Consider the following 68,419-nt stretch of genomic DNA (forward strand, 5'->3'; position numbering starts at 1 on the left):
AAAATTAGTGCAATAAAATGGGCACCAACTATTAAACAAAGTTTTTGAAGCCTTTGACGTGTGATGGGTACAACACAGTAGTGTGACTGTTTATTTTCATTTTCCATTTTTTATAATTAAACTTAAAAACAAGACAAGAAAAAACAAAAAAACCCTTTAAGTACTAAAACTAAAATAATACAAAATAAGAGGAAAAAAGCATTGTCTTGTGCACAGCAGTATGTGAGAGAGGATTGAAAATATACATCAATAAATTTCCATTTAAAGAAAGCATATATACTAAATACTACTCATTGTGTTTAGATCTGTCCATCTTTGCTTCCTTATACATTTTCTACACTGTTGTGCACTTTTTACATTGTTCTTTTTTCCCCCTTCCTCACCTTCCCTCACCGCAGAAGGCTACAATTAAGCAGGGATATGCATTATATATATACATATGTATATACATAGAGAGAGAGAGAGGGAAGGGGAAATTGAGAGCTATCAGTATGATGTAAGTATGTATGTATGTGAGTGTGTATGTATACATATATACACATATGGAAACACATATGGAAATGCATATATACGTATACATATATAAATACGTGCATATTTATATTATATATTCTTATACATGTGCACATACGTGTGTACATACATATATTTGTATGTATATATATTATACACATACTATAAGAGTTATAAAACATGAAGCTACTTGGAGATCAGACCACCCAGCTCTGATATTGATGCCAATATCTCTCTTACCTTTTTCCAAAGTAGTTTTACAAATGATATAGTGACTTGTAAGTAGATAAATATATATATGATTTACTATTCTTTATCTAGAAAACTAAGAACATCAAAGTTTTTAGTAAATCACTTCAAAAGAAAAATGAAAGTCTAAGACCAATCCACAGAAAGATCCTGTCTTATTAAATGGCTGCACTGCTATGCCAGTAGAAGGTTGACATTTCCACCAGATGATGGTGGAGTGATGACCTCACTGCTATACCAGTAGAATATTGACATTTTAAAAAAATGATTGCTGATAATGATATCATGAGGTTCAATGGCCAGGAAATTTGCAGTGGTTTCAAGTCAATTATTTATTAATTGCAGAGTATGTTGCAAGGGATACTCAATTGACTTACACACTAAGGATCTTGATTACTATGTGTCAAAAGGAGGGGATGAGGGGAAAGTCTTATCCATATTGGTTATGTCAATTCAGAGCAGCCCTCCATGAGGTATGAGGACATGCAGTAGGGTTAGTCTATTCTAAATTGAGGGGTGGGTGTCAAAGAGCACAGTCCACAGTAGCTCTAAGGGTAAGTGGGGTAGATACCCCAAACTCTCCTCTCTTAGGAAGATGGCCAAGGTTGCCTCTGATATAGGGATATAGGGGGTCAATGGAGGCCACAAGTGAGGTACTGTACACTGGGGTCCTAAAAATAAATAAACCCTATCCACTCTGGTAGACACCAGTGCAGAATGCACAGTGCTACATCGGAACCCAGAAAGACATCCTGTCAAGTGGGTAGCCATAGAAAGATATGGGAGAAATTCAGTCAGGGCAAAACAAACTAAATTAAGACTGAAAATAGAGGACTTGCCACCCAGAGAATATGTGCTTGACATCAGTACAGAGGAAGAACAGCATGGGTAGGACAGGCAGGGGTCTCTGGATCAGCACTTCTCTGGGGTCCTTGTTGCTTCCCCTTATTTTGTAAATTTGCCAGGTCCCTGGAAACCATCTGTGTGGGCAAGGTCAGCAGTCCTGGGAAAAGAGCTTGTTTGCTCAGAATTTGCAAGTTTATGTATCATGTAGAAATGAGTTCTAACAATTGACCCTCACACCAGGAAAATTTTAAATTTGAGAAGGAAAGAAAAACCAATGAAAGATGTTAAGCCAAATCTCTTGTGTATGTGAGGCCTGGTAAATTTGTATTGCTTATTGCAACTCCATGAGAGTAAAAAATAATTGTATCTCCCTAAGCCGTGATTAGGGGAACTTACCATTTCAGGTAAAAGCTCTCAGAACAGCAAGAGATTTCATTTTTAGGTTTCAGCTTTGAATTTATGTATAGATGTCTGATGAATCATTGAGTCAGAAATCCACCATTTGAAAGTAATGCCCTAAGGTTTGGGTTTCTCTGTCCTTCTCACAATGAACCATGGCATCAGGGAGATGATGTCATGACTTGCAATTGAATTGGATTTCAGAGAGGGAGAGCTGTGCAAAGTCACCAGCCTCATTTTCTCCTCCAGAGCCACCTAGGTCCAGTGGCCATATATAAATCAGGAGGACTGAAGGTTGCCCAGGATGCAGGGGGAGACCTTGGCCTTTCCAAGTTAAGGTCTTTCTGAGTTCTCACTTTGAGTTAGGCAACACCCATTCAGTGAATAGGCCTATTTAAGAAGTGAATCAAGAGACAGCCCCTTTAATAAAAAAAAAAAATCAAACTGAAAGGGGAAAACTTTCAGAATTGCTGGCCAAAAGAGAAACACCTATTATTGACATTCATTCTGAGCCAGGAGGGCCCAAAATATAACCATGAAGTGGTGCTGGGGCTGGGCCCTATTGTTGTCCAATCAATGAGATCCAGAGTGAATTGGGTTTAAGGCATGGTCTCTGAAAATGAAATCTATCCAATTAAACCTAAGTTAACAAGTTAGGTTTCAGTCATCAAAATTTACCTTCCTTTGGGCAGAACATTCTCATGTTTGGGCTTGATACCCCATGAGAACAGAGGAGAAGGAAGAGATGGGAGGGGAGGAAAGGAGAGGAAAGGAGCAGGGAGTGGTGGAGAGAAGAGAGGAAGATAAGAGAGGAGAGGAGAAAAAAAGGAGAGGAGAAGAAAGGAGAAGCCTGGGGAAGGGAGAAACTGATTTGCCCAACTGAAATTGGCCAGCTGGGTCCCCATTCAGGCAGCTCAGACTACTTACACGTTGTGGTTTGCCGCAAGCCACCCAGAGGGACTGTGATCCTGGACTGTTACAGATGGAGGAAAAAGGGAAAGCCAAGAGGAAACCTTGGCCTCAGCATAAGTTGGGATCTTCCTGCTTAGTTTCCCCATTGTGTTCCTTTGAGAAGGAGTATTTCCCTCCTGGCCATTCCTGAGTCTGGCTATGACCTGGAATTGGAACTGCGTGGTTCTTTGCAAACTGTGAGTCTTTCCGGAAATCAAACATATATCAGGATGCTTGATCATGTCATATATGTGCCTCAGCCTGAAGGACAGTTTGAATCTGGTATAATCATGCCCTGCTGTTGTCGTGTTGTTTTCCTTTTATACCAAATTTCTAAAATCAGAGCAAGTGGTCAGTAGAAGATATGAGCACAATGCAATTATGTGAGATCTTGCTGTTTTCCATCTGAATGTGTAGCATTTCCATGTCCCAAACAAGTAAGTAAATTAGCACCCCAGGATTGCCATCAATCAGCTAATGCCTACAGAGATTATGACAAATTAAGTCCCTGAAATAGCTCATCCTTTCAGAAGAATATCGGAATAATTAGGCAAAGATAAAACAAAGTCCTTAAATATTTCCAAATGATACCAGAATAATTGGGTATTGGTACGACTGACTGAAGCGCCTGGCTGTTATTCTATGAATGACTGAAACTAAATCAGAAACATCTTCAGTTTTCTTTTGAGAAGAGAATTTCAGTGCAATGAGTTTTCTTAGGGGGAAGTAACTTAGGAAATAATTTGTGTTGCATTAATCAAAAAGGCAATTTCATTTCAGTTTATTACTACTGTGGAAAAAACACCTGTTTGTCCTATGTGTCCTGTCGTACAAACATATATCATTACTAACGACTTATTGATATGCACTATTGTGGAATTGATTACTTGTGAATCCTCCCAAATCTTTTCTTATAATTGGAGTAAAGTAAGCCTATTATAAGTAAATTAATTAATGTAACTATTGAACTGAAGGGTGGAAAGCTTCTACCTGCAAGAGTGTTCTTACTTATATTTTCACGTATAGGACTGAATCCTCAATAGCATCTGATCCTCCTAAAGGAATTGGAATCAGAGTGGAAACTTGAGAAAGTGACAAGGTCAGACAATCTTGTATATCATATGTAAATCATTCTAACATGCCATGTAAAAACCTGAATTTTCTGAAGCTTCAAGCAAACTCTGGGTTCCTACACTGATGTGACTCTATGGTTAAGATCAGAACTCGAAGGTTTGAGCTGGTTTTCACAACATGATCTAGCTACAAACATGTGTCAGGCGGTATTAAACTTGTACTGAGATCTGTTCTGTGAAACATTTTAGCAGGAACATCTAAGGAGTGTCTACAAGAAACTTGGAACCAGACAAAGAATTTTACTTAAGATCAGGTGATGCTCATCATTGTGCAAGTTTCCCCTTGACAGAAAGGGGGAAAACAGAAGATCCAGTTGTTCTGATGTTCCTTCTGTAATTGATTCTATCCTGTGTCATGCCCCAATTTGTTGTAAACCTGCCCATGCCATGTTGTTCAGAAACTCTACCCACCTGTATTCAGTTCAGTTCAGATAGTCAGCTCAACCATTGATCTCCAAATGCCACTGGTTCTTCCTTCACCTCCCCAGGGGTGGGAGGGAAGAAAACTTTAATAATTGTGATCATTTTCTTATTGGTCATGGTGTTTTCCTATCTGTGCTTGTATTGCTTATGTGGTTTATGCTTACAAATGAGATCATTCTGACTGTACTAAAAAGGCCCTAAAGCACCCTAGTATACAGCTGCCCCAAAGACATTGTGAAAAATATTCAGAAAGAATGTATGGGTGCCTTTTCAGGGGTGGATTATAGGGTTCCTTTTGGGAAATAGCAATAAGCAAAAAGCCATAAAAACTTAAATCCTGTGAAAGGTAGAATCCCAAACTGGTGATCTCTTTACCAATTGTAACTTAAGATAAAAAATTATATTTTAGACACCGAGTCAAAACTTAAGACACTATGACATATGAAAGTCATGACAAGAATATCATGACCCATATATGATCGAGAAATACATTTATTTCAGGGCATAACATTGGCTTAACTCCCAAGCTTATTACTAAGGAAAACACTGAAAATATATGCCAGCCAGTGAGACACTCTCAGTTCCTCCTCTCTTCATCTGTTTTCTCTAATTACCACAGAGATTTTTGGGTCTGTTAGTGGGAATCAACTGATCTGCGGGGCTGCAACCCCAGACTGAAGATTGCCCTTGTTTGTAAGTGTTCATAATGATGCTTAAACTATTACCAACAATCAATCTGGAGATGCTTGACCTCTTCATTTGGCATAAAAAAACCAATCCATGATTATGGGGTGCTACAGGGTTCCCCAGCAAAAGGAATTCCAGACCTTACAATTGGAGACAAAGTCACAGGTAATACTAATACTACTGTGGGTTGTTGTGGCTTATACAAAGAAATGACAAACTTCAGTTAGAGGTTAATAAAAATAAAGATATAATTTTTCCTCTTTCAAGTTCAGAGGTCCATTGAAATCAATCCTTGGGGACAAGGGACCCAAGATTAAGATCCTTGGTTTAAAGGAAGGGAAAAAAGTAAAGATATACCAAAACAAGGTTTTCCTGTCAGGAAGGTTTGAATTGCAGTTCTGCCTCGGACACAAGTTGTGGGACCCTGGGCAAGTTCCTTAGAATCTCTGTGATTCAGTTTCCACAGCTGTAAAATGGGGTTAATAATAGCACCTACCTCAAAGGGTGTTGTGAGGACCGAATAACTTAACATACATATATGTGTGTGTGTGTATACACACACACACATATGTATATATATACATATATGTATATAAAAAAGGGCTTTCCGAGTCTTGAAGTACTATATGAAGTAGTTATTATTATTTCAGCTTAACTGTCCTATTTCTGAGACCATCTAGGGACTGTTACATGCACCACCTTCAGGAGGTCTGAACACAGCAGTCTGAATCATGCTTTCTCATTTATCTTTCCTACACTGCTTCTCTCTTCAAAAGTCCCCATTAGATATAGCTTAAATGGGATACTGATTTCAAGCTCTCATTTACAGAGCATAGGAAATAGCTAACAATGCAATCTGTCTCAATTACTCACCCCCCCCATTCCTGCTTATTCTCTATCAATTACCCAATGCACCTACCAGTAAAAGGAGTCATTTTTAATGAGGTTTTATTCACTATTCCCCTGAATTTATATCAACTTACAACTGGGTTTGGAATCTAGCAGAGGAAAAGAACATTAGTTTAGCTGATATTTTTAAAATAACAATAAAGAGATACTTTGACTGTGTTCGGTCGTTTCTAATTCTTCAGGACCCCATTTGGGGATTTCTTGGCAAAGGCACTAGAGCGGTTTGTCATTTCCTTCTGCAACTCATTTTACAGATGAAGAAACTGAGGCAAACAGCAGGAGTAAGTGATTTGCCCAGGGTGACACAGCTAGTACCTGAAGCTGATCTTTCTGATCATATCTTCCTGATTCAAGGCCCAGCACTCTGTCCTTCTGCCACCTAGCTGCCCATAGCCCAGGGGAAAAGCAAATCTTAGTCAATGAAGATCAGTTATAGAATTCTTTCAGTGACCGTGAGGGACTAAATGATGCTTAAGAAAATCCCTTCACTTGCCATTGTGGGGTAAAGGAGAGAGACTAGAAGAAGTATAAGAAACTGGAGCTGCCATTCAGATTTGGGATTTTTTGTTTCTTGGGAACCTGTTCTTTGAGTGGCAGACAATAAAGCAACCTTGCAGGGCAATGCCCACACACACACTGACAACAGCCCTTCCCTGCCTGTACAGTTTCTGCTGGCCTATTCCACACTGTTGCCACAGCCTGAGAAAGAGCCAAGATGACTGTGAGGTGATCAGGGTTTTATCCCATGTACCACCATTTTATGGCCATTACATTTGGAGGCAGCTGGTGGCCCAGGGGATAGAGCACTGGGCCTGAAGTCAGGAAGACCTCAGTTCAAATCTAGGTCAGACACTTACCGAGGGATTCTGGGTAAGTCACTGTAACCTATGTTTGCCTGAGTTTCCTCAACTGCAAAATGTAAAAACCAGATTAGATAATATTTGGAAACAGTGCTTAGTACAATGCTTAGCACATGGTAGGTGCTTAATAAATGCTTATTCCTACCTCTCTCCTATTAAGCCCTTCCAATCCTTCAGAAGCATGGAAACACCTGAGTGTAGCACTCAATTAGCCAGCATAATTAATTAACTGTTCATCTTTTTTTGTTTTTAGGCAATTGGGATTAAGTGACTTGCCCAGGGTCACACAGCTAGTAAGTGTCAAGTGTTTGGTCAGAGGCTGGATTTGAACTCAGGTCCTAACTATTCATCTTTCACCAAATGCAGGCGCCCTTCCCCCTGAGCTTTTCCTTGTTCACTCCTTAATCTCATGGCAACCTCTCCAGTAATATCTCAGGGTGCTTTTGCAATACTTCTCTCACAGCAAAAACTCATCATTACAGCTCTTGTCACAACCGGTGGCAGCTTTCCTAAATGTAAAGTATTTGAAGACCATTTGGGAAATAAAATTGCCTTCAGACTAATTCCCAGAATTGGCCTAATTGAAAAGCAGACCGATTCTGCTTTCCAGAAACAGTAAGGGAATGCAAGACAATTATTAAAAGTCTGCCTTTGAATATTTCCATTGGGTTCTTCTGCTTGCAACTTTCATCTACACAACTCATGACTCATTCTGCTTTGGAATGATATTCAAGATTAAAATATTGTCCTGGAGCCAATGATAAGTATGGCTGCTTATTTTGCATGAAGAGTTAACCTATTATAAAATGATGATATTTAATACGTTCTGGCACTCAGAGGTTCACAAAGCATTTAAGATCCATTGACTCGTTTGAGCCTCACTACGATCCCAGTGGTTAGGTCTTACCATCCTCACTGTATAGATGACTAACCAAACCCTAAGAGTTGAAGCTGTTTATTCAAGGTCACCCAAAAACCAGTGGATGGAGCTAGGTACCAGATGTAGATCTCCTCCTGAGTGCTGCCTGTCATGAACGACATGAACAACAACATGTAAAGTAGGTGATCTGTACCTTTTTTTATTTTGTTGAAAGTGGCTCCATGTTAGTTATGTGCATGCTGTGTTCCCAGTTGGATTCTGAGCTCATGGAGAACAGTACCAGTGTAATGTGACTGGCCAATGGGAGCCCAGTCCTTAGGGACCATGTGCAGTGTGCTTGGCCTCTCATAACAAGAGTAATAAAGTATTAGAGAGTAATAGGGATTATAGTAATAATTTAATGATAATAGTCATCGAGAGTAAAATAGTAATAGTGGCCATTACTTTCCTCTTCAGAGCATGCCCAGAAACTGGCTCACCAAACATCCATGAAGGAAAACACATCAGCCAGAGTGTATTGTGCATGCTCCTAGTGATGGGCTCTCATTGGCCAAGCCATCACTTCACCAGTAATGCTCTCAGCTTAAAAATACTTCAACCATCTAGTTGTTATTACATCTGGATTCTCCCCATTGGATAATCATTCTTAGATTGCACATTGGTTAAAATTGAGCCATTGATATAATTTTAAAATCTTAATTTTTCTTTGCCATATACTTAATTGGAGCCTTGCTTTCTACTTGTCTAAATCCCATCTCCCTTGAAAGAAGTCATCAATGGTAATTTTCCCTTCTGAAAGCTTCGTGGACTTCTTCTGCTCCAGAAGATTTTCTTCAGTTGGGATGAGTCACACACAGCCTCTTGATAAAGCTGATGCAGCTGCTCCACCTGATGAGTTAGCAACTGGATCTCTTACTGAAGGACATCAGTTCTCGCAAGGAAACTATAAAAGTGAGATTTGTCCCTATATCCCATGTTTGCTCTTTCCTTTCCAAGCAAACATGTGAATCCAAGTATTATAGTCAAAATATGGATTTCATTATGCTGGGAACTTTTCCCCCAGGAAATCTGCAGTGTATATCATCAGCTGAAATGGAGAGGAGAGAAGGGAGGCTCATATATGAAAATAAAACACTTCCGCTTAAACTTAATAATGTAACAGTCTACTAAATTTTCAGGACACTAGAGAAACTTGCCCAACGAGAAAAAGCTAGACTACTAGGCAAAAACAAGACTTCTATGGAAGGCCTCTGCAAAACATATTCAATCCAAGATAAACATCAATATTTGTGTGAACTGGAGGTCGACAAAGAGATGAAGAGACAGTTTTCACTACACTGATTTCAGGATTATGAATTTTTATATATGAGGCTGTTGGTTAAACTGTTCTGCAGAAATTGAACAAGTGATTGCGCTTTTTAAATGAGCCTTATTTACCTTTTTGGTTTTATATCAGTTCTAGGGGGGGGAAAGAGTTTGACAACCATCACATATTCACTAGATATACTTCCAAGTGAGTTTGGGAGATCTCCTTCTGAAGTGATATAAGCAGCATTATTGGATTTTAACAACTGGAAATATTTTGCTATGAGAAATGGAACAATTAACTTCATAGATTTTTACACCTTCTCTTGCCTTACTGTTGCAAAATCTCAACAATGGAAACGGATTTTTAATTTGAAATGAGGCACAAGCATTTTCTGTATTAGGAACGTAAACCATATGAGCAGAAAATTCTTAAGTGACAACTTTTCTGCCAACATACTCACATCTATCCAAATCATTAGTACTGATTTCTTGTATCCTTTCCATCACAGCTTCCTCTGTATTTGGTACGGTGTTAAGGGTGTTGCTCAGAAACTAGTAAGTTGATTGATGAAACTCTAGTACTGGGGCTGGGAACTTTTTAGTTTGCAAGTTCCGGGTGAATGGGGATTGGTCTCTTGTAGTCGTTTGCTCTTCCTTGTGAAGCAAATCAGGTGGACATTCTTCCCAGCTCTTCTGCCCATCTTTCTGTTGCTCTAAGAGAAAAATGTCTTCATTTTCCAAGTTCTTAATAGCTTCATAAGTGTCCTAAACATGCCAATAAATACTTGAAATCCCTGAATTTCAAAGCGAGTGATTTCACAGTCATTCTACTGCTATTTTTAAGGTTAAAGAAGAAGGCTATCTTTTCTTCTCTATATAAATATGGTCATAGTCTCTTCTTTGAGGCTACAAGACCATGGTCTTTCCATAAAGCATTGGTAGAGTCTTCATTTTTAGAGCTGGAAAAGATCTTAGAGAACATCTAATCTAATCCTCTAATTTTAGGGATGAAGACTCAGAGACCCAGAGCAAAGTAAGTAGCAAAATTCACTGGGCTGGGAGCCAGGAGTCTTGAGTCCAGGATCTGTCTTTTCTGCCTTAAACAAATTACTTAGTTCTTTGTATCACACTTTTCCTAATCTGTAAAAAGGGAATAAGAATACTCGAACTACCTTCTTCACAGCATTGCTCTAATGGTCTAATAACATAATAAATGCAAAACCACTTTGAAAAGTGCAATGCTTTCAAAATACTCTATGAAAGGAAACAGTTTTTACTGTTGTCATCACTACTTATCATCAGTGAGGAGATCTAGGGAACCAACATAATAGAGCAAAATATCTCCCGGACTAGTTCTGTTTGCTGTTTTTGAAAGAGTTACCAGAAAGAAAGAAGAAAATAAGCATTTATCCAGAGCCTTCTATGTGCCAGACACTGTGCCAAGAACCTCACAATATTATTTCATTTGATCTTCTTCCTGAGTATGACTTATTAAGATTGAACTATTTACATTCCTGCATGGAAAGATGATATTTATAACTCATGAGACCTTTGTCAGTATCAGGGTAGTTGGAGGAAAAAATTATTTGTATGTGTATGTAGATAGATAGATAGAGGGCACAGGGTGAGCTGAAGATTAAGGGGTCATATCTGGAGAATAAAATTAAGGGATGAGAGAGGATTATACTCAGAGAATAAGAAAGGGAGAGGTAGAGTGGGGTAAATTATCTCACAACCCCCCCCAAAAAACAGAAAAGTCTTTTACAATGAAAGGGGAAGCAGGGGAAGGTGAGAGGGAAGGAGTGAATCTTATTCTCATAGGATTTGGCTTAAGGAGGGAATACAAGAGAGCAGGGGGATGCTAGAGAGGAGGGCAGATTGGGAAAGGGGTTAATCAGAAGTAAATACTTCTGAGGAGAGACAGGGTCAAAAGAAAGAATAGAATAAATGGGAGGGCAGGATAGGATTAAGGGAAATAGAGTTAGTTTTTCACAACATGTCTACTATGGACGTCTTTTGCATAAATGCACATGTATAACTTATATTGAGTTGCTTGCCTTTTCAATGAGGGTGGGTGGGGAGGGAGAAAGAGAGAACATTTGAAACCTAAAGTTTTAAAAATATATCTATTAAAAAATGTTTTCCCATGCTACTGGTAAATAAATAAGAAATGGGGTTAAAAAAAAAGAATTTTCCAGGGATGTTAAAGGGTCAAAAGGCAGTACTGCACCCTAGAAGCAGAAATAAACCTATGCAGGAAGTGAATTTGAGTTTGAGTGAAATCAATGAGTTACACACAGAAAATGAACAAAAAAGTATCAAAAATTTGCAGGGGAAGACCATTGTGACTGAAGATGGACTGGCTTTTAGAAAGAGAAGCAAGTTAAATTTGAAAAAGAAGATATGCATAGAGAGTAAGGAAAAGACACCACCTAAGAGTTTCACAGTTCATGAAAGATGGCATCTTTAACATCTAGCAACATAATTAAGTCTGCTAAGGAATCACAAGAGCCCAATCTAGGTTTACCAACTGAACTATGTAAGACAGAGAATGAGGAGAAGAAACTTAAAGATGCAAGTCCCAATATAGGGATAATGACTTCGAAAACTAGAGGCAAAAATAGAGTAGACACATTGTCCAAGGAAACAAAGAAACTGCACAAGAGCTTCCCGGAGAAGTTTATGTCATCAAGATCACATAAAAAGGAAACAGAAACTCAAGAGAGTGTATATATATGTAGTATCTAGGGAAGAGTCTCCTGGAGAAGAAAGGCAGTGAGAGTCCATGTCACGGGTCGTCACCATCTAGAAGTAGGGGCATTAGATTACTCCATGCTGCCAGGGTGGCACCCGAAACAAAGCTGGAAGAGCCAAAGCCTGCAAAAGTCCATAAGTCTGGATTAAAATCTAGTGGTAAAATTAAAAAGGATACATGACTGAAAGGATCTTATCCTGTATTAACATGCACGAACATAGAAAACAATGACAAATGCATGGGTATTTGCCCGGATATTTTTAAAAGTTTATTGCTACCTGCAGGAATTTCATGTTTAACTAGAAACAGAAACAAACAACCTCAAGACATTCATCGGATACCTAGTCTAAAAAAGATCATTGAAAAGCAGCTTCCAAGCGTGGAAAATAAAGCCGAGGATAGAGTGGAAGAATCCTTTAGAATTGGAAGCCGAAATCGGTGGGGGGCTGGGGTCGTCAAGAGCTGGCGGTGCATCTGAGAAGGAATGGGCCCTGACACCCTTGGGCCAGCCTCTGCATTGCTCAATGCAGGAGGGAATTAAAAAGCCACCTTCAAGAAAGTTTGTCTTAGGCTCAGGGTCACTGGGCCTTGGCACCAAGGAAGGAAACCACAGAAGCCCACCTTCTGCCTTGCCTTCCCAGTCCTCCTCCATCTTGGGGCCTTCCCTGTCTCACTCATCTCCAATTCACTGTCTCTCTTCTTTGCACACAGGTGTCTGAATGTTCTCTCCCCATGAGGCTATATGCCAGAGGCTTTGGGAGTGGCCATAGCACACACAAAGTGCTGGGCCTGGGGTCAGAAAGACATGAGTTCAAATCCAGCCTCAGACACCCCCTAGCTCTGTGACCCAGGGCAAGTCAGCTAACCTCTGTCTGCCTCAGTTTCCTCAATCCTAAAATGGGCTTCATAATAAATAGCACTTATTGTGCAGGATTGTGGTAAGGATCAGCTGAGATAACATTTGTAAAAGCTTAGCCTAGCCCAGAGTAAGAGCTTAATCAATGTTCTTTTGTTTCCTTCCTTCAGGGCAGGGACTGTTTATTTTTTGACTTTCTTTGTATCCTCTGGGTTTAACCCATAGTAGGTGCTTAATCATAAATGCTACCTGACTGACTGATGTCTCCCCTAAAAGAAGCCAGGCAGAGGTCAGCGGCTCAGCATGAAACAGAGCCCTGGGGCTGATGTCAGAAGACCTGGCTTTGGAATCTGGCTCTTCTACTCCCTGGGTGACTGCAGGCCAGCCCCCTTTCCTTTCTGGGCCTCAGTTTCCTTCCCTATAAAATGAGGGCCTTAAGCTCCTCACACCCAGGTTCCTTCTGGCCCAAAGTCATGGGATGCTGGGACCCCTCACCTGCCTCTTTCCCCCTGTACAGCATCTCCTGACCACACCCCCTCCTTTCCTCTGACACTGTCCCCCTCTTTGTGAGGGTCATTTCTGTGGAGTCTCTGAGCCCAAGACCTGGGCTGCAGGTGAAGACTTTCTTTTCAAGTGTATGGGAGCCCTCTCTCTGCCCTTTATCAGCACGCCTCTTGAGTCTGGTTGCAAAAGAGCTTCGTCCTTCTCACTCTTGCCACCAGGGCCCTTTCCCCGCCTCCGTCACCAAGCCCACCTCTTGCCCATATTCTTCAGAGTTAGCACTTTGCATGGCTCCCACTTACTGGGTGACTCCAGTTGGAAAAAACCACTCAAGTCAGATGAGACATTGCAAGAGGGGTCCACAGAATAAGACAGAAAATAAACGATCTGCCTTAGTCATCACAGGTTTGACTTTGAGATGAGAATGCTGCAAGCCCCTGAACCCCTGGGCCGCTGCGGTGGGGAGGAGGAAGGTAGGAAAAGGAAGTGGTTACAGTAGGCATCCCAAGGCCGCAGGGGTGGCCCTTCATAAGACGTCCCCCTTACCTTTTTTCTTTCTTTCAAGTTGGTCAGCATGACAATGGTCTCTGACTTCTGCTCCCAGACCATCCTCCAGAAGTCCCTGGCCATCTCCTGTTTGGGGCCTGCAGATGAGAGAGAGGGCCACAGTCGAAAGGCAGTCTGCAGGACCTGGCCCCCAGGCAGCCTGAGGCCGTCCACCAGATGGGTGCTCACCACCAGCTCTGAGGAGCACAGGGAGAGAGCTCTCTTCTGCCAAGCTGGACAACACGGACCCAACGTGTCGGGTCAGGCGGGGCTTACTAGCATTTATTAAGCCATGACTATATGGTGGGCACTGTGTTCATGGATTTCAGTCCATTCATTGACTGAAGCCCTCTGCTGGTTAGTTAAACAAATGGACCCTGGGAGAGGACCGAGTCTTGGCTGTGACAGAGCCTTGGTTATCTGGGAGTGAGGTCAGGGAGAAAGGGTTCTAGCATGAGGAAGGGGTGCTGGCTACACATGCTGAACCCACCTGTGCAGAGGGTGGCCCAGGCTGCCGTGGAGGATAGGTTAACACAAACCTCAGCCCTGCTGCTGCCTCCAATCATCTCCCACACAAATGAGAAGGAAGCAAAGGGGCAGAAATGAGCTGGGTAAAACACTTTACCTTGAGCAGCCATGAATTTATTCTTCTCTTTGTAACCCTGCAGAAGGAAGATGGTATTTGTGATTCTCTGCAGTGGTTTCAGTGACAGTCAGGAAGGGCTCGAGATTGACCCCGCCTCATGACTTCCTGAGTCTACAGAGCTCCCTGGTGAAAACAACCCCCTCTCCCAGAGCAGGCCCCAATCTTCCCTGCTGTTTATTGTTATCCCAGAGACCTGCTTGGGGCCACTGAGAGACTAAAGCACTTGACCCGGGAGGAACCATGTGAACCCAGGTGTCTTCCTGACTCTGAAGCTAAGTCTCTACCCACTAAGGCACACTGCCAGTCATGGTTTACCTAAAAGCAGGTATTTGAGTAGCATTGGTTGAGGAGAAAACCCTTGGCTTACGTCTGTGTACGAAGCATTGATGTAGTCTGAGCATGGAATTCCATCCACTTGGCTGAGAATCACCCTGGAGTGGTCATCTGGAAGGAAAGAAAGGGGGTGTCAGCAGAAGGGTGCCCCCAAAGCCACATCGAGCTGGCGTCTGCCCTGCTGCCTCCAGGAGCAGCCTGCAGCCGCATTGGAAGACCCATTCAAGTGGGCTGGGCCCCACCCAGCCATCTCCCTAAAGCCGCTTCTCCATTTCTAGGTGCTGGGCCAGGGTGGCCTGAATCAGGGATGGCTCTGTACTCATCAAGTCCAGAAAATGATGCATTCCCTGGGAGCCACAGGATACTGGAAGATTCAGGAGATCTAAGATAGATGGTTTTTCCTCCAAATTAACCCTGAGCCAGTGAAAACCTCTCGCCCCCAACTCTACAAGGTGTGGTTTCTGGGTGGACAAAATTTTGGATCTCTTCTTTGTCCCTATTACATTCCACTTCTAATTCTACTGACAGGTGAACAAATTCATGCAAGTCTCCCCTTGGACTTTAAACTCCATGAGGGCAGCCCCTTGTTGCCCAGAGCCCAAGGCGTTTCACATAGTATATGCTCAGTGAGGATTGGCTTGAAATGCAGGAGGCAGCTTATGAGGCCTGAAGGAAGTGGGAAAGGCCAACACATGAATACTCAGAAAGATTTCTCTTGTTGATCCAATGGTTTGAACTTGGCAGGCCTTTCCAAGTCCATCGAGGTCAGCTTGTGCCTAAGCAGGGACGCCTCAGTGAGCCACTGGGTGAAGCAGTGAAGACTTCTAGGATGAGAGCTTTGCAATCTGGACTTGGAAATGCCCCGGGGGGGCACATGGGCTCTGGAAGCAGGGGGAGGTGGCTGGGATAGCAGATTCAGCTCCAGCCTTTGACCCAGAGGCCTATAGCTAGCCTCCATCCCCAGGGGCAGCTCTTCCCAGAAGCCCCCCCTCCTTCCCTCCCTCCTGCCCCCATGCTCTGAGAGGACCTGCAGGCACCTGGGAGCTAGAGGGAGGGCAGGACCAGGGGAGGAGAGGCATGCGGCTGGACCCAAGATGTTGGTGATATTTCCCTTTTCCTTTGTCCACAGCTCCGGAGACTGTGGAGGGCAAGGGCCTGGCTGAGGGGAGGTGCTGCCTTCCCAGGGGCCTGGGAAGGGCTACCTTTTTTGCCCCCTAACAATGCTTGGTATCTGTCACAGGACATTAGTACCATGCCCAGGCTGTGGCAGACACTCCGAATGGGAGAGGAGACCTTGTGGGCCAATTGCAACACTGCCTCCAATGGCAGCCGAAGGGTATGTCTACACCATGATGCCAAGCAGCCAGAAGGCAAGAAAAGCTTAGTCAGGCATCAAGGCAGCCTTTGAACCCGAGACCCTGAGAATGGCCATCTGTCTCACTGGAGGACGGGGCAGCAGCAGGCTACCCACAGCCAAGATTCCCAGGAGATGAACCTGGGGTGACCCTGGGGAATTCTCTGGGACGGGCCTTGGCTTTTACTTCCAAATATCTGGATGTTTGGTCCCAAGTAAACAAACCCTACAGATGTTTACTTTAGAAAGCTGTGATCAGATCACAGAGGCTCTGGGGCTTTGGTCAAACTGCACACAGGTGTAGGATGTCTGCAGTATTCACGGCCACCCACTGAAGGCAGCAGCGTGGCCCTGGGCAAATCACTTTCTTCCTGAGCCTTTCTGAGACTCAGTTTCCTCATGTGTAAAGGGGATAATAGTCCTCCCAAGGGTTTTTGTTAGCACCAGAGGAGATATGTATGTGAAGTATTTTGCCAGCCTCAAAATGCTACAGGAATTGGTGATCACTGCCTTCATTACTAAAGGTGGGTGTATTCCCAAACAGCCCAGTAGTCTGGAAGCTCACACAGCATCTATCCATCCCTGAAGCCCTCCCTGGGTCTTCCTGAGCCCATATGAAGTCACTCCCTAAGGGATAAGCGGTCCCTTCCTTTCCTGCCTTGGTGGGGATTCCCACAGGTGAGGCTCCTGCTGGGGTGCAAGGGCTGGGGACAGATTTCAGAGGGATCTATAGACTTGGATGGAAAAAAACCCTGCATGTTGATTTCGACATAAATTGCTTTCCTTTGAAATCCTTTGGGTTTTATCTTGGGCATTTGAAAAACACCCTCTGGCCTCCCCGTCAGCTCCCATCTCTCCTTTGCTGTCCATAACTGTGGATCAAGAAAGGCCAGAGGAGAGGCCTTCCTGGTAGGGCTGAGGGCACCCCGGGTCCTCGAGAGGTGGCCTCCTGAAGCTGACCCAGGACAAGCTTCCTGGGGTGGCTGGCCAGCTGGGTCACCACGCCAGCATCAGGGCAGGGGCTTCAGCCCAGAGGCTCCCCCAGCCACTGATGCCCAGAAGGCAAGCTGGATCACTGTGATAACTGTTATCTGTACAGCTCTGTAAAAAGGCAGTGTGAAGGCTTTTGTTTTGTTTTGGTTTGTTTTTCACAAGGAAGAAGAGAACTTTTGTAGAACTGTTTGTAAATTGTTTCTTGTGAAGTGGTGGCCAAAATGAAAATTCTGGTTTTCAGGTTTTTATTCTAGTGCGGAAAGTGAATACTTTGGGCTGTATTATTGTTATTGAAAGGACACAGGGACTTACAGTTTGCGGTATTCCCACCCCCCATTGTGATGACCAGGTGGGTCCCCCATTCTGGCGTGTCGGAGCCCCTTGTGTGACGTCACAGGGCCCCTTCCTTAAGCCCGGTCCCGGGTCCCGCCCCTGCCATTTCTGCCCGACAGCAGAGCGAGGTAGGCAGGGTAAAATGGGGTGTGGTCAGCAGCAGGGGTCCCCAGCGTCCTTCCTTTGGAATTGCGGGAAGGTCTGTGTGTGTGGTGCGCTGGCCAAGGGTCGGTCTGTCACACTTCCTGGGAAGGTGTCACTGGGGGAAGTACCCCGAAGGGCCTGAGTCACAGGACCTCCACGCCCCTCCCTGAAACTGACCAGGCCTACGGATCCCCCTCAATCTGATTACTGATCCACCTCCCCGGGCTTGAGGGGGGCTGCCTGCTCAGCTGTCAGGTATCCTGAGGGGGTGGAGGGAGGGCTTTGGACAACTCCTCCTCATCTGTCCTTTGGTTTGGAGTTCAGTGGTGACCAGTGCACTGTTCCTGAGCTTGTTTGGGGACTTCTTGGCAGAGATACTGGGTGGAGAGTGGTTTTCCATTCTCTTTTTTTATCTTACAGATGAGGAAACTGAGGCAAACAGGGTAAAGTGACTTGGCCAGGGGTTACCAATTAGTGTGTGTATCTGAGGCTGGATTTGAGCTCAGGGAGATGAGTCTTCATGAGCCCAGGCCCGGCTCTGTCCACTGAGCCATCTAGCCTGGCTGCCCTCTTGTTCTTCCTATTCTGACATCTAACCTGGGGTGGGGGCTGGGGACAGCCCACTACCACCTTGTCACTCCAGGTAGCTTGGTGACTATTACAGCTCTGTAAAAAGGCAATTTGAGTGTTCTTGTTTTGTTTTGTTTTGTTTTGTTTTGTTTTGTTTTGTTTTTCACAAGGAAGAAGAGAACTTTTTGTAGAACTGTTTGTAAATTGTTTCTTCTGAAGCGGTGGCCAAAATGAAAATTCTGGTTTTCAGGTTTTTATTCTAGTGCAGAAAGTGAATACTTTGGGATATATTATTGTTATTGAAAGGACACAGGGACTTACAGTTTGCGGTATTCCACCCCCCATTGTGATCATGAGGTGGGCCCCCCATTCTGGCGTGTGGGAGCCCCCTTGTGTGACGTCCCAGGTCCCCTCCTTAAGCCCGGTCCCGGGTCCCGCCCCTGCCATTTCTGCCCGACAGCAGAGCGAGGTAGGCAGGGTAAAATGTGGGTGTGGTCAGCAGCAGGGGGGCCACAGCGTCATTCCTTTTGGAATTGCGGGACGGTCTGCGTGTGTGGTGCGCTGGCCAAGGGTCGCTCTGACACTCTACCTGGGAAGTTGTCACTGGGGAAGTACCCCCGAAGGGGCTGGGTCACAGGCCCCCCACCCTCCTCCCTGAAACTGACCAGGACTCAGGACTGATTCACCAGCCCCTGGGCTTTGGGTGGGCTGCCTGCCCAGATGTCAGGGATCATTGTTGGGGTTGTCTTTGGACAGCTCTTCCTCATCAGTTCTTTTGTTTGGAGTTCAGTGGTGACCAGTGCAGTATTCCTGAGCTTTTTTGGGGTCTTCTTGGCAGAGATACTGGGTGGAAAGTAGTTTGCCATTCCCTTCTACATCTTACAGATGAGGAAACTGAGGCAAACAGGTGTCTCTGAGGTTGGATTTGAACTCAGGGAGATGAGTCATCATGAGCCCAGGCCCAGCTCTGTCCACTGAGCCATCTAGCCTGGTTGCCCCCTTGTTCTTCCTATTCTGACATCTAACCTGGGGTGGGGGGTGGGCATAGCCCACTACCACCTTGTCACTGGAAGTGGTTTGGTGACTATTACAGCTCTGTACAAAGGCCATTCGAGCAGTATTTTGGGTTTTTTTCCAGGTGTGAATCTTTTCCCCTCCCACAAAGAAGAATGGAAATGTTTGTAGAACTGTTTGTAAATTGTTTCTTCTGCAGTTTTGAGTAAAATTAAAATTCTCTCTTTCAGGTTTTTATTCTATTGCGGAAAGTGAATACTTTTGAATATATTATTCTTATACGGATTGATAGTTTCTGTATCCCTCACTCCCCTGCAAGGTGATTGCTGGGTCAGCCCTCTGCTGGCGGCCCCTTGTGAGACTTCACAGAGGGCCTCTCCTTGAGCCCAGGCAGGCCCTGGAGCAGTTCCATCTTACCAGCAGAGTGAGGTAAGGGGATTCAAATGGGGGGGGGGGTTGGTCAGCAACAGGGGTCCCCAGGGTCGATCAATTTTGAATTGTGGAAGGATCAGTGTGTCTGGTATGCTGGCCAAAGGTCAGTCTGACACTCTTCCTGGGAAGGTGTCCGTGGGAGTAGTCTCCCCAGACTGTGCCCTTAATTAGGGAATGGCCTGGGTCACAGGACCCCCACCCTCCTCCCTGAAACTGACCAGGGCTCAGGACTGATTCACCAGCCCCTGAGCTTTGGGTGGGCTGCCTGCCCAGATGTCAGGGATCATTGTTGGGGTTGTCTTTGGACAGCTCTTCCTCATTTGTCCTTTTGTTTGGAGTTCAGTGGTGACCAGTGCAGTATTCCTGAGCTTTTTGGGGGTCTTCTTGGCAGAGATACTGGGTGGAAAGTAGTTTGCCATTCCCTTCTACATCTTACAGATGAGGAAACTGAGGCAAACAGGTGTCTCTGAGGTTGGATTTGAACTCAGGGAGATGAGTCATCATGAGCCCAGGCCCAGCTCTGTCCACTGAGCCATCTAGCCTGGTTGCCCCCTTGTTCTTCCTATTCTGACATCTAACCTGGGTGGGGGGGGCATAGCCCACTACCACCTTGTCACTGGAAGTGGTTTGGTGACTATTACAGCTCTGTACAAAGGCCATTCGAGCTTTGGGTTTTTTTCCAGTGTGAATCTTTGTAGAACTAACTGTTTGTAAATTGTTTCTAGTGAAGTGATGGGTAAAATTAATTTTTTTTTTTCAGGTTTCATTCTAGTGCGGAAAATGAATATTTTGGGATATATTGTTATTAAACAAAGTCAGGTGTTCATGCTTTCCGGTACCTGCTAAACAAAATTACTTGTTATTTTGGAAGGTGAGAGCCAAAAATCCGTATTCTTACTTTGGTGACTAAAGACATTCATAGCAAAACAGGAATGTTGCTGAGGGGCCAGCACTTAGCTTTGCCCTTCTTTGAAATCTTTTTTATTTCTGCTTTGTTCTTTTTTACTTTTTCTCTGTCCCCACCCCCAGAGTTGATCCTCTTTCACATTGTAAAGTTTTGACTTTAAAAATCTTGACAAAACTGCATACTTCTTTTAAACTGGGAAATTAAGCCGAAACTTTACCTCCTTTGTTGGAAATGTGTCAAACATACACTGGTGTTGGCAAAGACTGAAACATTTGATGCATTTTCTAAGCCTTACTATAATATCTCTAAAGGAAATTAAAAGTGTTTGCATGTGTTCATTAACATCATGTCCTAAATCTTGACTATGTGCAACTGCCCAGCTTTAACTAAGCAAACCCTGCCCTTTATTCAATTGAATTCAAGGCCAGAGAACTCTTGTCTGGTGACAGGAGACCAGAGCACCTGCTTGTCAGAAATCCTTCTGCCATGTGGGAGAGAGGAAGCCCTTCACTGTTTTTAGTGGAATTTAGTTGGATCAAAATTAGGTCCACTTTCAACTAAGGTGATACAATTCTGCATGCAGCCCCCCTGGCTTTGGAAAAGACAGCCTAGGGCACCCACGAAGTAATAGGAGTGTGCTTTCTAGTTGGCTGTGGAATTTAAAATCAGGAGTAATCATTTTTTGCTAACTCATCCTTTATTCACATAATACCACCATGGTTGCTTTTGCTTTTAAGATCGATCAAACTAAGATAATTTCCTGATGTAAGGGAAGAAATTTTGCTGCTCAGGAAAGTACTTTGTTTACACGTGATGACTGGTGGTGGCAGGGATTTTTGCTTACCAGTTTGGATTGTGATTTGTTGTGTTACTGACCTGACCTACAAAGAGATCTCTCCTTTTCCGTTCTTACAAACTAGTTTAAAACCCTACGTCTTATAAGTTGAAGAACTTTCCTGTCTTTAAATTGCACCATTCCTACCAAACCTCCCTACACACACACACACACACCATCAAATGATTGTTCTCCTTACTTTGGTGTTCCTTAAAGAAGACACACACTTGACTTTTTAAGCATTTATCTTAACCATCCTTCTCTTCCCCCCTCCAAATGCCTGAACACTCCCACTCCCTCCTTCTCATCTTCACCTCCTGGCTTCCCTGCTTTCTTCAAGTCTCAGTTAACATCCCATCTTTGGCAAAGAAGCCTGCCTCCTTTCTTCACAACATCAGGGCCATAGTCACGAGTTCCTTTATTAAATAGGTAATCAGATATATGCCTTTGAATTCTAGAAGGAAAGAAAAAGCCAAGTATGATTAATTATTCTTTTAGTATGGAAACCAGGCGCTCATTTTTAAGCTAATAATTGTATAGGCATGTGCCAGTGTATGCTATTTGATATTATGTATGTACATCATTAGGTGGTAATTAGCTTGGTTGCCAGTTTTTAATACAACATTTTAAAATCGTTATTTTTAAACCATCTTTACCTTACCTCTAACCCTCTTCAGATTTGAATATCAACATGGCTTTCTAAGCCAAAGAGAGCTAAGAACGCCTTCAGAAACAAAAAACAAAGAGGCATGAAAGTATAATGTTTGTTCTATTTTGACCTTCTAGAGGTCTTCCAATAATTCTTCTGGGCTTTTCATGTCTGATTTTGCTCAGTCAGTGATGGGGTTGACAGTTTTAATTCTGTTGCTAACACGTAGAATTAATTCATGATTTTAACACTGACATCTGTAAAAAGATTCAGACATTATCATATCAGATATTTTCTTGGCCATCTTTTTGAAGTCTGAGGTTCTTTCTTATAAGGTGGACCCTACTTGATTGATGCAAAAATAAGTTTAATCAAAACTCGTGTAGAATATGATGCATGTTGTAAGCAATCAGAACAATGTATATGTATCTTGAGATTCAAAGAACTTTACAACAAAGTTATAACAGTTTACTTATTCATGAAAATAATGGGTGTTTAGCTTTATCATGGGAATTAACTTGATAAGGGGGCATGGGGAGGGAGGGGCATAGTATCTTTATAACAGTGGTATTCTCCTTATAGTCACAAAGTACATGTAAACATTAATAAGCACCTGTACCGATTCACAGGTGATACCAACTCCATCCCGAAGTACCTCAGTTTTGGGCCCTGGTCAGTAACTGTTTCCTTGTTTATGTTTTGGTTTTTTTATTTCGGGGGGGGGGGAAAACAACAGTAGAACCTTGTTCAGCAATAGGTTAGAAGTGAAACTAAGTGAAGAAAAGAAATAGATGAAATTTAAAGTAATACTTAACATTGTGGCCTGGAGCCAGATAATGGGGTTAGGATAGGGGAGAGGATGAGGGGGGGTTAGAGGTTAGAGAGCAGCTTAGCTAATCTTGTTAGGATCATTTTATACAAGTATATGAGCCCGACATGTGCTTTTTGAGGAGTGGTGGCAATGCCCACCTGCCCAAACTGAAGAGAGAGGGTTCACCTATTGAGCAGCCTGTTCTCAAAGAGAGCACAGGTGAATCTGTAGATTTGGCTAAAAATAAAGGACGTCCAAAGAACAGTGGCAGTAATCCATTTAGTAATGCAAAGAAAGCTTCAAATTCAGAACAAACATTAAAAGAAATTGAAGATGAACCATATTTCAAAGACTTGTTGGAAATGAAAGTTTCTAATACATGTCTTTCTCCCGGACCAGGTAATTCCTCTACCGGTCCCACAAAGAACCCGTTGAGCTTTCTTCCAACACTATCTTCAAAAGATGATGATGAAACCTCTAACAGATGGTTAGATGAGGATGGAGGTGATGAGATACCTTATTGTGTATCACCTGATATCAGTGACTTTGATATCAGTGATTTTGACTCCTCTTCTGATTCAAGTACTCACCTACTGGATAAATCTTAATTTCTAAAGAGATTTTACATTTCTGCCATTTGTGTGTAGTAGTCTGTATAGTCTACATTTAAACATGTTTATAAGATACATTTAGTTTGGGTTCTTCTTTTGTAGACAGAGGGAGTTTTTCTGATGCAAGTTGATCAGCTCACTTCCTTTCTCTCTCAAAATTATGGATTGCCTGTCTCCTCAACAGATCCAGATAATGAAAAGTTAAATTGTTAGGGTCATTGATAACTGATAACCCATCCAAAGATGCCATCAGGAGGAGGACATTGGAAAGGCAACACTTCATTTTTTTGCTCCCAAAGCCCCCTCGACACATTTTAACAGTGCTTTGTAGGAGGATTCAGAGTTGGATTCTAGGCAACACAGAACATCCTCTTGAGAAGTCTTTGGAAAGTTCCTTCATATCCCAATCAGTTTCAGGCTATAATGTGTGTGTATTCATATCTTTCTGTTGTATTCAGCATGTGGAGTTAAGTACATTAAATAAACATATATATATATATATATATATATATATGGTGCATATACAAATATATGTATGTATATATATATATATATATACTTTTTTTTAAGATGTTACTGAGAATAACAAATCACGTGAAAAAAGGAGGAGAGTTTCTTTTGGAGCCCCTCTGAGACCCGAATTATTTGATGGAAATTTACCTCCCAATACACCTCTTGAAAAAGGAGAAAGCCCAGAGACGAGCAAAACAGCATCCACAACCTGGGTCCCGAGAAAGTCAATAATGAAGGTACAATATTTTAGACAAGCATTTAATCTGTCTGTAGTTGAAATTATGCATTTCTCTATGATCCATACCCTAACTGCATTTTTAACAAGTACTGGTATATATTATCCTATCTTCAAAAATGATTTCCTACGGAATATCTTTTTTAAATGGAGAGAGTTCAGTTATTTGTTGTTATGTTGGCTTCTCATACACTAGGGACTCAAAGTATTCCAGCCTGTAAGGGGAGCATCATGTCTTGATAGAGAACATGCGTGAACACGCTTGAGTGCCCTGAGTTTCTCTAGGTCTGCTATGGTTATTGCAGTGTTTAAAAGAAAAGCTGAGACATAAAATCTCACTTAACATTTGCCATCATACATAGCATGTGATGCACAAAATAAGCAAAACCTTTTTTTGCCCATTATACACTCTGCCTTAATCAGACCCTAAAACTTGTAAGACCTCAGAGCATCAAAGGGAGGTGACGTGTACAGGGTAGGGCCCTCAGACTCTAAACATGTTCAGCTTCTGCTTTGTGCTGCTGCTATTCGTTTTATACTTAGGGGGGCAAGTAAGATAGTCCCTATTTCCTAGGGTCATTGGGAAAAGAGAAAGTTCTTTGCTACCCTGACAAGTGCTGCTAGGTAAAGAAATGAATCCTTTGCCAAACAACACTCCTAACAGTATGCCCCTGTAGTTATGGTTGCTGCCACTGGGTGGTGGTAGACAGTAAATCTGCAGCACTGAGCTCTAGTAGTGATGGAAAACTCCCTTCATGCTTTTCGAGCTGATGGCAGGGGTCCCATCTACAGCAAACCAGTGAACTTGCCAGCATTCCTAACAAGTGGCCAGACAGGCTTTGTCTGAGGACCTCATCTACCTCCAATTGCCTTGGGGAAGCAATCCTTTCCAACTTTGGGGTAGCGTAGCTTTTATTGGTAGGAAGGCAAGGCCTAAACTAACATTCTCAGGACCAATGGTGGCTGGCATCATTGTTATACAGAGACATACATGTTGCTATATCCGTCTCACTGCTACCTGGCAGCAGGGGGAGACTTTTGTCCCCAAAGCTCATTGAGCCTCGAGGGGTGCCTTTGCAGAGATCGTCTCTGGAGGATTAGCCCTCAGAGGGTTGTTGTCAGACTCAAATGAAATGTCTGTTACAGGCTTTTGATGCACCTTGGCCATATTCAGTCATTTATTAGGGAACCGTAGCACATCTTGTCATTTATAAACTGTATAAAAATGTCCACTGCAGCAGACGCATTCTAAACCACCAGAAAAAGAGCCTTCCCCCAGTGTAGTGGAAGGGATACCGCCATGTACAAAAGACCCACACCAACAGCTTCCTGCCATTCCTAATAAGAAGTCTGCACCGAGCAGGGATAACATCACCTTGTCAAAATTCGTGGAGGAGAGAACAACATCTATTCCCGAAATCCAGACCATCCAGCCCCACAAGACCCTGAGCACACCATCGGTCTGGAGGAGATCCTCCTCTGCAAGAAGAAGCCAGGTTTTGGATGCGCTACAGACGATTGACTCCAACAGAGGAGCACCAAAAGACAATCTCATGGGTATTTGAGCAGGGAATCATTTTCCGATGGTTTTTACAGGCAGGGGGCAGGCAGTCCCCTGGCTTCAAAGAGCTTAAGACGTTCAGTCTACCAACAGAGGGAACAGATGTAGGAGGAACAGTAAGAAGGCCAGTATATGGCTGGATCAGACAGTGCAGAGCTGTGTGCGGGGCTTGAGGTAAAAGGTGTAAATAAAACAAGGCTGGAAAAGCTAGTAATCTCATGGGAGTGATAGAAAGCTGCTTTTAGAGTTTGTCAGTAACAGGAAGGAGTGGAGACATGATGGGTAAGACTCGTGTGCTGGGGTTAGCCAAAATCACTTTGGCAACTACTGCAGGAAAGAGAAAAGGAGGGAAAACAGGAATTCGGCACTTGTTACAAATCAGTTTGCAGTGAGAGTAGGGGGGCAGCTTTTAGATACAGTATCTGGTGGTATTTGTGAGTGAAGAGAAAAGAGGAGTTTGACCTGATAGATGTGGGGAGAAGAGATAAATGGCAACATTTGGCTGGATGTATCCAGCAAGAAAGTGGGGGAGAGAATGCCTTGAAGTGAGTTGGGTGACTAGAAATAGAGAAGATATCAGTGGTTAGGGAGGTTTGGTTTTCTCTTTGTTGATTGTTTTATCCAAAAAATGTTCATTTATGTTCTGTTTGAATGAATTTTATTTGTATTAATTGTTGGTTACTTTCCTTAACAGTTGTACACTCTTGGGCAGATGTGGTGAGATTAGGTACTAAAAAAACCACAAGCACACATTGTTACAAAACATGGTCTTGAGAGAAGGATAATAAAAAAGCAGAAGAGATTAACCCCCAAGGTCAAGGTACATTACAGAAATGTGGAGATCATTTTTACGTGTGTGTGTGTGTGTGTGTGTGTGCATGTTATACATATACATAATACATGTGTGTATATACATATATATCATCATGTGTATTACACATTTACATTTGTGTACTTATGAATGTCATCTGAGCAAACATTAAGAAATACTGAATTTATTTTTGGAAATGTTTCTTTTTCCTTTACAGAAGAAGCCTGCAAACCACTCACAGAATCACTTTAGCACAAGCTTCGCAAACTCTCCTTGCACCCTAGTGATTGGCAGAGCTCATACTGAAAAAGTGACCGAGCCTGTATGGCCCTGTATGATGCTGAACAACTTTGTTTTAAACCCTAAGATGGATATGAATGAGGATTTAGCAGGTGAAAGAGTGTGCACAGAAGGCCATGAGAATGTCATGCAGTGTGTTTGTAGATGCACAATTTTAAAAGAGCTGATAGAAGTGCTCCCCACCTCCTTACAGAAGGGGGAGCGTGCATTCTTGAGAGGTCCTGGCCAATTGTTGTGGTCGGATCTGGTGGGATAGCCTATCTTTTCAGCTACAAACAAACCAGCCCCATGATAACTCTGAGTTGGCATAGTTATGCCTCTGGGCAGGGCTAGGCTGTATCTTGCGGTATGTGGTCGGGAAGAATAAAGGTGGTTGTGAAGCAACAAGAGAAGCAGACAGACTGGCCTAAATGCCAGTCAAGAACTGAAAGCCAGTGGAAGGAAGCAGGAAAGGAGAGTTGAGTTGCAGCCTAGGTTGGGGGCCTTGGACTTTGAAAAGAAATCATTATGCCTAATGAGCAGAGGGAGTCTGTTGCATTGTTTGAAGTAGGAATGAGAGTCAAGAGTTTGCATCTAGATTGATTGCATGCCCGGGATTTTGAGAAGAGATCTCTTTATGAATAGAATGGAAGGGGACTCTGTCCCATTGTTTTCTTGTTGGAAGAGGGTGGAATATGACTTTTTTACTTTTAAAAAATACATATCTGTAATATATACAGTACATACGCATATATGATGTTCTATGTTTTTATTGCATACATTAATGTTACTTATTTTCTTCATTAATAGCATTACCAGGCATGTTTGAAACCCCCATCAAAAAGAAAACTGCAAATGTGTCTCCTGACATTGGTAGAGATTTACACAATTCTTCAGGAGATGAAGACTCTTTAGAACGTAGGTTACATGATGACTCTAGTGCTTGGTTTTTCTTTTTTTCTTCTGTGAAACTTTGGAATGGCAAGTTATGATTTGCCCTTGCCATGCCAGTAGAGGTTTCATGAGTTGCTATAGCTAACCTTCAACCCAAAGGGCTGGTCCCTCACTGAATCACAATGACATAACCTATCCATGTAGAATTTTTACTTTATGATGAATAAGGAGAGCTAACATCTAAACGTAGTTCAGACATTCTTGTGATGTGACAATTTAGACATTTCTTATAAGTTATACTTAGCAACTATACAAAGAATCTTTGACTTCAATCTCCCCCATCCAATTGCAAGTCTTGTCAGTTCTGTCTCCAAGGATAAAGGGATGTATCCCTTTTTTCCTACTACAGTGGCCAGCACTCTACTTCTAGGCCCTAATTGCCTCTAGCCCTTAACTGTTAAAATAACTTCCTAATTGGCCTCCTCTCCACAATCCTTCCCTTCACACAGTTTTCAACGTTATTTTCCTAAAGTGCAGATCCAACCCATAGTAATTAGTATGCCCAAGAATCTTTAGTTGGCTTCCTCGTCCTTTAGGACTAAACGCAAACTCCCCAAACTCACTTTATTTCATATTGCTCTCCTTCATGTACTCTGTATTCCAACCAAACTAGCCATAACTTAAAGGTATATATGTCTATATATTATATTTACATGTAATGCAACATATATGTCTATATTTATGTGTCTATGTATCTATCTAGTTATATCTAGATATATATATATTTTTAACCTGGATAGGCACAGATCTGCATCATTTTAACCTGGATAGGCACAGATTTGCATCATCTTACTAAATATTATTATCATTGGCCAGGAAAACACAAGACTACAAAATAATAATTTGGGTAGACCTTTAATTCATAAAGAAGAATTAGTCCCTAGACTAGTGAGTGGAGGCATAGTCTTTGTTTCATAATTATCTTTATTCTGTCATTTATTACAGCAGAGAAACTGATACGTACTATTCCTAACACAGTGGAACAGCTATATGGCCAGAGCATGATATGCTGCCCTGCAAATGAAATCATTCAAACCCTAAAGAAGATCCCTGAAATTGGAAGTGGTGAAATAACAAAGATGCCACTTCAAGAAGTCGATGTAGACCCCAAAATATTAACACCCAATATTTCACTTTTGAAAAACACTTGTACATCAAAGGAAAATAGATCAACACCACATCTTAGCAGAATTAAAAAAACAGCAGCACTAGATCAAAAAGTTACATACGTGGAAGAAAAATTTGAAAGTGGAAATGTGGAAGATCTGACCACCAGGAGACTGATAAGAACGCCTAAGGAAAGGGAAGAACATTTAATAGAAGACGTGAAAGTTGTCAAGAAGTCTGGTAAAACATCACAGAAAAAATGTGATCCAGAATACTCAATGAGTATTGAGAAGTTATATGAAATACCCAAAATAGAACTAATAGAAAACACACCAAGCAGCCTAGGGAAACTTAGAGGAGAACCCAAAAAAGTAGAAGAGCTTCCAGGTCATAGGAATATGACAGTTCATAAGGAAAAGGCAAAAGCAGGAGAAAACTTTTTTAGGAGGTTTTTAGGAGGTTTCAGGAGAGTTTTCAAAACATCAAAAGTAAAACCAGAAGATCTAAAGAGATTCAAACTGATGGAGAATGCTAGACCTAAAACTGATACTGATGAAAAACAAAAGTTAGTGATTCAGTTAGTGAAATAACATCTCACACACAATGAAATGAAAAGAAGGCACCAAAGGTCTTAAAAGAAATGAAATTGAAAAAAATTGAGAATAAAGGAATGATGGTGTTTCGTTCTAGGAATAAAAAGGAAATATTTCCTAGGCAGTCAGATATGACATTCTGAAATAGTGAAAAGGAACCTTTTAAGAATTTTCCAGGTTTGTTAAAGAGTCAAAAGGCAATACTGCACCCTAGAAACAGAAATAAACCTATGGAGCAAGTAAATTTGAGTTTGAGTGAAATCAATGAGTTACACACAGAAAATGAACAAAAAAGTATCAAAAATTTGCAGGGGAAGACCATTGTGACTGAAGATGGACTGGCTTCAAGAAAGAGAAGCAAGTTAAATTTGAAAAAGAAGATATGCATAGAGAGTAAGGAAAAGATACCACCTAAGAGTTTCACAGTTCATGAAAAGGTGGAATGTTTAACATCTAGCAACATACTTAAGTCTGCTAAGGAACCACAAGAGCCCAATTTAGGTTTACCGACTGAACTATGTAAGACAGAGAATGAGGAGAAGAAACTTAAAGATGCAAGTGCCAATATAGGGATGATGACTTCGAAAACCAGAGGCAAAAATAAAGTAGATACATTGTCCAAGGAAACAAAGAAACTGCACAAGAGCTTCCCGGAGAAGTTTATGTCATCAAGATCACATAAAAAGGAAACAGAAACTCAAGAGAGGATATATATGGAGTGTCTAGGGAAGAGTCTCCTGGAGAAGAATGCAGTGAAAGTCCATGTCACAGGTCTTGACCATCTAGAAGTAGGGGCATTAGATTACTCCATGCTGCCAGGGTGGCACCTGAAACAAAGGTAGAAGAGCCAAAGAAGCCTGCGAAAGTTCGTAAGACTGGATTAAAGTCTAGTGGCAAAAAGAAAAAGAATAGAGGCCTGAAAGGATCTAATGCTGTATTAACATCTAGGAACATAGAAAAGGATGGCAAATGCACAGGTATTTGCCCGGATATCTTTCAAAGTTCATTGGTACCTCAAGGAATTTTATGTTTAACTAGAAACAGAAACAAACAACCTCAAGACATTCATCGGATACCTAGTCTAAAAAAGATCATTGAAAAGCAGCTTCCAAGCCTGGAAAATAAAGCCCAGGATAGAGTGCAAGAATCCTTTAGAATTGGAAGCCGAAATGGAACTGACGAAGAAATCTATAGTACTCCTTTGCTGAGGGCCATGGAGATAGCTTGCGCTGAGAACAAAAATAGAGCTATGATTGAACACCAGTTACATTGAAGGTCTACTCAGAAGAAGCAGACACAATGCAGAATAGATAGGATTTAATCTTTTGTCAAAGGACATCTTACCTTTGGGTAAGGTTGGAAAAGCAACTGTTCTCCAGATTCTTCCTAACAACGAGAAAGCAGGCAATACAGATCTGCAAAGATCTGCCAATCTTAGCAAACATGACCCCTCCACCACAGCAGGAGAATCAACCCCAGAAAAAGTCTCAAATTGGAAGAAAACTTTTTACACTACTCTTTTCAGAAAGAGAATAAAATCAAAGACACCTAGCAGTATACTGTTCGAGCCAATTGATGTTGGAAAGTATAGCCCAGAGAGTCGTCTCCTAAAATCTGTCCCACCGGTCGGTGACAATTTAAAAGAAATCCATTCAGAGCCTTCTTTGCTTACAGAACCCAGCAGCAGTGCTGTGTTAGAAAATAACAAAAACCAGACTCAAGAAAAGGTCACTGAGGAACCCATAAAATTAAGTAATGACCAGGAGTTTTTGAACTCATGGAAAACAGGAAAACACAACTTAAGCAGACCAGACCAGCTACCAGGAGTTCAAAAGAGGTATGATGTCACATTTTATGATGTTTCTTTTTAATGGGCATATCACATGTTTTGCTAAATTTCTCAATGGTTGAAGTTCAGCTCTCAGTATTATATAAGATAATCTAAAAAGCATTTACATGACTTTGGAATGAAGTGATGTGTGTTTGCTCTCTAAGGCAATTTAAATAAAATATAATGCGAAACCCTTTTTTCTATACCAATCTTTACCTTATTCTGTGTTGAGAACACATATATGGTCAACTTTTCCAGAACAGATGAAACAGATCTTGTCTCTGTCTTGGGGCAGAGGAGTGCCTAAGTGTTTGGAATATGTTGAGCTTCCTCCCTAACCTAACAAAGCAAAAATTTTAAATGAGCACTGTAGGGCAGGGAGGTAACCAAGTTTGCTTTTAGTTTTGTTATTCTGAAACCAAAGTGAAGAGCAACGATTTGTTATGAATGGTAAAACATTGATTCTTTTAGGTACAGTATAATGCCTTGTTTATCCAAGTAGTATCAGATTTGGATAGTAGAAGCTAATTTTACAGATCACTGAACCCTCACTCTGTCCTTTAAGCACTAGCTTTTTTTATTTTGTTTTAACCACTTTAGATAGAAACCTTGCTAAAATCTATTACACACTTCTCTGCTTTCTAAAGCTGAGTATTCAAAATGTAATTTAACCTTTTCTTGATGAGTAGTAGTCATCATTATGAACATCAATTACTATGCTGTAATATAATGATATTTGCAGACCCACAATCATCCCAGGCTCTTCATTGTCAGCGATACCTTTTTCTTACTGTCATTTGCTTTCCTTCTCCCCTTTTCCCCTCCCCCAACCTCCTTGGCAGCTATAGAAAACTATATAACTAACCTGTTACAATTGTGGGTAAAGTAAGCAGACTCTCTGGTCCCTCTGTCTTTAGGGTTCTCACACCTGTTCTAAAGAGTTGAAGGCCCCAGATGGATGAGATTGTTTTGCCCTAAACTATTTACATTTTAAAGCACCTATCCTGAAAGCCTTAATAAGCATCACTTAACTTTAATTTATAGTTACAATTCCCCAGGTATTCAAAAGGAACTTCCTCACCTTATTATTTAAATAATTGTTGTTGTTGTAAGAATAGTGAGGAATTTTCGTGTACTATTCCATAATCTTTCTTCTACCGATTATCTTACAGTCACACCGTAACTCAATTGATGGCCTTTGGGCCCTTACTTGCTTACAGAGGGAGGGCAGCTTATCTTGTGGTACGATCTTGGCACTTTGTTTGGCTGGTCCACAGGCCACCTCCACACACTGTTAAGTCCTTCACTGGGTCTAGATTCAGAACCTTTGAATTGAGTGAAACCTGGCCCAGTTTGTGGCACAGAGATGACTTTCCAGAGCCCTCTGGTCACTGTAGTAGGATTAAAGCAGAGGGAAACCAGACTCTTCAATTGACCTAATATTAGAATATAGCACATTTGTCAGAAATAAGAATTCAAGTGAATGTTGCATTATCTTGAATTTCACGATGAAAAGTGTAACTTAGGCCTCTCATCATATGAATTTGGACATTCTGTGCGTGTGAATTTGTTTCTATATTTTATCCATTTTGACCCAGTGTAGGATTCTTTAGTTGAAAGCCAATGCTTTTTTGAATTTAGCATTTCCTTCAGCCATTTCAAAAATGATATGAAGTTATATAAGTCCACATATCAACAAACTGAGAGGTTTACCCCAGTGTAGCTTGTGATCGATTATGTTAAATAAAATGTTTAAGTTAACTTGTGATTTGTCTTGCAGATCTTTCCTTTTTCATTGATTTGAAAAAGAAAAAAAATATTAAACCTAAACTGAACAGGTTCTCTTGTAGAATTTTTGCAGAAAAGAAGACTAGCATATGGGATCTAATAGGAAATTGGGTTTCAGGTACTGTGGTTAGATAATGGGATATTGCTCTAGTGTTTCTAAATAACTTTGTAATTGGAAATGCCATTACATCTGTCTGCTGTGAATCCATATGTATACAAGATAAATTATTTACATATGTCTATCTTGTGTTCTTTGTTCCAAATCCAGGCAACAAAGAAAGTGAAGACAGCAAAAATGATGGTCATCTTAAAATAGTAAAATATAATTTTAAGGCATATAATTTTAAGTGAATATAATAAAATAGTTTGATTGTCACAAAATTTCAAGTTATTTTGTAAATGGGGCAGTGAATGACAATGTTCAAGGCAATGAACATTCGTTTTTTGTTTGGGGTTTTCTTTTTAGCAAATGTAAACTTCTTTTCATTAAATGTTTTTCTTCATAACCTAAAAACTTTTTGTGTGAATTCACTGAATTTACTTACTCATGGTTTTGTGGTAAATAAATTATACACAGAATGTATACACATGCATTTTTATGGCAGTCCCAATGTTTCTCCACCCCTTGCAATGATTATTTTATGAAACATAATCTATCTTATCTTGTTTCATTTGTTTTCTCTCTAACACAACGGCAAAAACTGTTGGGGGGGAAGTTGTTTTTTTTTTCCAAACACTGGCTTTTTCAGATTTCACTGTAGTAAGTTTTGTTTAGACAGTGTCCAATTTTGAAAATTCTAGAATGTCGACAACACGTGGGCCTGCCATTTGAAACTCAGAGATTCGACCTTGTTCCAACTCTTTTAAGGCCTAACTTGGCTCATTTGGCTGTTGGATATTTGAAGGCTTAATGTAGCAGTATTCATAAGCAAAAACTGCTTTGGGAGGGGAGAAGGGGAGGAGTTTCCATTTTCACAGAAGCCAGCCTTGGGCAAGATTCTTATGATTATAGAGGATTGTATGGGATATGAAATTAAAGGCTTGAATAGAAAAAAGGTAGATTACTGGTACCTTGAGCCATCCCAAAGACTGTAGCAGGGTTCTTGTGGATGTTGACTGACTGACTGCATCTTTCCAGTGAAAGGCGGGAGGAATAATGGCTTCTTACCCTGGAATCAGAATGCTCAATCCTTCATTTTATCATAGAAGTGTATCTTCTTCTCATCATGCCTTTTGGAACCACAGAGTAACAGAAGAACCCAGGTTTATCTTGAGCGTATTATTGAGCGTACGTAACTAAAGCCAGTCAATCAACTTGTGCCAGGGATTGCTTAGCCCTGGGAACTTAAAATTTGGAGGCCAAAGTCTGGCCCTGCCTACAAGGAGCTCCCAGTCTAAATGACTGGAATTTAGTTGAAGCCTAGGAGGCCAGTAGTGAGAGAGAACATTCCAGGTATGTGGGGGGTAGAGGGGAGGAGACAGCAGGTACCCAGAGCTGAGATGGGCATTCAGAGAGGAAGGAAGGGTGTCCCCAAACCCCAGAAGAGAGTGATCTCTGTAGCGTCAACAGCTCCTGAGAGGTCAAGGAGAATGAGGCTTGTGAAAGGCCCAGTTATTCCCCTATCTCTGCATACCTACAGAAATATCTTGTCTCTCAAATCGTCTACTTTTCCCCTCCTATGACATTCACAGATGCCTCATCCCTTCCCACATCATTTAAGCAGTGGTCCCAAGATCTATGTTCTAGGGCACTGCCGTATAGGGCGTTTGGGATACAAGGAATAATCCCAATATTTGAGGAGCTTACATGCTAATGGGGGATACGGGTGTGTAAAACTGCACATAGCGTAAATATAAAACTGATGATCCCATGGAAATGCATTCAAGGTCGTTTTAGAGGAATGGTACCAGCAGCTGGGGACTATCAGGAAAGGCTTCATGCCAAGATGGGAGGAATGAGGATAAGGGAGGTGGTGGGCAGTAAGCAGCAAGGCACACTTGTTTGGCTGACTTACCACGTGCTGGAGGGTCAGTAATGGCCAATGAGGTGGTGAAGGGTTTTAAAGCCTTAAAGAGTTTGTCTGTAACCCTAGATGTTAATAGGTGACCACTGTAGTAGGGGACGTAAAGGAGTCACATCAGGTCTGTGCATAAGAAAAAATACTTTTGGAGAAATTTATACAATGACAACACAGGAAACCACTTGAAAAGTCTTTATAACCAGTGATAAACTGAGAGAACACAGGTAAAACTGGCCACTCACCTGACAGATGATGAACTTATGGGGTGCTAGAGGGCACCATAGTGCACAGTGCAGGGCTTGGAGTCAGGAAAACTCCCCTTCCTGAGGTCCAAATCTGGCCTGAGACACTAGCTGTGTGACCCTGGGCACTTAAAGTCACTTAACCCTGTTTGCCTCAGTTTCCTCATCTGTAAAATGGACATAAGAATGAAAGTCACCCTCAGGAAGAAGATCAAATGAAATCATATTGTGAGGTTCTTGGCACAGTGTCTGGCACATAGAAGGCTCTGGATAAATGCTTATTTTCTTCTTTCTTTCTGGTAACTCTTTCAAAAACAGCAAACAGAACTAGTCCGGGAGATATTTTGCTCTATTATGTTGGTTCCCTAGATCTCCTCACTGATCATAAGTAGTGATGACAACAGTAAAAACTGTTTCCTTTCATAGAGTATTTTGAAAGCATTGCACTTTTCAAAGTGGTTTTGCATTTATTATGTTATTAGACCATTAGAGCAATGCTGTGAAGAAGGTAGTTCGAGTATTCTTATTCCCTTTTTACAGATTAGGAAAAGTGTGATACAAAGAACTAAGTAATTTGTTTAAGGCAGAAAAGACAGATCCTGGACTCAAGACTCCTGGCTCCCAGCCCAGTGAATTTTGCTACTTACTTTGCTCTGGGTCTCTGAGTCTTCATCCCTAAAATTAGAGGATTAGATTAGATGTTCTCTAAGATCTTTTCCAGCTCTAAAAATGAAGACTCTACGAATGCTTTATGGAAAGACCATGGTCTTGTAGCCTCAAAGAAGAGACTATGACCATATTTATATAGAGAAGAAAAGATAGCCTTCTTCTTTAACCTTAAAATTAGCAGTAGAATGACTGTGAAATCACTCGCTTTGAAATTCAGGGATTTCAAGTATTTATTGGCATGTTTAGGACACTTATGAAGCTATTAAGAACTTGGAAAATGAAGACATTTTTCTCTTAGAGCAACAGAAAGATGGGCAGAAGAGCTGGGAAGAATGTCCACCTGATTTGCTTCACAAGGAAGAGCAAACGACTACAAGAGACCAATCCCCATTCACCCGGAACTTGCAAACTAAAAGTTCCCAGCCCCAGTACTAGAGTTTCATCAATCAACTTACTAGCTTTCTGAGCAACACCCTTAACACCATACCAAACACAGAGGAAGCTGTGATGGAAAGGATACAAGAAATCAGTACTAATGATTTGGATAGATGTGAGTATGTTGGCAGAAAAGTTGTCACTTAAGAATTGTCTGCTCATATGGTTTACATTCCTAATATAGAAAATGCTTGTGCCTCATTTCAAATTAAAAATCCGTTTCCATTGTTGAGATTTTGCAATAGTAAGGCAAGAGAAGGTGTAAAAAGTCTATGAAGTTAATTGTTCCATTTCTCATAGCAAAATATTTCCAGTTGTTAAAATCCAATAATGCTGCTTATATCACTTCAGAAGGAGATCTCCCAAACTCACTTGGAAGTATATCTAGTGAATATGTGATGGTTGTCAAACTCTTTCCCCCCCAGAACTGATATAAAACCAAAAAGGTATCAATAAGGCTCATTTAAAAAGCGCAATCACTTGTTCAATTTCTGCAGAACAGTTTAACAACAGCCTCATATAGAAAATTCATAATCCTGAAATCAGTGTAGTGAAAACTGTCTCTTCATCTCTTTGTCGACCTCCAGTTCACACAAATATTGATGTTTATCTTGGATTGAATATGTTTTGCAGAGGCCTTCCATAGAAGTCTTGTTTTTGCCTAGTAGTCTAGCTTTTTCTCGTTGGGCAAGTTTCTCTAGTGTCCTGAAAATTTAGTAGACTGTTACATTATTAAGTTTAAGCGGAAGTGTTTAATTTTCATATATGAGCCTCCCTTCTCTCCTCTCCATTTCAGCTGATGATATACACTGCAGATTTCCTGGGGGAAAAGTTCCCAGCATAATGAAATCCATATTTTGACTATAATACTTGGATTCACATGTTTGCTTGGAAAGGAAAGAGCAAACATGGGATATAGGGACAAATCTCACTTTTGTAGTTTCCTTGCAGAAAACTGATGTCCTTCAGTAAGAGATCCAGTTGCTAACTCATCAGGTGGAGCAGCTGCATCAGCTTTATCAAGAGGCTGTGTGTGACTCATCCCAACTGAAGAAAATCTTCTGGAGCAGAAGAAGTCCACGAAGCTTTCAGAAGGGAAAATTACCATTGATGACTTCTTTCAAGGGAGATGGGATTTAGACAAGTAGAAAGCAAGGCTCCAATTAAGTATATGGCAAAGAAAAATTAAGATTTTAAAATTATAGCAATGGCCTCAATTTTAACCAATGTGCAATCTAAGAATGATTATCCAATGGGGAGAATCCAGATGTAATAACAACTAGATGGTTGAAGTATTTTTAAGCTGAGAGCATTACTGGTGAAGCGATGCTTGGCCAATGAGAGCCCATCACTAGGAGCAATGCACATACACTCTGGCTGATGTGTTTTCCTTCACGGATGTTTGGTGAGCCAGTTTCTGGGCATGCTCTGAAGAGGAAAGTAATGGCCAGTATTACTATTTTACTCTCGATGACTATTATCATTAATATTATTACTATAATCCCTATTACTCTCTAATACTTTATTACTCTTGTTATGAGAGGCCAAGCACACTGCACATGGTCCCTAAGGACTGGGCTCCCATTGGCCAGTCACATTACACTGGTACTGTTCTCCATGAGCTCAGAATCCAACTGGGAACACAGCATGCATATAACTAACATGGAGCCACTTTCAACAAAATAAAAAAAGGTACAGATCACCTACTTTACATGTTGTTGTTCATGTCGTTCATGACAGGCAGCACTCAGGAGGAGATCTACATCTGGTACCTAGCTCCATCCACTGGTTTTTGGGTGACCTTGAATAAACAGCTTCAACTCTTAGGGTTTGGTTAGTCATCTATACAGTGAGGATGGTAAGACCTAACCACTGGGATCGTAGTGAGGCTCAAACGAGTCAATGGATCTTAAATGCTTTGTGAACCTCTGAGTGCCAGAACGTATTAAATATCATCATTTTATAATAGGTTAACTCTTCATGCAAAATAAGCAGCCATACTTATCATTGGCTCCAGGACAATATTTTAATCTTGAATATCATTCCAAAGCAGAATGAGTCATGAGTTGTGTAGATGAAAGTTGCAAGCAGAAGAACCCAATGGAAATATTCAAAGGCAGACTTTTAATAATTGTCTTGCATTCCCTTACTGTTTCTGGAAAGCAGAATCGGTCTGCTTTTCAATTAGGCCAATTCTGGGAATTAGTCTGAAGGCAATTTTATTTCCCAAATGGTCTTCAAATACTTTACATTTAGGAAAGCTGCCACCGGTTGTGACAAGAGCTGTAATGATGAGTTTTTGCTGTGAGAGAAGTATTGCAAAAGCACCCTGAGATATTACTGGAGAGGTTGCCATGAGATTAAGGAGTGAACAAGGAAAAGCTCAGGGGGAAGGGCGCCTGCATTTGGTGAAAGATGAATAGTTAGGACCTGAGTTCAAATCCAGCCTCTGACCAAACACTTGACACTTACTAGCTGTGTGACCCTGGGCAAGTCACTTAATCCCAATTGCCTAAAAACAAAAAAAGATGAACAGTTAATTAATTATGCTGGCTAATTGAGTGCTACACTCAGGTGTTTCCATGCTTCTGAAGGATTGGAAGGGCTTAATAGGAGAGAGGTAGGAATAAGCATTTATTAAGCACCTACCATGTGCTAAGCATTGTACTAAGCACTGTTTCCAAATATTATCTAATCTGGTTTTTACATTTTGCAGTTGAGGAAACTCAGGCAAACATAGGTTACAGTGACTTACCCAGAATCCCTCGGTAAGTGTCTGACCTAGATTTGAACTGAGGTCTTCCTGACTTCAGGCCCAGTGCTCTATCCCCTGGGCCACCAGCTGCCTCCAAATGTAATGGCCATAAAATGGTGGTACATGGGATAAAACCCTGATCACCTCACAGTCATCTTGGCTCTTTCTCAGGCTGTGGCAACAGTGTGGAATAGGCCAGCAGAAACTGTACAGGCAGGGAAGGGCTGTTGTCAGTGTGTGTGTGGGCATTGCCCGGCAAGGTTGCTTTATTGTCTGCCACTCAAAGAACAGGTTCCCAAGAAACAAAAAATCCCAAATCTGAATGGCAGCTCCAGTTTCTTATACTTCTTCTAGTCTCTCTCCTTTACCCCACAATGGCAAGTGAAGGGATTTTCTTAAGCATCATTTAGTCCCTCACGGTCACTGAAAGAATTCTATAACTGATCTTCATTGACTAAGATTTGCTTACTTTTCCCCTGGGCTATGGGCAGCTAGGTGGCAGAAGGACAGAGTGCTGGGCCTTGAATCAGGAAGATATGATCAGAAAGATCAGCTTCAGGTACTAGCTGTGTCACCCTGGGCAAATCACTTACTCCTGTTTGCCTCAGTTTCTTCATCTGTAAAATGAGTTGCAGAAGGAAATGACAAACCGCTCTAGTGCCTTTGCCACGAAATCCCCAAATGGGGTCCTGAAGAATTAGAAACGACCGAACAACAGTCAAAGTATCTCTTTATTGTTATTTTAAAAATATCAGCTAAACTAATGTTCTTTTCCTCTGCTAGATTCCAAACCCAGTTGTAAGTTGATATAAATTCAGGGGAATAGTGAATAAAACCTCATTAAAAATGACTCCTTTTACTGGTAGGTGCATTGGGTAATTGATAGAGAATAAGCAGGAATTGGGGGGGGTGAGTAATTGAGACAGATTGCATTGTTAGCTATTTCCTATGCTCTGTAAATGAGAGCTTGAAATCAGTATCCCATTTAAGCTATATCTAATGGGGACTTTTGAAGAGAGAAGCAGTGTAGGAAAGATAAATGAGAAAGCATGATTCAGACTGCTGTGTTCAGACCTCCTGAAGGTGGTGCATGTAACAGTCCCTAGATGGTCTCAGAAATAGGACAGTTAAGCTGAAATAATAATAACTACTTCATATAGTACTTCAAGACTCGGAAAGCCCTTTTTTATATACATATATGTATATATACATATGTGTGTGTGTGTATACACACACACACATATATGTATGTTAAGTTATTCGGTCCTCACAACACCCTTTGAGGTAGGTGCTATTATTAACCCCATTTTACAGCTGTGGAAACTGAATCACAGAGATTCTAAGGAACTTGCCCAGGGTCCCACAACTTGTGTCCGAGGCAGAACTGCAATTCAAACCTTCCTGACAGGAAAACCTTGTTTTGGTATATCTTTACTTTTTTCCCTTCCTTTAAACCAAGGTCTTAATCTTGGGTCCCTTGTCCCCAAGGATTGATTTCAATGGACCTCTGAACTTGAAAGAGGAAAAATTATATCTTTATTTTTATTAACCTCTAACTGAAGTTTGTCATTTCTTTGTATAAGCCACAACAACCCACAGTAGTATTAGTATTACCTGTGACTTTGTCTCCAATTGTAAGGTCTGGAATTCCTTTTGCTGGGGAACCCTGTAGCACCCCATAATCATGGATTGGTTTTTTTATGCCAAATGAAGAGGTCAAGCATCTCCAGATTGATTGTTGGTAATAGTTTAAGCATCATTGTGAACACTTACAAACAAGGGCAATCTTCAGTCTGGGGTTGCAGCCCCGCAGATCAGTTGATTCCCACTAACAGACCCAAAAATCTCTGTGGTAATTAGAGAAAACAGATGAAGAGAGGAGGAACTGAGAGTGTCTCACTGGCTGGCATATATTTTCAGTGTTTTCCTTAGTAATAAGCTTGGGAGTTAAGCCAATGTTATGCCCTGAAATAAATGTATTTCTCGATCATATATGGGTCATGATATTCTTGTCATGACTTTCATATGTCATAGTGTCTTAAGTTTTGACTCGGTGTCTAAAATATAATTTTTTATCTTAAGTTACAATTGGTAAAGAGATCACCACGTTTGGGATTCTACCTTTCACAGGATTTAAGTTTTTATGGCTTTTTGCTTATTGCTATTTCCCAAAAGGAACCCTATAATCCACCCCTGAAAAGGCACCCATACATTCTTTCTGAATATTTTTCACAATGTCTTTGGGGCAGCTGTATACTAGGGTGCTTTAGGGCCTTTTTAGTACAGTCAGAATGATCTCATTTGTAAGCATAAACCACATAAGCAATACAAGCACAGATAGGAAAACACCATGACCAATAAGAAAATGATCACAATTATTAAAGTTTTCTTCCCTCCCACCCCTGGGGAGGTGAAGGAAGAACCAGTGGCATTTGGAGATCAATGGTTGAGCTGACTATCTGAACTGAACTGAATACAGGTGGGTAGAGTTTCTGAACAACATGGCATGGGCAGGTTTACAACAAATTGGGGCATGACACAGGATAGAATCAATTACAGAAGGACATCAGAACAACTGGATCTTCTGTTTTCCCCCTTTCTGTCAAGGGGAAACTTGCACAATGATGAGCATCACCTGATCTTAAGTAAAATTCTTTGTCTGGTTCCAAGTTTCTTGTAGACACTCCTTAGATGTTCCTGCTAAAATGTTTCACAGAACAGATCTCAGTACAAGTTTAATACCGCCTGACACATGTTGTAGCTAGATCATGTTGTGAAAACCAGCTCAAACCTTCGAGTTCTGATCTTAACCATAGAGTCACATCAGTGTAGGAACCCAGAGTTTGCTTGAAGCTTCAGAAAATTCAGGTTTTTACATGGCATGTTAGAATGATTTACATATGATATACAAGATTGTCTGACCTTGTCACTTTCTCAAGTTTCCACTCTGATTCCAATTCCTTTAGGAGGATCAGATGCTATTGAGGATTCAGTCCTATACGTGAAAATATAAGTAAGAACACTCTTGCAGGTAGAAGCTTTCCACCCTTCAGTTCAATAGTTACATTAATTAATTTACTTATAATAGGCTTACTTTACTCCAATTATAAGAAAAGATTTGGGAGGATTCACAAGTAATCAATTCCACAATAGTGCATATCAATAAGTCGTTAGTAATGATATATGTTTGTACGACAGGACACATAGGACAAACAGGTGTTTTTTCCACAGTAGTAATAAACTGAAATGAAATTGCCTTTTTGATTAATGCAACACAAATTATTTCCTAAGTTACTTCCCCCTAAGAAAACTCATTGCACTGAAATTCTCTTCTCAAAAGAAAACTGAAGATGTTTCTGATTTAGTTTCAGTCATTCATAGAATAACAGCTAGGTGCTTCAGTCAGTCGTACCAATACCCAATTATTCTGGTATCATTTGGAAATATTTAAGGACTTTGTTTTATCTTTGCCTAATTATTCCGATATTCTTCTGAAAGGATGAGCTATTTCAGGGACTTAATTTGTCATAATCTCTGTAGGCATTAGCTGATTGATGGCAATCCTGGGGTGCTAATTTACTTACTTGTTTGGGACATGGAAATGCTACACATTCAGATGGAAAACAGCAAGATCTCACATAATTGCATTGTGCTCATATCTTCTACTGACCACTTGCTCTGATTTTAGAAATTTGGTATAAAAGGAAAACAACAACGACAACAGCAGGGCATGATTATACCAGATTCAAACTGTCCTTCAGGCTGAGGCACATATATGACATGATCAAGCATCCTGATATATGTTTGATTTCCGGAAAGACTCACAGTTTGCAAAGAACCACGCAGTTCCAATTCCAGGTCATAGCCAGACTCAGGAATGGCCAGGAGGGAAATACTCCTTCTCAAAGGAACACAATGGGGAAACTAAGCAGGAAGATCCCAACTTATGCTGAGGCCAAGGTTTCCTCTTGGCTTTCCCTTTTTCCTCCATCTGTAACAGTCCAGGATCACAGTCCCTCTGGGTGGCTTGCGGCAAACCACAACGTGTAAGTAGTCTGAGCTGCCTGAATGGGGACCCAGCTGGCCAATTTCAGTTGGGCAAATCAGTTTCTCCCTTCCCCAGGCTTCTCCTTTCTTCTCCTCTCCTTTTTTTCTCCTCTCCTCTCTTATCTTCCTCTCTTTCTCCACCACTCCTGCTCCTTTCCTCTCCTTTCCTCCCCTCCCATCTCTTCCTTCTCCTCTGTTCTCATGGGGTATCAAGCCCAAACATGAGAATGTTCTGCCCAAAGGAAGGTAAATTTTGATGACTGAAACCTAACTTGTTAACTTAGGTTTAATTGGATAGATTTCATTTTCAGAGACCATGCCTTAAACCCAATTCACTCTGGATCTCATTGATTGGACAACAATAGGGCCCAGCCCCAGCACCACTTCATGGTTATATTTTGGGCCCTCCTGGCTCAGAATGAATGTCAATAATAGGTGTTTCTCTTTTGGCCAGCAATTCTGAAAGTTTTCCCCTTTCAGTTTGATTTTTTTTTTTTATTAAAGGGGCTGTCTCTTGATTCACTTCTTAAATAGGCCTATTCACTGAATGGGTGTTGCCTAACTCAAAGTGAGAACTCAGAAAGACCTTAATTTGGAAAGGCCAAGGTCTCCCCCTGCATCCTGGGCAACCTCAGTCCTCCTGATTTATATATGGCCACTGGACCTAGGTGGCTCTGGAGGAGAAAATGAGGCAGGTGACTTTGCACAGCTCTCCCTCTCTGAAATCCAATTCAATTGCAAGTCATGACATCATCTCCCTGATGCCATGGTTCATTTGAGAAGGACAGAGAAACCCAAACCTTAGGGCATTACTTTCAAATGGTGGATTTCTGACTCAATGATTCATCAGACATCTATACATAAATTCAAAGCTGAAACCTAAAAATGAAATCTCTTGCTGTTCTGAGAGCTTTTACCTGAAATGGTAAGTTCCCCTAATCACGGCTTAGGGCGAGATACAATTATTTTTTACTCTCATGGAGTTGCAATAAGCAATACAAATTTACCAGGCCTCACATACACAAGAGATTTGGCTTAACATCTTTCATTGGTTTTTCTTTCTTTCTCAAATTTAAAATTTTCCTGGTGTGAGGGTCAATTGTTAGAACTCATTTCTACATGATACATAAACTTGCAAATTCTGAGCAAACAAGCTCTTTTCCCAGGACTGCTGGCCTTGCCCACACAGATGGTTTCCAGGGACCTGGCAAATTTACAAAATAAGGGGAAGCAACAAGGACCCCAGAGAAGTTGCTGATCCAGAGACCCCTGCCTGTCCTACCCATGCTGTTCTTCCTCTGTACTGATGTCAAGCACATATTCTCTCGGTGGCAAGTCCTCTATTTTCAGTCTTAATTTAGTTTGTTTTGCCCTGACTGAATTTCTCCCATATCTTTCTATGGCTACCCACTTGACAGGATGTCTTTCTGGGTTCCGATGTAGCACTGTGCATTCTGCACTGGTGTCTACCAGAGTGGATAGGGTTTATTTATTTTTAGGACCCCAGTGTACAGTACCTCACTTGTGGCCTCCATTGACCCCCTATATCCCTATATCAGAGGCAACCTTGGCCATCTTCCTAAGAGAGGAGAGTTTGGGGTATCTACCCCACTTACCCTTAGAGCTACTGTGGACTGTGCTCTTTGACACCCACCCCTCAATTTAGAATAGACTAACCCTACTGCATGTCCTCATACCTCATGGAGGGCTGCTCTGAATTGACATAACCAATATGGATAAGACTTTCCCCTCATCCCCTCCTTTTGACACATAGTAATCAAGATCCTTAGTGGGTAAGTCAATTGAGTATCCCTTGCAACATACTCTGCAATTAATAAATAATTGACTTGAAACCACTGCAAATTTCCTGGCCATTGAACCTCATGATATCATTATCAGCAATCATTTTTTTAAAATGTCAATATTCTACTGGTATAGCAGTGAGGTCATCACTCCACCATCATCTGGTGGAAATGTCAACCTTCTACTGGCATAGCAGTGCAGCCGTTTAATAAGATAGGATTCTTCAACCAGTTGGTGCTGGATTTGCATTTTTCTACTTTACTATATAGGGTAGAAACATTGGTCTTCATCTTCTAAATAAAGTGCAGTATATCATATACTTCTACTTGCAAGTCTTCGTGTAATTTGTGAGACTGCTTTGGAAAAAGGTAAGAGACATATAGCCATCAAAATAACAGCTGTGTGATCTGATCTCCCAGCAGCTTCCAGGTTCATAGTTCTAATACTAAGTCATACATACATACATACATACATACATACGTACATACATATATGTATATGTATACACACACACACACACAGAGACACATACACAAATATGTATATACACACATAGTGAATCATCTTTTGAATCCAGATCCTTAGTGTTTTATTCTATTCAGTATCCCTAGCCACACACTAGGCAATTAATATATGTATTTGTTAAATTGAATTGAATTGAAATCACTGCAAGTTTCTGACTGTTGATCCTTGTGGTATCAGCACTCAACAACCATTTCTTTAAAATGTCAACATTCTACTGGCAGAGCAGTGATGTCATCACTCAGCAACCACTTCTTTGAAATGTTAACATTCTACTGGCATAGCAGTGCAGCCATTTAATAAGACAGGATCTTTCTGTGGATTGGTCTTAGACTTTCATTTTTCTTTTGAAGTGATTTACTAAAAACTTTGATGTTCTTAGTTTTCTAGATAAAGAATAGTAAATCATATATATATTTCTACTTACAAGTCACTATATCATTTGTAAAACTACTTTGGAAAAAGGTAAGAGAGATATTGGCATCAATATCAGAGCTGGGTGGTCTGATCTCCAAGTAGCTTCATGTTTTATAACTCTTATAGTATGTGTATAATATATATATACATACAAATATATGTATGTACACACGTATGTGCACATGTATAAGAATATATAATATAAATATGCACGTATTTATATATGTATACGTATATATGCATTTCCATATGTTTCCATATGTGTATATATGTATACATACACACTCACATACATACATACTTACATCATACTGATAGCTCTCAATTTCCCCTTCCCTCTCTCTCTCTATGTATATACATATGTATATATATAATGCATATCCCTGCTTAATTGTAGCCTTCTGCGGTGAGGGAAGGTGAGGAAGGGGGAAAAAAGAACAATGTAAAAAGTGCACAACAGTGTAGAAAATGTATAAGGAAGCAAAGATGGACAGATCTAAACACAATGAGTAGTATTTAGTATATATGCTTTCTTCAAATGGAAATTTATTGATGTATATTTTCAATCCTCTCTCACATACTGCTGTGCACAAGACAATGCTTTTTTCCTCTTATTTTGTATTATTTTAGTTTTAGTACTTAAAGGGTTTTTTTGTTTTTTCTTGTCTTGTTTTTAAGTTTAATTATAAAAAATGGAAAATGAAAATAAACAGTCACACTACTGTGTTGTACCCATCACACGTCAAAGGCTTCAAAAACTTTGCTTAATAGTTGGTGCCCATTTTATTGCACTAATTTTTGGAGATAGGACTAAAACTTGCAATGTAGGATAACTGAGTGATATTGAGACTTTTCTGATTTATTCAACATATTTTAGTGGACATGATATTCGATATTTGTTTAAAATTTTTTTCCCCAGAAGCAAATCTGTGAAACTCTAAGGAAAGTTTTCCCTTGGAGCACAAAAATTGACAAAATTGGAACATAGAAAAATGAAAAACAGTGTCCTCAAAAATTACATCACTATATAGAGGGGCGGACATAAGCAGAGTCAGAGTAGGAAGGTCCCTGTGTGGCATATACATCTGAGAAAGTGTTACAACTTTCGAGACTCAGTTTTCTCAGCCGAAAAAGTGGAAGTACTAATATCTTCCCTCTCTACCTCACAGTACTATGATGAGGATCAAGACAGACAAGATGTTAATACCTTTAAAGGAATTTTGTGCACAGCAAAAGATGAAAGAGTAGAATGGTATCATTAAGTCATCAGTAGTTGAGGGACAGGCACCAGAAGACCCCAAATGTCTCAATGAATCACCCACTCTTACCCTTCATTCACTATATAGTGCTAGAATCATCTCTGCTGGATTCATCTTGCAAATTCCTTAGGCTAAGAACAGTATTACATTAATAGTCATTAGGATAATATAGCATTGTTCTAGAGTATAGTAGGGATGTGTTAGAACCTATGGGCTTGAGCAAGCTTTGATTGAAGGTTGGAGAGGAGATGATTTGGAGAGGGTAGGACAAAGTGGTGTGTGGCAATGAGGGTTGGGGGCGTTCCAGGGCACTGGCCAACTCCGAGGGAGAATACTGAAAAGGAAAGTAGAGGACACCAAAAACATTCATTGCTGAATGACAGTACCAAATTTCCTAGGGATACCTAGCCTGTTTAATCCATTCTTTTGCCCTCTTCAGGGTCAGTCCCATTAAAGACAAACAAAGTTAAATACTTCACCATTTTACCTCAATGAAGGATAACCACGTTGAGGAACACTCAGAGCAAAGATCCTTTGTTGGAACAATCCCAAAGAGGCCAGCACAAAGTCCCCTCCAGAGTTCTAATGGAAAGCCCCAGTTGGAACAATCCTATACTGAATTATACATGGATACTGACAAAGGGAGACATTTTAAACAGGGATGAGCCTATGCTAACTTGTGAAGGACATTAAGTTTGTCTTCAAGAACCATCATCTTTTTGCCCCTTCCCCTCACCTACATTTTTTGTCACCTTCCTCCTTCTTCAAGGAGGTGCCCAGTGGCTCTCTACCACCTAAGGGATTGTCATTAAGCTTCTCACCCAAGTCTGCCCTCCTAGACAAAATCCCAGTTTAGATTATGTAATCCCCAGATTGGATTACAGTCGTCCCTTCTCATCCAGCAAATTTTGCATGACTGGCAAGATTCTGTTCTCAGGAACTGACTAATTTGAACAAAGATGTAAATGACTGATGTTATTCCTTTCAGATGTCCCTTCTTTTAGCTAGAGAGGCCTATCCTCACTTAATAGGTTTTATTCTAGTCAGAAATTCTGAAGGTCTTCCACTTTCAGATGGATTCTTTTGTGAAGGCACAGTAGGCCATCTTTTGCCTCATTGCTTACCAAACTGAATCACTAAATGGGTGTTGCCTCAGAGAAACTGAAACCTGGGAAACACCTTAATTTAAAAAGCTCAAGGTCTTTTAATGCATCTGGTGCTGCCTCCAGTGGTCCTGACCTATGTGTTGCCCAGAACTCTGATGACTGTGGAGCAGAGGGTTGGGCTGATGACTTGGCACAGCTCTGTCTTACTTAAATCCAAATCACTTGCAAGTCAAAATGTCACTCTTGTAATTCACTGGTCCTCTTCTAAAATGAAGATGAACAAAAATCAATGCCTATAACCCAATTGTTTAGGTTAATATAGTTTATACATACATATATATATATATATATATATATATATATGATTCATGAGTTATTATATATTCTAATTTATGAACAACATATACATTTGTACATAGGTAAATACACATGTGTATATTCATATGTAAATATATATATACATATATGTATATATATACATATATATATATACACACACACATATATATATATGCGCACACATACATATATCCACACTTATGTGTGTATAAAGACAAGGTACTGCAACAGTTACAATCTAAACACTGTGTTTTCATCATCTTTTTAGAAGATGCTTTTTAGAAGCAAAGCCCACCTTCTTGGCTCCAAGCAGGCCAGGTAGCACAGTTCCACTGGGGCAGCTCCAAGGAAAACTTGCTAAATAGTGAGAAAGAGATTGTAGTGGAACCTTTCTGAGGACATTGCTGTGGACTCTACATGGACCTTGTGGCCTCCTTCTCATTGACATACATATTGTCTCCATGCAGAACCAGCCGTATCATCCAGAAGATTCTTCCTGTCATGTCTGCAATGGCAAACGAATTTTCAAATCAACAAGATGCAAGAAAGTCTGTTAGGAAACGACAAAAAGGTCTATGTCAGATCCTAATTGGAAGAATCAGGCTTCTCTTTTCATGTTTATCTAGGAATAACAGCGCAGTGGTGGATCAGGTACTCTGACATTTTTCCATCTACTTTCCACACTCTTATAAGATATGCCACTGTGTAATAGTTTTCTGCAAACTTGCTTGGGGTTTTAGCCTATGCTGTCACTGAAAAAGAAAAAGGAAACATTCTGTTGGATGTCCATCTCCCCATAACTGATGTGGCTGGGTGCTTCACAATTCCTTTTCTGCACACTTACCAGTAAAATTCACTAGACTTCAGATTGTTTGAATCCTTGCCCCTAACAACTCCAAAGCAATTTAAAATGAAACATTTTCTTCCAATGAAAATTAAAGCAGAGTTAATTTGGTTTCAGTATTTATGAGGTGTTTTATGGCTTCCTCTAACTGTAGAAATAGTTAATACTGAGTCACACACCTCATCAATACAGTTTATGGCTCATATTCTAAACAGAAGGGCTAGAACTCAATAACAAAATGTTCCCTTTGACAAGACACAAGGAAAAAGGGAGTAAAAAGACTGAAAACATTAACTGTACTCCTCACCCTATTAAGAGAAAGATCGGTGACCATCCTACTTCATGGTTACTAGTAAATCAGAGAAAATGTAGGTCCCTGTTCATTTATTAAAAAAAAAAAGTCAACATAAACTGTTCTAATTCTTTTAGCTAATGTAGGAGTGTACCAGAAAAAAGATTATCTAGTATTAGCCCAAGAGATAACACACAAATTGTATTCCCTACCCCTTGAAAAAGGATTAGGTTAGGATTCAAGATTGAGGTTTAAGTCCTGGTACTATTGAGAACTTTCTAGGTGACTTTGAATGTTTGTTTGAAAAACAGATAATTTAGGAGAGTTTCTTTTAGTCAATTTAAATACTTAAAGGATTGTCATCAGAAAATGGTGTCCTACTTAATGCCAAAGGGAAGAATTAGGAAGTCACAAGGTGGCATATTCTGATCTCATAAAAAGAGAAACTTTGTGACAATTAGAACTTTCAAAAGAAGAATGGGCTACCTTTGAGGTAGTGAGGTCTCTGTCACTGGAAATCTTCAGGCAAAGTATAGATGACCCTTTGATTTAATCCCCTCTGAGCTACTTAATAATTCAAAGTGTTTGAATGAGGAAAGAATACTATCCAGTCTTAGTCTTAGGAGACCTAGTTAAGAATCCCATTTCTGCTACTGTGTGACTGTTTCTTTGTCCAGAAAATAGTGATCTTTAAGATTCCCCAAAATTCTACTCTTCAGTGACATCTGTGAAGTGACAAAATGAAACAGTTTTCTCTTCCCTCTCTCTCTTCTCTCTGTCTCTCATTGAGATAAGAACCAGGCATTAATAGAGAGAAGGCACTAGAATTAATAACTTACAGGGATGTCTTGTTGAAAGTGGGATTTTAGGTAGAACGTTAAGGAAGCCAGGAAAACAAAAATGGCTATGAAGCAGGAAATGATTCACTGGTGCAACCAGTGAAAATGCCTGGAATTGAGAGATAGAGTTTCTAGTTTGAAGAACAATAACAAGGCCAATGCCTTAATGACTCAGAGTACATGAAAAGGTCTCCTTATTTCCTTCTATCCTTCCTTCCTTCCTTCTTTCTTCCTTCCTTCCCTCCTTCCTTCCTTCCTTCCTTCTTTCTTTCTTCCTTTCCTCTCTCCTCTCTGTCTCTCTATCCTTGTCTTCTCTCTCTCCCTCCCTCTCCCTCCCTCCTGTCTTCTCTCTTTTATCTATGGATACTGTGGAGCTATTATATCCTTCTTTGTGTCTTAGACATCCCTGGTTCCATAAAACTTCTTTTTTGGAAATGTCATCTTCTATTTACTCAGATTTTCAGCCTTTCCTGAATTGGAACTTTTCTCAAGGTCAGCCTCCTCCCACTTTTGCACTCTTAGATGGTGGGATCTTGCTTCCTTTTGATCTGTATTATCTGGGCTCCCAACTTTGGTTTGCATTACTGCTGATGTCTGTGCTTAGAATGCGGCAGGTAGATCTGACTTCAAATTGCTTCTCAGACACTTACTAGCTGTGTGACCCTGGCCAAGTCACTTATCTCCTATTTGCCTTGGTTCCTAATCTGCAAAACGGGGACACACTGGAGAAGGAAATAGAAAACCACTTCAGTGTCTGCCATAAAACCCCATGGACAGAATCCATGGGGTCAAGGCATGTTGGACATGACAGAATGACTGAACAACAAAAACAGCAGCCGCAACAGATCCCTATGTTTTGTCTTTGGGGTAACTCAGGTCAGAGTGCCGCAAAGAGCCCCTGAATGTGTCAGATTGATTTTGGGGGTTTGAAATTTTCATTTCACCTGGTTCAGTGTGATCAATGTATCTTCTTCTGATGGTTATTTAACTGATAGTAGACTATTTTTCCTTGTTATGTGTTAGTTTCATAAACTTTTACTCAACAAAATAGTTAATATAACTGACAATTTAGAAAGCTTCTTCCCCTTATTTGATATTAGAGGGGGCTATTGTCATAGAGGAAATATCTATATCTCAGGAACTTAGAAAAGAAATAAAAAACTATGGGTCATGACAATGATGATGATGATGGTGGTCATAATAATAAGACCCAATAGCTATAATATGTAAGAGTTTCCAATTCAATTAGATGGTCATTGACGAAAAGGATCAAGCCACTTCATGTCTCTGGCCTTCAGTGTCCTCATAGATACACTCAGTTCCCCACCACCTCCAAAGTCATCTTCAGTTTCAAGTCCTATGATCCTCTGGAATTCAATGGGATCTGCCTGGTAACCAAAAGAATAAGAACTCTTCTATGAGTGACCAATGTGGCTTACTGTCACTGCAAAACTTTTAGGGGCTGTTAGACAAATTTTCCTCCGACTTTTAAAAATAATTTTTCATGGTCCTTGTGCTCCATGGTAGACACATTTATCTAGGCAGACACATATTCTTTTATGTCAAGTTAAGTGACTGAGCATTCATCAAGTGTCAGCTATGTTTCAGTCACTATGTTAAGTGTAGGGGATTCAAAGAAAGGCACAAGACAGTCCCCTGCCCTCAAGGAGCTGCCATTCTAATGGGGGAGGCAACAAGGAAAAAACTATGTTCATACAATGAAAATGTTTAGTCTTCTTTCCCAGAAAGAAGGTAAAGACCCTTTGCTGATTGTCCTGGTAGGACTGCTTTTGGGGGATGATTAATCATATGCTGGGTTAGTAGAGAAGAATAGTGTTGTTTCTTGTTTCCCATTTGAGTGACTGTGGTGGGATGGTCATTTCTTAGTCCTATCCATAAGGCTGGTGTTCAAGGCTCACATACTGAGGTTGTCATTTCTCTTTTCAGTCTCCTTTAGACCCATCCCTGGAAGCAGTTTCCTCCCCAAAGCATAAACAGCACTTCAAAGGGGCAGCTGACCCAGTCCATACGTCTGACCATGCAGATCTGCTGGGGGAGGCCAAGAAGACTCTGCAGACAGAGGTGCGTGGATCATCTTCATAGAGTTTTCAGGGGAAGTTCTTCCTCAATAAACGTGAATGATAAACGCGCTGATTACTGGCTCTCCAGCCATTTTCTAATGTGTTTTTTAAAAAAATATGCTGATGGCAGTGTTCCTTTGACTATGGTTTCTGTAAGATCCAAATCGCTGCTTCTCTTTCAAAGAGAAGGTTTGAATTTTGCGAGTGGTAAGGTGGCCTTCAGGCAGAACACCATATACTAGAGAATGAGGAAGCTGCTTCTTGGCACGCTTGAACCCAACAATTACACAGGGCTTCAATTTTTTATGTTGTCCCCAATACTATTAAATTTTAAAACAGCACTACAACTTTTGTGACATCTTATACTGCATACTATATAGGCCTACTGCAATTGTGTAATGTAGATACATTAACCACACTTGACATATATGGAAACTGAGTCTCAGAGAGTTTTAAGTGACTTGTCCACGATCTCACAACTGGTGTGTGATAGAAGTGTCAACTGAGTTCAACTTTCTGACCCCCATCCAGCACTAATCATTCACATCAGGCTGCCTCTCCTCACCAACCTGAGCAAAGTAACCGATGAATGAGATATAATTAGAGGAGCTCTTCCCTCCATTTTCCCCTGGAAAGGAAGAACTCTGACTTCCAAAATTCAGCTCTATATCAAACATCTACTTGCATCAGTGAGCACTGTATTAGGTGAAACCATAATATCAGCCTACGGAAAAAAGGACAACAAGGAAAAATTTCAATTCTTTTCTCTGTTGTATAAAGATCAGGACTGTGGATAGAAATTAATTAAAGAACCTCCATTTGCAAAAGACTCTCTACTACCTGAGCATGCTCGCCAAGGAGATCAAAGGCACAAAAATCACTAGGTTTTCCAGTAGGTAGAGTGCTTGGCCTAGAATAAGGAAGATTCAACTTCCTGAGTTCAAATCTGGCCTCAGGCACTTACTAGCTATGTGACCCTGGACAATTCACTTCACCGTTTTTGCCTCAGTTTCCTCATATGGTAAATGATCTGGAGAAGGAAATGGCAAAGTACTGCAGTATCTCTGCCAAGAGAACCGCCCAAAGGGGTCATGAAGCGTCAGACATGACTGAAAAAAATCTTCCCTGTTATAGTCTATCTGATGAGATTCAACCTCATTTTTTTTTTTTTGCTGGGAAGAACTTTTCTGGCTCCCGACTCTGTCATCTAGTATGACAGTTTCCTCTAGCTTTAGATCACCTACAGATTTCATAAATAGGCCATCTGTGCTTCCATCTAAGTCAGTGATAAAAAAGTGTTAAACAATGTAAGGACCTTTGGAGATCTCTGGAGTACTTTGCTTCAGACCTTCCTAACCCACTGTAATGAGCTCTTTGATTGTGGTCAGTGAACTGGTTTCCAACTACAGAATTGTGTTTCTTTCTGTCCCACTTATTTCCATTTTTGTCAAATACTTTCCTGGAGTCTATGCAGAATATTTATATTTTTTGCAGCATTCTGCTGATGTGTAGTTAGGGGCAGCTAATGGATAGAGCAAAAGGAAGACCTGAGTTCAAAGACAATCTCTGCTGCCTCGGTTTCATCATCTGTAAAAAGGGACATAATAATGAAACTGGCCACACAGATGAAGATCAAATGAAATAATATTGTGAAGTGCTTCATACAGTGTCTGACACATAGAGGGCTCCTGAGAAATGCTTGTTTCCTTCTTTCCTTCCAGTAACCCTTTCAAAAAATAAAAAAGGAAACAGAATTAGTTCAGGAGACATTTGCTCTGTTATGTTGATTCCCTAGGTCTCTTCACTGATAGTAAATAGTGATGAGAACACTTTCCTTTCCTATAGCCCTTTGAAACCATTGAACTTTTCAAAGTGCTTTTACATTTATTAGATTATGTTATCATATTATGTTAATGGTAAAATACCAGTAGAGGAATGCTATGAAGAAGGTAGTTCAAGTATTCTCAACCTTGTTTTACAGATTAGGAAAGGTGTGATACAAAGAAATAAAGTAATTTGTTGAAGGCAGGAAAGACAGGTCTCGAATCCTGGTTGCCAGATCAGTGTTTTTGGTGACTTACTTCTCTGGGCCTCTGATTCTTCATCTCTCAAAGTGAGGGATTGGAATACATGTTATCTAAGATCTTTTCCAGCTCTAAAAATGAAGACTCTACCAACTCTTTATGGATGGCCCATGTCCTTTACCTTCAAATAAGAATCTATGACCACATTTATGTACAGAAGAAGAGACAGACAGCCTTCTTCTTTAAGATTAAAGAGCAATAGAATGACAGAAAAGTTGTCATTTAGAATTTTCTCCTTATAACTAAGTTGGTTCCTAATTTAGGAAATGCTTTCCTCATTTCACATTATAAGTCCATTTTGGTTGTTGAGCTTTCACAGCAGAAAAGCAAGTGAAAGAGTAAAACAAATTACAAAGCTAATTTTACCATTTCTCATAGTAGGATATTTTCAATTGTTAAAACCCAATAATGTTGCTTCAATCACTTGTTAAGGAGATCTCCCAAAGTCATGTGGAAACATATCTAGTGAATATGTGGTGGTCGCCAAACTTTTTTCTTTTTCTCTATAGAATCATCTACTGTATATCAAACCAACAAGGTATCAACAAGGCTTTATAAAAAAAAAGTAAAACCACCAGTTCAATGTCATCAGAATAATTGAACCAATAGTCTCATGCAGATAATTCATCACCTGGAAATCAGTGTTGCAAAAACTGTTCTTCCTCTCTTTCTTCACCTCCAATTCATACAAATATTGGTTTATTTAGGACTGAATATGTGTTGCAGAGGCCTTCCATAAAAATCTTGTTTTTGCCTCATATTCTAGTTTTTTCATTGTGGAGGTTCTCTGGCTCCTGAAAATTGATTAGACAGTTCCATCATTAAGTTAGAGTGAAGTGTTCTATTTGTGTACACCAGCCTCCCTTTTCTCCTATTCATCTCAACCAATGATCTACACTGCAGATTTCCTTGAGGGGAAGTTGCCAGCATAACGAAATCCATATTTGGAGTATAATAATTGGACTTGCATGCTTGGCTTGCAAAGGAAGGAGCAAACAAGGGATGTCTGGACAAATCTCACTTTTGTAATTTACCTGCAGAAAACTGATGTCCTTCAGCAAGAGATCCAGTTGCTAACTCTGCAGGTGGAGCAGCAGCATCAACTTCATCAAGAGGCTGTGTGTGGGATGGCCAGGTGGCACAGTGGATAGAGTACAGGCCCTGGAATTAGGAGGACCTGAGTTCAAATCCAGTCTCAGACACTTGACACTTAGGCAAGTCACTTAACCACATTTCCTAGCCAAAAGAAGAAGAAGCAGCAGCTGTGTGTGCCTCATACCAAAGTGAAGAAAAGCTTTTGGAGCAGAAGTCCCTGAAGCTTTCAGAAAGGAAAATTGCTGCTGATGACTTCTTTCAAGGGAAATGGTATTTAGACAAGAAGAACATAAGACTCCATTAAAGTATATGGCAAGGAAAAACAAATATTTTAAATTATATTAATGACCTCAGTTGTACCCAGTGTGCATAAAAATAACATTGTTATTAGCATTCTTAAAAGTTTTTGGGGACTTGCTGATGTGGCAGAGCCAAGATGGCGGAGTAAATGCAATGACTTGCTTGAGCTCTCCCTCAGACCCCTCCAAATACCAGTAGAAAATGGCTCTAAACAAATTCTAGAACGGAACCCACAAAAAGGCAGAATGAAAGAAATTTCCAGCCCAATACAAACTGGTTGGCTGATTAGAAGTTCAATTGCACCAGGCTGGGAGAGGAGCATAGTTCAGCTTGGGCCATGCAGACAATGACCTGGCCTCAGCAAACCTGGATCAGTCCTCAGGGGATTGAATCACGGAGAGCTGTGGTGGTTTCCAGTTTTCTCAACCCACAAACACCAAAGAAAACTTAGGTCAGTAAGAAATGTCTGCTGGACCACAGTGAGAGAGGAGGTTAGTCCTGCCCCAGTTCAGGCACAGCCCCGGGGATCCAGCTGCTTCCAGAGCTCTTGGCCCACAGACAGAGGGGGAATCAAGTGGCTGATCAGAGGGGGATTGTAGAGATCTCTTTCCTGTTGCTGAGGCAGGATATTGTTGCTTTGCCCATGCTTAGATATTGGTAGCAGTTCTGGGTAGTGATCCTGGGGCAAGGAGGAGCGTTGGCCTGGTGGAGCTTGTGCTGGTGGTAGAGAGAGAATCCTCCTCAAAGTTCCAAGGCAGAAAAGAGTGCTTGTGCACACTTAGAGAGTAGAGAGCAGGCCAAGAAAGGAATAAACACCTCACCCTTGATCATACCACCCTGAAAGAACGGAAAATTTACAGGTCCCAGTATCTCTGAAAATAGCTGCACAAAACCCCTGAAGCTTACCATCTCCACAGCTGAAGCAGAATACTATCTTAACAAGGACTTTAGAACTCAAGTAATTGGCTGGGAACATGTGCAAACAGCACAAAAAAGCAGACCATAGAATCTTCAATTTGGTGACAAAGAAGATCTAAACATACAACCAGAAGAAGACAACAAAGTCAAAACTCCTACATCTAAAGCCTCCAGGAAAAATGTGAATCAGTCGTAGGCAACGGAAGAGCTCAAAAAGGATTTTGAGAAGGAAGTAAGAGAGGTAGAGGAAAAACTGGGAAGATAAATGAGAGTATTGCAAGAAAATCATGAAAAACACTTTGACAGTTAACTAAAGGAGACTCAAAAAAATAGTGAAGAAAATAACACCTTATAAAACAGAATAACCCAAATAGCAAAAGAGGTCCAAAAAGCCAATAAGGAAAAGTGTTTTTTTTTTTTGGGTACAGGTGCAGAGGGACAAAAAACTGACTAATTCCTATTCTCCTGATTTTGTGCAAAAGTAATTAGAAAGTCCATGTTACCCACAACTCATTATAAATACTTGATTTTTAGAGTGAGGAAATTTTGTCGTGGAATTTTAAAAGAAGATCCTATAAGAATGATTATCTCATGGTAGAATTTCAGACACAATAACACTTAGAAGGGAGCAGTATTTATGAAGAGAGAGGATTACTTTTGAAATGATTGGTTGGCCAATGAGAGCCCTTCACTAGGAGCATGCACAATACACTCTGGCTGATGTGTCTTCCTTCATGGAATTTTGGTGAGCCAGTTTGTATTCTTGCTCTGAAGAGCAGAGTAGGTGCCTCTATTCCTATTATCTCTGTTACTCTCTAATACTCTATTACTATTACTAAAACAGGAATTGTATCAGGCCAAGCGAATTGAACATGCTCCCTGAGGACTGGGTTCTCATTGGTCACTCACATCCTAGTACTGTTCTCCATGATCTCAGAATCTAACTGGAACACAGCATGTACATAACTAACATTGAGCCACTTTTAACAAAATAAAAACAAACACATTATAGGTCATCCACTTTACAGTGTTATTGTTCATGCCATTCATGAGAGGCAACATGGTGTAATGCAGGACTTAGGATGAGATCTGCATCTGGATCCTGGCTCCAACCATTGGTTGTTGGCTGACCTTGAATAAATAGCTTCAACTCTTAGGGTTTGTTTACTCATGTATACAGTGAGGATGATAAGACTTAAGCAAGAGATTGTAGTAAATCTCAAATCAGTTAATGGATCTAAAATGCTTTGTAAACTTGTAAGTGCCCTGCAAATGTAAGGTGTTATCATACATAAGAAAATTCTGTGCCACCAAAAGAAATTACTGCCCTTTGGGGAACACACTGGCAAATAAATTTTGAGCATTTATTTTTAAAATAATCTTAGTGTATAACTAAACAATATGGTTGCAATTAGTGAAAAAGAATCTAGAGTTCTGTTTTGGGAATCATTTGGTCTGGTTTGAAAAATTTTAGTTTTACTAGTTTAAAAAATACATTTTTAATGTGAGCCCTTATCTGAGGTTCTACTAAAGTTTTGATTCCTTTGTGAATGAAAGATGGCTTGTGCTGCACTTTAGGAGTGTCAGTACATATTCTTTTCTTCTTCCTCTCCTTCTTCCCTCCCCAAACCAATTGTTCTCAACATCAACAAAGGCTTCATCAAAAATAATTTTTTCATTGTCCATTGTATTACGGTTACATAAGTAAATAGTAGGACTAGTTTTTTTAATCCCATAAGACATTATGTGTTCAACTATTTACTGATTTGAAACTCTATATACATGTCAGTTACCTTACTCAACTTGTGTGAACATGTTGTTAAGCCTTTTTGTGGGTTTGATTATGTTTTTATGAAGGATGTGTGTTATCCCCTGGCAACACTACCACCATCTAGTGGATTGGATTCTCCTAGTGTTCAGTTCAGAGAATTGGATGCTCACCAGTCAGCAGGCAGGGTGCCAAAGGTCAGTGGGATCCCAATGTATTCACCTTTTAAGGGAGGCTTCAATCTCATTTTTAACCTCTTCCTTTTTCTCTCTTTTCCAGAGCATAGCCTGGCATAACAGAGAGAACCTGAATCATATTGGTGGCCAGGGAAGGGTAATGGTGGGGAGGGAGAGAGGATGTTACTCCCCCAGGAATCCATTAACATTTCTTGAGGCAAAGGTACATGAGCTCCTTGGCCTCCCAACCACATCGCTTGAGAAGAAGGCCCCAGACTCCAAGGCAAAAAAAAAAAAAGTAGGCCCCACATTCCAGATTTTTATTAAGATGAGATGATTTCCTGGCTTTGGGGATGTCTTGATATGAGAAGAGGCTCAGGCACTTGGCAGCAGTGAAATCACTACAATATGGGGAAACAAAAGACCTCCACTTTGACCCCTAATATGACCATGTGTTACCTGGTAATGTAGGTCTGTCTGTATCAAATACCATTCCAAGAGAGGGAAACCCATAACTATGGAGTCAGTCTGGGTCTCTGGGGGTGAAAGAAAAATATTGGTGTATTTCGTCTCTGATGATTCCAAGTTAATTTCCTCCCACAAGGAGTCCAAAGTACAGGATTTTTCAAGGGCTTTACAAGCCTGGGGAAATGGTAGAAATCAACAGAAGAGGAGGAAAGTGGTAGAGCTGGTTTATGGACTACTGTTAGTCTTTTCTGTGTTTTCTGAGGGGTGGAACAAAGGTCTTCCAGTGCCTAAATTATGCATGTCTTCTCTGGAGTGCCTTTATCAACATCTGTGGAGTCCTAGATGTTTGTCATATTGAAACATCATGCTGTGATTTCCTTGGAGGCAACACAGGAGGAGAAGCCACCCGAGCCAACGAGAAAGTGATTTTTGAAGTTCCCTCCATTGAATCTAGTCTATTTAGGCCCACACAGAGCCTGGAGCTCAGACTCACGAGTCGGGGTCTAGTTTGCCTCCTTAATTTTTTCTCTGTCTTAGTGACCATTTCACATGACGACAGAAGTAATGAAAGCATTGCTTCTGTTTTGAAATGAATTAGTTGGAAATAACATCTCACCCCATCTCAACTAAGCCAAAGTTTGGCTTCATTCTATTTACTTTTTTAAAAAAAATTTAAAATTTTTAGGCCATTGGGGTGAAGTGACTTGCCCAGGGTCACACAGCTAGTAAGTGTCAAGTGTTTAGTCTGAGTCCGGATTTGAACTCAGGTTCTCTTGACTTCAGGGCCAGTGCTCTATCCACTGTGCCAATCAGCTGCCCCTGGTTTCCTTCTAAAGATACCAATTCTCAGGTGCCTTTCACAAATGGAACCAAAAACATTAACCACAAGAAGTTTTCACTCACATGGAAGTATGATTTTCTGTTACAAAGCACTTCACCTCTATTGTCCTGACTGATCCTCACAATCACCCTGTGGGGTAAGGAGGAGAAGGATTCTGATTCCTGTTTTAGACGAAGAACTGAGGCCTAGGCAGGTGAGACAAATCTTGGCCTCAGAACCCTGGCTATCTAAGTCCTCCTCTAGTACTCCACTTAGTTTGCTGCTGAAGTGGATGCAGATTACATTTGTTAATGACTTTAACTTGCATTGAAAAGAATGACTGACTAATCAGTTACGGCTCCAGTAGGGGTAACCCCAGAAACAGTCAGGGTCTTAAGACCTTCTGAAGGACCATCTCCTTTTTTTCCACATAGGGAGAAGCTCAGGGCGAACTCAACCAAAGGGAGACTTTGCTGACAGAAGATTTGGATGAGAAATTCATGCAGCTGGAGAAGGAAAAAAGTCAACAGATTCTGATGAGTATTGAGCAGAGCTTGTTGCAGAATCCTCCAATGGTTAGGCTGGAAGAAAATGTGATGAAACTTAAGAAAGAGCTCAGTGAAATGGAAATGGCAAATCAAATCATGAAAACTCAGCTGAGGAAAGTCATCCACATCCATGTAAGTTGAGATAAGTGAGGTTTCTTCAGAAACTCAACCAGGGGTTTTGTTTGTCAGTATTGTGGGAAGCTCCTCTATTTCATTTAAACAAACAGGTGCCCTTTTTGTTCTTCACTTATGGGAAGTTCACTTAGGTCGCACGGAAAAAAATTGTTTTTACACGTAATTAGGGGAAAATAAAATATTTAAAAAAGATATTTAAGTTTTGTTAGTATTACTTTTGTTATAAAAGCTTAAAGCTGCTCTAAGACTTTTGGAACAGACTGTATTTACAGCAATGAAAACTATACGATTGAGCCGAAAAAGTAGATGCCTAAGACATTATGAATTAGATATTAAGAAATTTATTTGAATATACAATATCAGTTCATGGAGACATCATACCAAAAAAAGGACACTTTTTCAGGAAGTTGTTTTAAAATCTAGTTTGATGCTCTATGTTACCACTGATCATAAAGAAATGGCTCTCTCATAGAGTTGTCTTAATCAAATGAATGTCAAAAATCCTGTGCTGTTGATGCTACTTTTTCCTTTACTTTTCATTACTTTTCCCCCCTCATAGCTTGTGGATTTTAGAGAATCTGTTACGAAGATGATGGGCTTTAACATCAAAATTCCAGACAAGGAAATCACTAATCAATTCTGGCCCCCCATCAATCCTTATGGAATTAATTACGTCTAAAGGCAGATCAAAATTACTGTTGCTTGTAAGACTGGCCAAGAGAACCAATGACACAAAAGACATTTGGCGCTTTTTTTCTTCACTGTCACCAACCAGACTTCATTTGTTTTCTGTAATTTTTGTATATAAGATGTTAGAAAATAGATAATGAATAAAATATATTTGGCATTTTCATTTATGTATTCTGTGATCTTTGCCACTTGATTTTTCTCCTCCTTTCTCTCTTATTTAACCCTTTCATGTAGTTTCTTTCTCCTTTTGCTATAGCTTATTCTAGATTTGTTGTTTATAATTCATTTGCGATAGCCTAAACCTGAGATTTCATCACTGTGTGAACTCCACTGATGCATATCAGCAATTCTGTAGTTCATAGTACTGGCTTTTACTGACATTTTAGCCTGTAACTTATTGTCTTATTTTCTTGGGATGCTGATAGGTTAGATGGCAAATCCAGAGTAACACAACTAGTATGTGTAAGAGTAGGATTTGAACCTAGGTCTTCCTGTGTCCACGGTCAACTTTTATTCCACTAAAGGCACAGTGCTGTTAAAAGCAGGACACTCGTTCTTTCATATTTTTAGTTCATTTTATTCATTCTCATTATATTTCATTGTCCTCCAATTGTTCTGATTGATGTCTGGCCACTGGACCCAGATGGCTCGGGAGAAGAAAGTGAGGCTGGTGACTTTGCACAGATCTCTATCCCTCAAATCAAAGTCAAATGCAAGTCATGTCATCTCTCTGATGTCATGTTCCTTTTCAAGAACAAGTGACCCCCCCACACACAACACACACATATACACTTAAGCACCTATTACTTGCCAGGCAAATGTGCTAAGCCCTGGGGATACAAAATGAGAGCAAAGGCAGTGTCTGCCCTCATGGAGATCTCAATCTAATTGTAGAGACATCAAGCAAACAAAATGTGTACAAACAAGCTCAATACAGGATAAATAGGATATAAAAGAGGGAAGGCACTAGTATTGTGAGGCATTGGAAGGGGCAGCTTGGTGGCAAAGTGGATAGAGCACCTGGAGTCAGAAGGATCTGAGTCAAATTAGCCTCAGATATTTACTGGCTGTGTGACCCTGGGCAAGTCACCTAACCCTGATTGCCTTTAAAAGAAGAAAAATGTGAGGTATTGGAAAAGCCTCCCTGTAGAACGTGGGATTTCAGCTAGGACTGAAGGAGCAGTAGGCTGAGATGGGGAGCATTCCAGGCATGGGGGACAGCCAGAGAAAATGTCTGACGTTGAGAGATGGAGTATCTTGTTTGTGGAACAGCCAGCAGGCCAGTGTCACTGGATAGAATTTTGGAGAGTAAGAAGATAGAATATTGTGAAGGGATTTGAATGTCAAATATAGGATTCTGTATTTGATCCTGGAGATAATAGGGAACTATTGGAGGTTACTGAGTATGAATTGACGTGGTTGGACCTGCACTTTAGGAGAATCACTTTGCTTACCCCTAGATCCGTGGGAAGAGTAGTTAGTCACCTTGTAGGGGACCCAACCTGCCAGTGCCAGTGGGAGTTTAGAGCATGAGCCCAGAGGAAACAATATGTCACTTTGTCCTTCTTGTGTCTCTGCTCCCAGTGCAGGTGCTTCCAATGACACTGTTCGTTATTGCTTTGAGGATGTTATGATTGTCTCTGTTCAGTTCTGTCTACCCTTGGGAACTTCCCAGGTCACCTCAATGGTTTCATCTGAAAATATTCACTTGCTTTAGATCAGAAAGAAACAAACACAAAGAGATTGATGTTGTCATGTGTGCCCAGGCACCATGGCCAGGTGAGAGATAGGGCAGCCAACTTTGTTCTACCCAGCTCTTGATGAGGCAACTCATTACAGCCTTCCTGCTTCAAAGCCCAGTGGGGCACCCTGGGAAAATACTCCTCAAGGCGATGCCTACCTTACTTCCTTGTTGTTGTTCTTCAGTCATTTTTCACATGAGTCTGACTCTTTGTGAGCCCATTTAGGTTTTTCTTGATAAAGATATTGGAGTGGTTTGCTATTTCCTTCCCCAGCTCATTTTACAGAAGGCAGGTAAATGTCAACACCAGGATCCCCCAGGTGCCCTACGAGAGTCAGGAGAAGTGGCAGACTCCAGCTGAGAGAACCACCACATAGGCCAGCCCTAGCCTAGGTGGGCAGACTTCATCCAGCAGCCAGACGTCCCAGTGATTTAGCTTAGGTCAAGGTAGGGAGGCTTCCTCAAGTGGCTGGACTTCTTGTGCTTCTGTGCAGCCTCTGCAGGGCAGAGTCCCCCAGCTTCCAGACCTTCAAGTGCTTCACTATAGTCCAGGTGACACACAGAACAACCCTACTTGGCTAGCCACCAGCACACCCCAGGACCAGCTCAACATGTAGGCTGCCAGGCCCCAGCGGCCAGCACCTGAGGCCCCAGCACACAAAGGCAGCAATCAGGGCTCTTACCCCCAGCACAAGAAGCTTTCAACAGTGCAACCTGTGCTCCAGCAGGACAGCTGTACTTTAAAAACCAAGAAATTGGCTAACATCATGGGAAAAAAGCAGAAACAAACACTGATCACAGACTCTTTCTGTGGGGACAGGGAAGATCAAAACACAAACTCAGAAGAAGACAACCTTGTCAATAAACCTGGACCTGGAACCTCAAAGCAGAGTAGAAACTGGCCTCAAGCCCAACAAGCCTTCTTGGAAGAGCTCAAGAAGGATTTTAAAGGTCATATTAGAGAGGCAGAAGAAAAAGGGGGAAATGAATGAGAGGCATGCAGAGAGCGTCAATAGTTGGAAAAGAAAGGACAAAAATTGATCGTAGAAAGTAATTCCTCACAAAATATAATTGGCCAAATGGAAAAAAAAATCCACTGAAGAAAGCAACTTCTTGAAAAGGAGAATTGGAAATCGAACTCTGCAAGCCGGGAATCACCCAGAAAAACCTGGAAAGCTAACCAAGAAAGACAGGGAGCAGCAGTCCAGTAGCCCAGGTAGCTTGAGGCCTTAACCTGGAAGGGCCCTCTTGCTCAGGGGGAAGGGGAGCAGTATGGAACAGGAGGAGTTCCAGCAAGCTAGCAGAAGGCCCCAGTTTAGCATACCAGGAGGAGATCCTGACACCCAGGTGGTGGAGCAGGCAAACACCAATACCAGGATCCAAGAGTGCCTCTGTATGGGCAGGGGAACCAGTGGAAACCAGCTTGGAAAACCACCATGTCCCTTGGATTCTATGGCAGTCTCAAAATGCCTCAGCAAAAATTTGTGAAGCTCTCCAAGGGGACCCAGGCAGATAGACATCCTGCAACATCCATCTGAAAGCAAAAGGAAAGTCAAAGTAGCCAACATCCAGGAGCCAGACTACCCAGTCTTACCCCTAGAGTTCCAGTGCTGCTGATTCTAGCCCAACATCAAGTAAGTTGCCAGACCCTACAGCCTCCAACTACCAACATTGGGGGCCAGCAACAAGACAGTGACCAGGCCCAAAGCTCCCAACACAAGGAGCTTGGGTCAGTGCCCTTTGCTCCCCAGCACAGGAACTCAATTTCTCACAAGGCCAGGAAAGAAGCAAACACCATGAGTAAAAACGAACATACCACAGATTCATATTATGAGAACAGTGAAGATCAAGGCAGAAATTCTGAAGAGGACAACATTGTCAATAGACACATATGTGGAACCTCAAAAGGGAATATGAGCTGGTCTGAAGACCAAAAAGCCTTCTTAGAAGAGCTTAAGAAGGATTTATTTTTTTGTTTTTTGATGGGGCAATTGGGGTTAAGTGACTTACCCAAGGTCACACAGTTAGTAAGTGTTAAGTGTCTGAGAATGGATTTGAACTCAGGTCCTTTTGACTCCAAGCCCAGAGCTTTATTCACTGTGCCACCTCACTGCCCCTCAAGAAGGATTTCAAAAGTCAAATTAAAGAGGTACAAGAATCCTTAAAAAACACAATTGGCCAACTGGAAAAAAGTGCATAGCAGAAAACAAGTCCATAAAAAATACAATTGGCCAAATGGAAAAAAAAGTACACTGAAGAAAACAAGTCCCAAAAAACACAATTGGCCAAATGGGAGTAAGGTACAAAATCTAATAGAAGAAAACAATTTGTTAAAAATTAAAATTGAGTAAATGGAAGCTAATGACTCTATGAGAGAGCAAGAATCAGTGAAATAGAAACAAAAAGTGAAAAAAAATAGATGAAAATGTAAAATACCTCATTGGTAAAACAACTGACTTGGAAAATTGATCCAGGAGAGACAATTTTATAATTGTTGGTCTACCTGAAAATCATGACAAATGAAAGAGCCTGGACAGTGTCTTTCAGGAAATCATCAAGGAAAACTGCCCGGAGGTCCTAGAACCAGAGGGTAAAATAGCCCTAGAAAGAATCCACTGATCACCTCCTGAAAGACATCTCAAATTGAAAATGACAAAGAATATAGTAGCCAAATTCCAAAGTTACCGGGTCAAAGAGAAAATACTGCAAGCAGCCACAAAGAAACAATTTAAATATCATGGAACCAAAGTCAATATTACACAAGAACTTGCAGCTTCTACATGATAAGGCAAAGGAGCTTGGATTACAACCAAGGATCAACTACCCAATGAAAATGAGCATGATCTTTCAGGGGAGGAGATGGATATTCAACAAAAAAGGGAACTTTCAAATCTTCCTGATAAAAAGATCAGAACTCAACAGAAAATTTGATCTTCAAATACAAGACTCAAGAGAGACATAAAAAAGTAAACAGGACAGAAAGATACAATATGTTGTTAAGAAAGACAAACTGTTTACATCCCTACAAGGGAAGATGACACTTGTAATTCTTGAGAATAGTAGTGTTATTACACCATGTTAAAGGGGTATACATGAAGGGGGTGGATATAAGTTGAAAAAAAAGAAAGTAGAATTGGCCAAATGGAAAAGGAGGTACAAAAGCTAAGTGAAGTCAACTATTCCTTAAATATTAGAATTGGGTAAGTGGAAGCTAATGACTGTATGAGACAGCAAGAATCATCAAACAAAACCGAAGGAATGACAAAATAGAAGAAAATGTAAAATTCCCCACTGGAAAAACAACTTACCTGGATAATAGATCCCAGAGACATAATTTAAGAATTACTGGCCTACTTGAGATCCATGGGGGAAAAAAAAAACCTTCCAATAAATTGTCAAGCAAACTTTCCCTGAATTCCTAGAACCACAGGGTAAAATATCCATGAAAAGAATCCAGCTATGACCTCCTGGATGACATACCAAAAAGAAAACTGCAAGGAATATCATAAGCAACTTTCAGAATTATCAGATTAAGGACAAAATACTGCAAGCAAGCAGAAAGAAACAATTTAAATATCATGGAACCAGTCAGGATTATGCAGGACCTAACAGTTTCTACATTAAAGGATTAGAGGGCTTGCTTGGCTTATCACATTCTGCAAGGCAGAAGAGCTTGGATTGCAACCAAGAATAAACTACCCTGAAAAACTGAGCATGATCTTTCAGGAGAGGAGATGGAATTCAATGAAATATGCAACTTCCAATGTTCCTGTTGAAAAAATGCAGAGGCGAACAAAGAATTCAGTCTTCAAATATAAGAATCAAGAGAGGCATAAAAAGGCAAATAGGAAAGAAAAAAATATATTATTCATCAAGGTTAAACTGTTTACTTCCTACATGGGAAGGTGATACTGGCTGTCTTTTTTTATTTTTTTTTTTATTTTTGGCACTTGGGATTAAGTGACTTGCCAGGGTCACACAGATAGTAAATGTCAAGTGTTTTTGTCAGACATGGGATTTGAACTCTTTTTTGAGCCTTTTGGCTTCCAGGGTAGTGCTCTATCCATTGTGCAATCTAGCTGCCTCTGGAAGATGATACTTGTAACTTTTGAGAACTGCATCTTTTTATGACATTTAGAAGGGGGTATATATAGACAGAGGGTGTGAGTAAAGTGGACTTTGATGTGAAGCTTAAAAAAATAACTAAGGTATTAAAAATGATTGTACTGGGAGAGACAAAAGGAGGATGGAAAAAAGGGTAGATTACATCACATGAAGGGACACAAAGACTTATTACAGGAGTATAAATAAGTGAGGGAAGTAAGCATTGTTTGAACTTTATTCATTAGATTGGGCTGAAAGAAAGAATAACATACCCCTTCAATTGGATCGAAAATCTATCTTCCCCATAGGACATAGGAGGGGAAAGGGGAAAGAAAAGGTGGGTGGGTGGATAGAAGGGGGCAGAAGGGAGGGGAAAAGGGAGAGGGGATGGTAGAAGTGAAGGCAGATTGAGGGAAGCTATGGTCAGAAGGAAAACACTGGTGAGGAGGGAAGGGAGAGAGGAGAGAGAAAAGCATAAATGGGGTTGGGGAAATTGGATGGAGAGAAAGACACAATTAATAATCCTAAGTGTGAATGTGAATAAGATGAAACTTCCCATAAAGAAAAGCAGATAGCAAAGTGTATTAAACATGAACTACAATGTGCTGTTTACAAGAATCCCATTTGAGAGATCCACACAGAGTAATGGTAAAAGGCTTAATTAACATATTAACAATGGCATTAACAGAAATCATATGATTATCTCAATAGATGCAGAAAAAGTTTTGACAGAATACAGCGGCCATTCCGTGTTAAAATCACTAGAGAGCATAGGAAACAC

General features: G+C 40.8%; 1 protein-coding gene and 2 long non-coding RNA genes across 3 annotated transcripts; 2 read left to right on the plus strand and 1 right to left on the minus strand.

Moving 5' to 3' along the window:
• The first annotated feature begins 24,025 nt into the window (after positions 1–24,025).
• On the plus strand, positions 24,026–29,439 carry LOC110204012 (uncharacterized). Its single transcript, XR_013485589.1, has 4 exons — positions 24,026–26,577; positions 26,786–26,960; positions 27,658–27,765; positions 28,747–29,439. It is a non-coding gene; the product is annotated as an uncharacterized LOC110204012 (long non-coding RNA).
• Positions 29,440–32,204: 2,765 nt separating this feature from the next.
• Positions 32,205–36,897, minus strand: LOC110204010 (uncharacterized). Its single transcript, XR_002323156.2, has 4 exons — positions 35,384–36,897; positions 35,136–35,264; positions 34,192–34,350; positions 32,205–32,723 (listed from the first exon to the last, which is right to left on the minus strand). It is a non-coding gene; the product is annotated as an uncharacterized LOC110204010 (long non-coding RNA).
• A 12,384-nt stretch (positions 36,898–49,281) lies between these two features.
• LOC110204008 (uncharacterized) lies at positions 49,282–61,956 on the plus strand (the record flags this gene model as incomplete). The annotated part of the gene is made up of 5 exons (XM_020980382.2): positions 49,282–49,386; positions 52,658–52,792; positions 59,046–59,153; positions 60,855–61,100; positions 61,663–61,956. Coding segments are annotated over 5 exons (714 nt in total), but the record flags the coding sequence as incomplete, so codon positions are not given.
• Between the last annotated feature and the right edge of the window lie 6,463 nt (positions 61,957–68,419).

This window comes from Phascolarctos cinereus, unplaced genomic scaffold, assembly GCF_003287225.1.
Source record: "Phascolarctos cinereus isolate Bilbo 61053 unplaced genomic scaffold, phaCin_HiC Scaffold_49;HRSCAF=574, whole genome shotgun sequence".
In the NCBI taxonomy this organism is placed as follows: Eukaryota; Metazoa; Chordata; class Mammalia; order Diprotodontia; family Phascolarctidae; genus Phascolarctos; species Phascolarctos cinereus.